Source organism: Ipomoea nil, unplaced genomic scaffold, assembly GCF_001879475.1.
Source record: "Ipomoea nil cultivar Tokyo-kokei standard unplaced genomic scaffold, Asagao_1.1 scaffold1043, whole genome shotgun sequence".
NCBI classification, from domain to species: Eukaryota; Viridiplantae; Streptophyta; class Magnoliopsida; order Solanales; family Convolvulaceae; genus Ipomoea; species Ipomoea nil.
In genome coordinates this window covers 2,348,451-2,418,635 of record NW_017617471.1, presented here as the reverse complement: position 1 = coordinate 2,418,635, position 70,185 = coordinate 2,348,451, and the positions used below count along the sequence as shown (strand labels likewise).

The following is a 70,185-nucleotide window of genomic DNA, read 5'->3' as shown; positions in this document are numbered from 1 at the left end:
GAATAAATACATAAACAAAAGAAAAATAAAATATTTGTGTGGTTCAATAGTGGTAAAAATATTCGACGGTATAAATTGAGCAAATTGAGCTACGAGGGTAAACCCCGATTATTTTTATGGGTTTCAAGCGACTTATTGTAGAAAATTGGCTCTGGTATTAAATTAAAACATATGTTGGATCTCAGCGTTGTACTATACATACTTCTCAGTGGGTCACTCATCCAGTCATTCTTTAGTTATCTAGATGTCATATCCTATTAACCATTTAACCACGTTCCTCCATGATAAGCCACATCGTCACGTCTTAAATCGAACAGGGCATAACTCAGCCAACCCGGCCGACACCTAACAAACAAAGATGTTAGCACTAGTTGATTTATTTTGATTGAATAAAAGAAATTATATAACTAATATTTTAAAGAAAATATTAAATTAAATGAAGCTAAATTAAATTATTGAAATTTTGACAAAAAGAAAACAAAATTACCAAAGCTGATGTAATGTAGAAGTGAATTGATACTCTATATTATTTGCTGAAAATATTTCTGTTGTTAGTCAACTACTGCACTATTTTGTTGTTTGGGAGAAAATAATATGTTTATTATAATTTCTTCTAGAATAAAGTTTGCCATTCACATTTTTTGGATTTTATTTTTATATAAAGAAAAAAAATAATTAGACTACAAATAATTTTATATTTTGTAAATTAGATAATAAGTAAGTTAGATCAAATTTACAATTTTACAATAGAAAAATGAAAATTTAAAATTTTCAAAAATAGAATATGAAAATAAAAAAATATGTTTACTTGTTGATTTGGAAAACATAAACCAGATAATAAAGAAGGTAAAGGATCAAATAGACTCTTGAACTTTATTCTAAAGTACAATTAGACCTTTGAAAGTTTTTTAAAAAAATGTGTAATTAAACACTCAAATTTATCACATTCAAAAAAAAAAAAAAAAACACTCAAATTTATCATTTTAGTGCATCTAAACCCAATAACCGATAATTCACCTATAACTTCGGCGATAAAAAATTACAGCGACTCTTTGAATTAAAAAATAATAACCTGGCGACCAATCGTCTTCTTAACTGGAGAAGATGACCAGACAGCCGCCTTCTCCAGTGGAGAAGGCAGCCAGACCAGTCTTCATAGACAAATTGGGATTTGCGATCCCTCAGGATCATGAGATCCTTTTCTATCAGATAGGATTGTAGCACAAAAATGTACTTCTAAGTAATTGTCCCATAGATCCTATATCTATCTATCTGAAGAAGAAATCATGTAACGAAGGGAATTTTTATTTGCACAAATGGTACTTCGAACTTGGAACGAGCATGAAGAAATTCACGATACTTCTTTATCTTTTGAGTTATTCTACCGGATCGATCGCTCAAGATCTTTGGTCTTTACCCAGACCCTCGTCTTCTCCTATCCATTGGAGAAGACAACCATACTGCTGGAAGACGACAAAATAGGCCCTCGAAATATACTTTAGCTGAAAAGTTCACATCTGGGTTGCCTTCTCAACCAGAGAAGGCGACCATCGAGAAGGCGACCATTATGGTATTCCAATTGAAAATGTAAGATTTATACTGAAAAATGTAATACTATTCAGAATAAATTGTTTGTTACTTATAAGTGAAAGTGTAATACTTTTGTAGAAAAAATGTAATATTTTTACATTTTGATTTTAAAGTTTTACATGTGTTTTCAAAAGTATTATAATTTTTTTTATAAGTAACAAACACTTTATTTCTAATTAGTACGGAGTATTACATTTTTCAGTATAAATATTACATTTTCATCTTGACCTAATCCATCACACGGATAATTATGCTGAGAGATTAATTTGAAAAAAATTGAATGATTAATTTAGTAATAATGTAAAATAATTAAAAATGATATTTATATTTATATTATAGGGTGAGATAAAAATGCACATGAAGACATGAAGTTAGAGGTTGATGTGACAGTGCTGTTTTTGTCCATAGGGTAAATTACTACTGTTGCTGTCCTCCTAGATGAAGCAACTGCATTTTACCGTTTTGTCCTTGCATTGATGCAAATAGACAAACTTTACCCCCAATCCCGGGATCCACCACCCCTTATCCCTTCATTATCAAACAACTAATCTACCAATCAAACATTGGATTTGAGAAAGAGAGATGGAAATATGAAAAGGAAAAGAAAATGAAAAGAAAAAAGAAAATGGATTTGAGAAAATGAGAAACGATTGAAAAGAAATAGAGTGAAAAGAATTAGAGTGTAAAAGAATTGGAGGGAAAGAAAATGAGAGTTGGAAAGGAAAAGAAAGAGTGGATGGGAGCTCAAAATAGTGAGTGTGTGAGGTTCTTGGGAGGCCGTGAGGCCCTGCTTGCAGCGCTGAGTCTCAACGTAAGGTGCTGGCGGTACAACAGGGCACCCTAGTCCGGGCTGAACGGTGTGCCGGGCAGGATTTTCAAATCCGTTGACCTGGTCAGGCTTGCTGCTGGCCAATAGTAGCTGAGTTCCTTCTGGACTCCGGGGGGGACGGGCTATGGTTTATTTTTTGTTCCTTAAACACTCACCCGAGGTAGAATTAAGTTGGGTCATGGGAACAGGATGCTTGGTTGTTCTATCTTGTTTCTGTTTTTGCAGGTGCTGTTTCTTTGGCCTCGGAGGCATGAACTGGTCCTGGGCTGTTTTGGTTTCGCCTTTGCAGGCATCTTTGGGAAAGACCAGGTCTCAACGCCGATGCAAGCGGTAAAAATTGCATCGTAGCCCGGGCTGAACGGTGGCCGGGTAGGTGTTTTTCAAATCCGTTGGCGGTAGTCCAGGCTTGCTGCTGGCCCATAGTAGCTAATCCCGTTAGGGTTGGTTCTGGTTACTGCTGGTGCTGATCGGGGTGCTATTGGCTGCCTTGCGCTGCGTTGATCGATTTTGGCCTGGGATCTACCTTGTACCTTTGTCTTAGGCCTGCGTGCCACTAAGCTTTGTATCTTGACTTAGGCCTGCGTGCCATTGTTAGCTGTATATCTTGACTTAGACCAGCGTGCTATTCTGTTGTATGGCATGTCTGGTTCTACAGGGCAGCCAATGGCGCTCCGGGAGGTGTTACAATTGTGGTGCAGCCCGGCTAGGCGGCATTATGGTGTGTAGTCGCTGTAGTGCAACTGGCTGGGAGGGGCCATGTTTGTCATACGCGAGGCATCTATCCTCGCTATTTGAGCTTTGGTACTACATGATGGGCTGTGAGGCAGTTGGGCTGCGCGTATTTGGAGCAGCTTCTCAGTCTATTTATTTGTTTAATCATATTCCTGCCTACGTTTAGTTAGTGATAGCTAGCATAGGACTTGGGGCATGCATACTAGAGCCCCGGGGGCCTCTTTATGTAATCTTGTTTTATTCTACTTTACATTTCTTAGTTTAGTTTTAGGGTTTATGCCATGTGGGGCCTAAGCCCTCTGTATTGGCTTCGGCCATTTTATTAATAAAGTTAAAAAAAAAAAAAAAAAAAAAAAAAAAAAAAAAAAAAAAAAAAACATTGGATTTGATCCTTTTAATTTCTGGATCGAAACGTACGAATCAAACCAAGCATTACAAAGAAGTTGTATGTATGTATAGGTCATAAAACGTGCACGAAAGTTTGATAGTTAAAGGGATTGTGGTGGATTACCAATCACCCACATGTCCTTCTCGTACTGGATAATGTGGATGTTTGGTAAATAGTTGTTAGCTTATTGAGTTAGTGTGTTTGACTAGTTGATAATATTAGAAAAGTGTTTGATAAATTAGCTGTTAGTTGATAGCTGATTACATGTAAAATGACTTTCTCAAAAAGCTGATCGAAAACAACTTTTTGAACATTTTGAAATAATAAGTTGTTACAAAAAGCTAATTAATCAAACACTTATATTGATTGTTTAACAAAGTCAAACGATTAATAGTGGTCAAATAAGTCAAAATTGACTGATAAACTAACTATGTTACCAAATATGGCCAATATTTTGTCCGGGAAATCATGGTTAACATTGTCTAAGTTAAGATTTCTATTGCACAAAAGAATTTTATCAAATTAATAAGGTTCAAATTCTTTATGATATTAAGTTACTTTGCATTAGGAGGTTGATTATATTCTCACTCCTTTTCACATGTTATTCTTCCAAAAGGCTGAACCCCAACCCGACAGAGCATTTGGGAGGATGTAAACTTTCGCTGGTGAGACTCGATCCCTGATCATTTTTTCAACTTTTCACCTCAATGATCAGTTAAGTTGTCCATGCAGGTCTCTTTTTCACATGTTATAATTCTATTGGAGGAAGCTAGAAAGGGAAAGAAAGAAAAAATTGTGACTTATTTACTTTGATTAATTAATTAGGGCATGCAGTGTCACATCTATATGAAATAAAAAATAAATAAAAGAAATATCCTTAAAGAGGCGGTCAAGTGGACGTGAGTTTCCCTTGTTAAAGTAAAGATAATATTAATATATTACTTCTCTCTCTCTAGGAATGTGAAAATGTTACTACACCATAACTAATTGTCAAAAGTGAGTGAATCTCGTTGGAAGGAAGATTAAACATGTGAAGATTAAACTGAGCACCTTTAAACATCGTAGTTATTTAATTTATACATCAATCTATTTGTCTTGTGATTTAAATGTTGGAATTAATAATGCTTTTGAAATCAATAATAACTAATTAATATAAGAAAATAATGGACTACCCTTTGAATGTGTTTGACTAATTCATCATTTAACATCAATAATTCATGGAACACGACACGTATGTATCACATTAATAACATTACTCCATAGTCCATACAAATGACAAGAAGGGAGACGTATATATAATTATTGAGAATTCAACATCATATATATCGAGTGGTTACGACGTCAAAAACAAACATGGATCGGAGTTGAGCTGCAGATGAATAATTCGAGTGAAATGAGGTGTCAAATGATATGATGGGAATAGCATCAATTTCCCATGTTTTTGTCATCAAGGGTTGTTAAATCCGGCCATGAAACCATTTTTAAGTGGTACTTTAGAATACCTATACAATATGACTTTGTATCAAATAATGGTACGAAGCTTCGAACATTCAATGAGCGAATCTCAAAGAGTTGGTTCAATAATCACAAGATTTCAAATTCAATTTCTTGTGGGAGTTATCCACTGATCTTCTCGATTTTAACTGATCAACTATAAGTAATATAAGCTAACTTACCTCTCTGTGTTCCTTTGTAAGCTAGAATCACAAGATGATCAGAGCTTTACCTAGAGTGCACATTTGGGTAGTAGCTACAGAATTTCTAGTAAATCAAAGCAAGGGAATTCTTCCCTTGACCAGCAAATCCAAAAAAAAAAGTTGGTAAGGCATTGGAAATAAGCAGAAGAAAATGACATTTTTAGTCCCTTAATTATTGAAAATATAGTTAACTCAGTCTTCTAATTATTATCTTGGCAGCTGATCTATTTGTCAATTACAATTGAGAGATGATATTCGCCACTAAAATATTTAGCATGTTTTCTAAATGAGACATTATATCAGGCATCAAGATAATAATTGAGAGACTAAATATGAAAGTCTCAATAATTAGAGATTAAAAGCGTCATATTTCCTAAGTGGAATGAAAAAATGGGTTGGTTGGTAACTTACCCTAAACCTAATTTCAATCATCAAAGCTAAATCAAGCCACTTGGGTTGAATATTTGGATAAGGAATAATAAAGAAAAGGCTTCGTTGAAAAATGAACAGAAATTGACCTAAGAATTGAAGTGGTTGTTTGCATTACATTGCATGGTGTATTTTTTATATGTTAAGATAATATAATATATTATTGACAGGTATGGGTAATAGGTTGATGTTGATGTATGTGAAGAATTGAGGGTATATGAAGCTACATAGTTAAAAGAATCATAATATGGTATACTTAGTAGTAATGTCAACCTTAATTTCAAACTAATGAGTACGGTTCGCTCAAAATTAAACAATTAAAAAATTAATATGTTAGGCTGGAAAAAATTAAACTTACTAGAAAATCAATTCAATAACTAAAAAATCAATAAACTCGATGACTTGATAAAATCATTGTAAAATAGAGTCAACAAACCCAATTGACATCTATCCATAATAGTTATAAATTTGTAATCTTTATAAAGAAATAAAACTATTCACAAGAATGTTTCTATGAATTAAATGTGATGTGTTGTTGTAATGTACTCTCTCTGTCCCATTTTATCTGTTTTACTTATTATTCATTAGTCAAACTAACTATTTCATTGTGCTATTTCTATTAGTATTTTCTTATACTTTGTAAATTTAAATTTTTTTTTTTGTGTGTTTAATAGTACTTTTAATGTAATTTCTAAATATATAAATTTTACATATTAATTCTAAACTTAATATTATGAAAAAATTAAATTGTAAATAACTTTAGTCAAATCTTATTACTGGAAACATAAAATGGGACAGAGAGAGTATTACTTTTAATCATATAATAAATAAATTATACATATTTAAAAAATATGTATAAATATACTCTTTATATATATATATATATATATATATATATATATATATATATATATATATATATATATATATATATATATTTACACATTTCTACCATGTATCATGATTTACATTTTTAAAATTTGTTATTTCCTCATATTTCGTCTCCCATTTTATATTTGTGTGATACATTTGATATACTCAACCTTTTTACAAAGTTAAAATTTTGTGACTTTAGACAAATGAAAATGGCCCGTCAAGTCAAAAGGTGGAAAGCCCCGAAAGTGATGATCAAGTGAGTAAAGTATCATTCTCATATGAAAAGATTATGAGTTTGATTCTTGTTAACATGCAGGGACGGAGGTAAGTGTATGTTCAGGGGGGCCTTGGCCCCCCTCCCCCACCCAAAAAATTTTTAATATTATATATGTATTAAATTTTTTTTTTAAAAATATTATATAGAATTTTAAAATTTTGTTGTTTTTTCAAAATATTTGGCCCCCCCTCCACTTAATTAATCTTACAGGTAAAGTTATAAATTTTTTCATCTTCTCAACTTTTTCAGTTCTCTCCTATTTCAAATTATGTATTCCATATATTGTTGACTCACATTCAAATTAAATTTCATTTAACCTACTTACTAGTTTCTCTGCCTAGAACCATGCATATATGCGGCATATACGCTATAATAAGATAATTTGTCATTAACAAAATCTATGCATATTTTTCAAGTTAATTTTTATTTTTTATTTTTATTTATAACTACTTGTTTGGTTAATTTTTGTTTCATATTCTATTGTTTATCTTAAATAATTGTTTTGTTTGATTCTAAATCATGGATATCAAGTGCATTTGTTTGATTAATTATGTAAATTTGTGGTTGTGTGATAAATTTTGTATTTAATTTAAAATGCATAATAATGTAACAATTGTGTAGTATATGTATTTGAGAAAACAATTGCTATTATGTTATGTTGTGAAGAGGGTTTTTCAAATAAATAATCAATAGTCTTTTAAAACATGCGTGAATGTTTTCATTCTTTCAACCGTACAATGCAAAGTAATGTGCATTGAAAAGCATATTGCAAAATAATTTAATATAGATTCAATTATAAATAATTTATTCTAAACTTTATTGAATTTGTAATGTAATGATTATTTTGAGATATGTTAACGAGATATTAATGTATTTAATTTAGTACTTCAATCGTAGTTTGGCCCCCCGTATTGTTCCGTCCTGGCTCCGTCCCTGTTAACATGTACACTTTCAACTGAGTTTGTCGCATACATCTTCATAGGATGGTTTACATCTTTTTCGTAATTAGCATATTATTATACAGAGTAAAATTTATTCAATGTACATTTTTAGATAATGTCGATATGTTTTTTTTTTTTAAATAAAAGAAAAAAAAAAAGGAAAAGAAAGGGTCGAATGGGCTTTGGGGGCATACAGTCCAAGAAAGTTTGGCCTTTATAATCTGCTTTATATATCTTTTATGCTCCTACCACCATCTTTAACCCATCTTCCCAATCAAGCAGGGACCATTCCAAAACCTAGTATGAACTTGATTATGTTTTTAGTGGTTCGTTATTAATGTTACTCCATATATTATAGTATCTAATAAATAATCATTATTGAAACTGTAAGTTCAGAAAAGTAATTTTTATAAATGTGTGGCATTATGTTAAATGTATGAGTCAAATATCTCTTGAGTGAGTTAAACTTTGCGAGTGTAACATTAAACCGAATACATAGTAATTTTATAGCCGTGGAGATAGCCGATATTATATACCAAAAAAATAAATTATAGTCACTAATATTATATTAAGATTTTAAAATCTTTATTATTATTATTATTATTATTATTATTATTATTATTATTATTATTTATCTCATCCAGTCAACTAGGATTACATGGCAAGACTTATAAGGGTGAAAAACTACTTTCTCATAGGTTTAAAGTAAGGCTCGAAACAAGACCTCCGGTTAAGTTGGGTTTTGAAGTTTTAAAATCGTTATTGTATTATTTTTCAATTCTTATAGTAATGTAAATGTATATATGGTGAGTTCAGGCATAATATAACGAGTTCTACCTTAATTATCGACATTAGAAGCGATTTGCCTATTAAAAAAAGAAAAAGAATATACTTTTGCAAGTAGCATTTTTCATATATAATTTGTAAATTATTAAATTATTTATTATTATACAAAGAGATGTAAATTTGAGTTGCTTGATTATGACATCGGGAGCCTATGATGGATATATAGTGCAATATGTAAAAGAAAAAAAAAGTACTAATCATTAAAAAAAAAAAAAGAAAAAAAATCTCTCTTGGGCTGTTCTCCAAAAGTGAATTTTTTGAATCAGTATTTTGGCCCAAAATACAGATTTGGGCCGCGATGGTTTAAGCCTTTTAAGCTATTACGTTGTAGGCTCCCTAAAGATCATCTTAATATTGGTAAAATTGTAAAAGCCCACAATTTCATATACTCCAAAGTTTGGTCATTTTTACTCATTTGTGGGTTGAGTTTGGGAAAAGGGGCAAATTATTCCGTGCATTTGGGTTCACCATGTAAGGTGAATCCGGGTTTAAGAATACATAGTTTATATACTGAATATTCATAAATTGTATACTGAATGTTCACAATTTACATATTGAACGTTCACAATTTTATATACTAAATGTTCACAATTTACATACTGAATGTGTCAAAGTATGAATTGTGAACATTCAGAATATAAATTGTGAACATTCACTATATAAATTGTGTATTTTGACCCGATCCATCTTGCAAGGTGGACCTGGATCCATTGCATAACTATTGGGAAAAAAATGGTCAAATAAGCCTCTAAATTTTATTCAAAAAATCAATTGGACTTTTAAACTTTCAAAAATTGCAATTAAACACATAAACATGTTATTTTGAAACATTGAAGCTCATAAATCGGTTGGTAACATGTAATTACATGTTACCTATGATTTCAGTTACCTTTTCTACACATTTCGACAATAATCACTAGTGACCAAACTGTTTCCGATCGCGTTTGGAGGAAGCGACCAACTGGTCTGCCTACTCCTTTGCCGAAGAAGGCGACCAATCTTTAGCAAAGGAGATAAGAGGATGGGAAGTGGAAAATAATGATGTAAAAGTGATTTCAATATAATAAAGAGAATAATATGTGAATTTCCCACATTACCCGTCCAATAATATGGAGTTTTCCATCAAGTTGAAACGAAAACCTAACATCGTGAACTAAATTTGCCATTTCACTCATAATTGAGGGGTAAAAATGGATACAGTAATAATTGAGGGACTGAGTCAGAACTTAGGGATCAAAAATGCAATTTTACCTAATTATAATTAACAAAATATGAAATATAATTAAGGAAATGAAATTATAAAAATAACTAAAATGTGTATTCATAAATATTTTAAAATTTTTATAAATACATACATATATTTATGCACTATATTAATCATACAAAATTAAAATATTAATTTTCTTAATTTCTAAATGTAATTATTTTAATTATAAATCTAGCAATATTAATTATAATTACAAAAATTATATTATATAATATGCACATAATTTATATACAATCATATAAGGAAATGTGTTTTACGATATGAAATATAATTAGGAATAAATCAATTTAATTATGTAGATTTTCTCTATAAATTTATATAAATATGTAATCCGTATATGATTAGAGAATTTTAATTTTATATGTCGTAAAAATAGATATTTGACCAAATATATAAAAATTTAACTATATTATTATATTGTATATTTTAACATCTTTTATTTATTTATTTATTTTTATTTAAATTAATGATAACATAATTTTTCTGTGCATCACACATATAAAACATAATATACATAAAATCAAAAGTGAAATATACTTTCGAGAAATGGTGACTATGCTTGTGTTTCAAAATTATCGTAATAAAATATCATCAATTTAATTATTATCAACACCCTATTAGGAGAGTCCTCAATTGTATATAGATTATTATTGTTATTACATTTTTAAGGTGTCTTTTACTCTAATGTGATTTTGTCAAAATAAAAACATAAGCATTTTGTAGTATGCCATTTTTTCTTCTTTTCTCAATTTACGAAAATACCAATTTTAAAAAGACATATAAGTACAAGTTTTTTTTTTTAAAAATCTACTATACTAATAAGAGCCCAAGAGAGTTAGGCCTATAATGGGTAGAAAAAATGGCGGTCACAGATTTTAATCAAATGAATGGCTCGGATTAATTAAAATATTGATCAGATTTAAATTTTACACTAAAATTTCCTAAAATACCCACACACCGTTAGTAATTCCGTTAAAATTTTAAGAATTGCCGTTAGTTCACCGTTAACTTACTCAATGATTTCAATAAAAAAAGGTCTTAGGTTCGAACCTCATCCCAATCAAAGTTGGCATAATTAGTACTCTATTTTACTCTTATTAAATTATATATAAATAATAATTTAGTAGTTACAACAAAAAATAATACATATGCATTTCTTTAATTTAGAATTATGTGTCCACAATGCCGTTATTCAAAAAAAAAAAAAATTATTCATTATCAATCAATTAAATAAGAGAAATAATTTTATTAGTTATATTGTCTTTATTTTTCTTCAATATAAAAATTCTTTATATTCAAATTTATTAATTGATTATACTCGCTACATTATCCTTACAATGTCTTTATTCAGTGAATTTTTTTTATTAATTATCAATAAATTAATTAAAAGAAATATTTTCATTAGTTATATTATCTTTATTTTTCTCAAATGTAAAAATTTTTACATTCAAATTCATCAATTGATTATATTCACTACATTATCTATTATCTTTTTTGTGCACTATTTTTCTAATTAAATATCAAAGTTATAATACAAAATAATGCTATATATTTATTTACCAAGTATTTTATTAATACCATGAAAAAATTAAAAAAATATAATTAATAAAGTCAACCATATTAACTACTTGAGAGATTTTGTGACAACGAGAATATTCAAATCACACAACAAATTGAAGTGAGAACTACCTCGCAATGTCCTTGTTTGACAATCAGCAGTTAGCGGTTAGCGTTAGCGGATTATACTAGCGGATTTGACCAGCGAATTTATTTAATTATTAACATTGGGTAGAAAAAATGACTGCCAAATTATTAAATAAAATGAATGGTTCATATTGTTCAGGTTTTAATTTTTTCTTTTAAGATTTTCTAATTTATCCTTAATTATATGATTATCCATTTAACTTTTCCGTTAATTCACCGTTAGTCTAATTCTAATATTAAAGTCTAATATAGAATTATAACTACACCATTAATCTAATTCTAATATTAAAGTCTTAATAAAACTTAACCACAAATCTTAATGTCGGAATCTCCTCAAACAATATTAGTATATATTTAATATTTTATGTCCTAATTTTTATTTGTTCTCCCTTATGTCCCGTATTTGGTTTCAACCATACCTATACAATTATTTTATTGACAATTATAATCAATCTTGACTATATTATTTTGCATTTGTAAACTTAGAATTACCTATTTAACCTGCACGGGCTTAGCTCAATGGTTTAGTGGGTAGTATTTGGAAGAAGAGACGAAGGTTTGAACCTCGGCGGCTGCAGTGTGGGAATTATGTCCAAAGTTGGCAGATTCCTTGTGCGTATCAGCATTTGGCCCTGTCTGCTGAACCATTGAGTCACCGTGATTTACAACTTCCCACAATGCTCTGTCGGGTCGGAGTGTGGGGGGCCTTGGGGTTGGGGACTCAACCTTTGGGAGAAGAATTACCTATTTAAATACGCAAATTCAAACTTCAATTATCTATGCATGAACAATTTCAATATAATCCTGCCTTAATATACTTTAAAGTACTTATTTTTTTTAAAAAAAAAACATTGGGCATTATCCCAATCGCGCAATGCGCGTAAAAAACTAGTAATAGTAATAATAATAATGTTATTATTGTTGTTATTGTTATTATAGAGTATAGACTATAATGGTATATGATGAAAACCACTATAATACTATAGCATTGAAAACTTTCTTGTAAACGAATGACATTTCTTTTGGGTGGGAAATCTTAGGAAATGGGGAGGAAAAAAGAGCAAGAAGCTCCTCTTTAATCTTGGGTTTTCGCAACTTTCTCCATCTCTTCCTCTTCTGTCTCTCTCTAGATCTGCATATTTGCAAAAACTCCCTCCTCTCCCTCTATTCATGAGCTCTCTCTAGTTATATATACAGAGATATATATTATAAAGAAAAAAAAGCCATTAAAGGAGGAGCTGCTTCTGCTGCCCTCTGGGCACTCTAGGCTCTTGTTCTTTGTTCTACCTGAAGAAAGTGGTGAGAAATTTACCACTTCAAATTCCATTATGTTTTCCTTGGGCATATGTGTATGTATATTATATGTGTGTGTAATATGATGTTGTCTTCTGTTTGTTTGTTTTTATGCCTATGTATTCATAAGTAGAGCATATCAGCATAGTGGGCATTGATTGATATGGAATGAAATATAAAGATGGTTTTTTTAACAAAATAAATTCATGGGTTCTTTTCTTCTTGATTCTTCCTACTGAGTCTGAAAGGAAAAATTGTTTCTTGGAGGGTAGTTTTGTTTATATTTTGAAGTTTCTTGGAAGTACTAGAACCTTTGAAAAGTCAGCTTTGGGTCCCAAAACAATGAAGGATTAAAGAAAGATTTTTGTATTTGATTATGAATTTGTTTAAAAAAAAAAAAAACCTTGTTTTGTTATGAGTTGGGGCTAATGATGAAATTTGAGTTTCAGTTGGATTGTGGGATGAAATTATGTGCTGTCAATTGGAGCTGTTGAAGGGCACATTCCATTTGAGAACAAGATCAATTCTGGCAATATTTGGGCAACCATCATGAACCTAAATCATTTGATGGTTGAAACTGAGGATACTTTTGCAAGTTTGCTTGAATTTGCTGCCAACAATGATGTACAGGGCATCGAAAGATGGATTGAGCGCGATCCGTCTGGTGTTGATGAAGTTGGGCTGTGGTATGGTCGGCGAAATGGCTCAAAACTAATGGTTTTGGAGCATAGAACTCCTTTGATGGTTGCTGCAAATTATGGCAGCATTGATGTTCTGAGGCTGATTCTTTCGCTGCCAGAAGTCGATGTTAATAGGTGGTGTGGCCGCGATAAGAGCACAGCTCTTCACTGTGCAGCTTCGGGTGGATCTCTGAATTGTGTAGATACTGTCAAGCTGCTTTTGGCAGCGGGGGCTGACCCGAAGTTGGTAGATGCTAATGGGAATCGTCCGATTGATGTTATTGTTTCTCAAAATCTGCAGGATATGAGATTGAGCCTCGAGAATTTGCTCAGAATTGATGCTGTTGGAGAGGTGTTAACAGCTCGTTCTGGTTCTGGTTCGAATTCTCCACCGTTATCACCTTCACCTGGGAATCAATCTGCTTCGTGTTCTTCAGGCTCAGTTTCATCCCCAAAGAGCGAGGAGAAATTCAATGATCCCCCTGGTTTCTCTATGCCAGAGAGGAAAGAATATCCAGTTGACCCTTCTTTGCCTGACATCAAGAATAGCATCTATTCATCAGACGAGTTCAGGATGTTCTCGTTTAAGATCCGGCCTTGCTCTCGTGCCTACTCGCACGATTGGACAGAATGCCCGTTTCTCCATCCCGGGGAAAACGCCAGAAGAAGGGATCCAAGAAAGTACCATTATAGCTGTGTGCCTTGCCCCGAGTTTCGCAATAAGGGGGCTTGCAGAAGAGGCGACATGTGTGAATACGCTCATGGGGTTTTCGAGTCCTGGCTCCACCCTGCACAGTATAGGACTCGGCTTTGTAAAGACGGGACGAAATGCAATAGAAGAGTTTGCTTCTTTGCTCACACACAAGACGAGCTAAGACCCTTGTATGTTCCATCGCCTACCTCAAATGCTATCGAGTTTGCTGCAGCCATGGGACTCATCCCGGGTTCCCCATCGCCATTCACTCCGCCCATATCTCCATCCAAGAATGGCATTCCGAATATGGGTTGGCCCCAACAAAATGTCCCGGCTTTACATCTCCCGGGAGGTAGTCGCCTTCGCTCTTCCTTTCATGTAAGAGACATCCCTCTTGAAGAGCTGAACATGTTGCCAGATTTTGATGTTCAACGCCAGCAGATATCGAGATCAAGTATTAGTACTAGTTCGTTTAATCGATCAGAGAGTTCGTCTCCTGGATATTCTGATCAAGCTTTGCCAAAATCTTGCTTTTCCCCAACCCATAAATCAGCAGTTCTCCACCAGTTTCAGCTGTTATCTCCAATCAACAATAACACAAACTCTCCCCCGAAAAGTGCAGACAACCCATTGCTCCAAACCTCGTTTGGAGTTTCATCGCCAGGGAGGACGATGTCGCCTCGGGTTATGGACCCCGTCTCGCCACTGCCTTCCCACGTGTCACTACTTTCTCACCATGAAAAGCAGCAGCAGTTTAGGAGTCTTAGCTTCAACTCTTCTGCTGCTGTAGATTCTTGGCCAAAATGGGATTTTTCTGGCAGCAAACCAACCCGTGTTGTCGATTCTGAGCCATTTGGTAAGCTCAGAAGGTCATCATCATCATTTGAGCAGGCTAACAATGGGGAGGAGCCTGATTTGTCGTGGGTTCAGCGCCTCGTCAAGGAATCTCCCCGAGAGACGACGAAGGATAAATCTGCAAATGCCATCGCCATTGCAGGCGCTTCTGTCGAGGGCTCGCCTTCAAATTCCCCGATAGAACACATTGATCAATCTGAACTGAGTGCATGGCTGGAGCAAGTGCAGCTTGGTCAGCTATTGGCTCAGTAAACTCACACTTCCATTTGACAGAGCCTTGGCAATGCATCCCACATCGGCTACTGATGAGAATTTGGACTAGTATATAAGACTAGGGCGAAACCATTTTTGGGACAATGTCTCTGTTGGTAAATAGTGCATGTTTTCTTCAAGCTGGATTAAGAAGCCAGTCAAGAAATGAGGTTCAGAATTCTGGAAGAAATTCTTTTTTTTCTTTTCACTATTTGAATTTCCTATATTTGGAGAAGATGTATTACCATGATCAACTGATCATGGTGAATTATCATTCAATTTATGTAAAAAATTAACTTCTTAATGAATACATTTTGAAAGTTAAGTATTAAATGTGAGTTTAAATGGTATTATTATTATATGTCACCAATATCAATCACCTTAATAATGATAATAAAAAGATTTATCAGCCTGATAAAAGGGGTGCTTGAGTAGGTATGTAGAGCATGATTATCGTACTTTAAAGTCACGGGATTGATTTTTATCGACACTTTCTCAGTCGAACTCGTTGCATAGGGTTTACTTTATCATTCAGCAAAAAAATATTTACTAATATTTCTTAGGGTAATGTTAAAAACCATATTATTAGAATATTTTCTTGGCAACATTTAGTGTGAAAGTGGGAGTTATCAAGAAAGTGTGAAAACCTAAATTGTAGTAGTGGAATTCCAAATCTCAAAAGTTGGATTTGTGGTTTGTGAATGATGGGAAGAAATGGAGAAAATGACATTTGGCATTTGGATTCCAATCTCATTGAGATTAGATATGGTAACTAAGGGTGGGATTCTTTTGATGGCTTAGGAATAATGAAATCTTGTTTTCTAAGAGACAATCATGATGTTAAAGCTTCTTCTTCATTTTTGTTCCTCATCTGCATGTGAGTTTATGACTAAGTATGATAATATATATATATATATATATATATATATATATATATATATATATATATATATATATATATATTGGGAAGGGTTCAGGTGTGGGTATTCTCGTGCGATTGACACATCTTAAGCATTAAAATGGCGCACCTTAAATACATAAACCATGTACCTTAAGCACATAACAAAGCATTTTAAGAACAGAAACCACGCATTTTAAAATAGGGAAAAGAAGAAGAAAATAATTTCCCTTTGAAAGTTTTATGTAGAGTGCCAAAAGGGTGAAAGAAAGAAGGGTGGGAGAAGGTCTCATCACAAAGCTCATCCTCAGCTTTTGCCTTTCGGTGCCTATCTAAGATAGATTTTATATATATTTCCTCTCTTTGGAACAGCCAAACACATGACAACATCAACACAGTAAACTGAGAAAAACAACAACTGACTTGATCGAAAATGCAGAGAATCACCTTGACTTAAAATGATAATGATGTAACATAAAGTCACCATATTCTATTTTATATTGCTTTGCTTTACGGAAAAATCTGGAACTATTATTCGAGAAAGAATGTCAATAAATAACTTTCATAATAAGTTAAATTTGAAACTTTATGGTTACCAACTCAATTGATTGACTAACTCGACTGAAGTTGTCCATTATATCATATTCCTTAGTCTTTACTTATGTAAAGTATGTTTTTTAAAGGAAAAATGGTTAAATAAGCCATTTAATTTTATACAAAAAATAATTAGACACTTGAACATTAAAAGTTTACAATTAAACACATAACTTATTATTTTGGTACATCAAAGTCCAATAACTTGTTATCTACAGGTAATACCTGGTAATTAGGATTTTGACAACTAAATCGGCAATTAGCGACCGCTCAACAATCGCCAGGATCCTAACTGAAAACTTAATTATCGGATATTATCCATGGATAATTGGTAATTGGTTGCGGATGCACCAAAATAATAAATTAATGTGTTAACTTGTAAATTTTAAAGTTCAAGATGCCTAATGATTTTTTCGTATAAAGTTTAAGGGCCTTAGGCCTCCGTCTCAAAAAAAAAAAATAAAAAAAAATAAAATAAAAAATTGTTCTTGTACTCTCGTAATATAAAGACATTTAGTCATCATGTAATTAAAACGGGTTATCTTAAATTTTAAACCAAACCTTTAACCTACTAATAGTTTTAATATGTCCTTAATGTTTTATTTAGTGGGTAGGTTTAAACGATAGTTATGAATTTGAGATGGTTGGTCGTCATGGCCAAAGGGCAAAAACCCTTAGCTTACACTTTTGGTGGCCAAAAAGACACCTAAATCTTGAAATAGATAATTTTTGTTGTTTTTGTTTTTGTTTTTTTTTTTTGAGCGAGTGAATTATAAGAGCTGCTTATTAGTATTTTTTATTTGAATCAATTAATTTTTTTTTTTTTGATCGAAAGGACGGGGTAGACCCGGGGGCGACTCAAGCTACTGGTTGAGTCTCTCTAACTCTGCGAGCACTTGTAACACGGGCTATATCTTGGAGGTAAGCCTCTTTGCTAATGATGGGGCACGAGCTGAAAGTTGTCCAAGCATCACTTTGGAAGGCGCCGTAACCGGCTAAGGCATCTGCAACCCTGTTTTGCTCTCTATAGACAGCGCGAATGGAGATTTTCCAATCCTTCGTTAGCCATAATCTAGCTTCCTCAATAATGCCTTGAATAAGACCCCTAAGGTTATCACTGGCCTGAATCCATTCCACCACCTTTCTAGCATCGCTCTGGATCTCAACTTCGCGAACTCCTCTCTCCCAAAGCCACTGCATTCCCAAGACAATGGCTTTAGCTTCTATGGCTTCCGGGGTCTCCAGTGGTATTTATCTCCTTGTGGTCCTTTACAGACTAAAGTTACCAGACTTCACTCAAAGCATCCCTTCATATAGTTGCTACATGTTTTCCAGTATAGTAAATCAATGATAATTTATATATTGGAATTAATAAGAATAAAATGTGGGTTTATAGTTTTTATATATGGAATGATTCCAGATTAGGTTTAATAAAAAAAAAAAAAGTTTCAGTTCTACACTATTCTAATTTAGGTAGTTTATGGATCATCAAATGGTGCTAAATTAAATATAGTGCAGGATGAAGAGTCCAGAAATGATATTATAGAATTATTATATATGGCATGATAGATGCATATGTCTTATCTAAAATAGTATAGTTTGGTTTGATTATATAGACATAAACAATTAAGCAGACCTAATCCTGATTAGATAAATTATGGCATATATCCCGTTATCAGCATCAGCTTCAGTAGATTAATGTGGGTGTGACATAAGAGTGTACTTTTGTGCAGTTTATTTGGTGGAGGCTTTACTTGGAGATTAAGAATTTGTAATCATATCATTTCCGATCCCCAGTTTATCACATACATTAATTGTTTGACAAATTCTTAATGCTATAGTTTGCTCAATTGATGTTGATTTAAAGTCGTTGATAGTGTAACAGGCACAGCGAGAATTGAGTACAAGTGTGATCGAGAGATTAGATGACTGCTTTGATAAGATGGGTATATATAGTAATATACACTAGAACAAATGCTAAAGTAAAATATGGCATGGGATGGATCCCAAAGAAGGAGATATAAAAATATTTGTTTGCATATTTCATGACGATACTTTGCAAGTGAGCTAACATAGTGCTCCTTAATTGACTATCGTGGTCAGTTAGACAGTGTATCGGTCAATTAGACAACTGCGACGTCCTATGAAGGAAGTCTTGTAATAGTAGGGTTAGGTTAGCTAGTTAATTAATTGTTTGTAGACTTGAATAAGCTAGCTCTAAATTTTTCCAACTTGAAAGGTTCATATTAATCTTCAAAAAAAAAAAAAAAAAAAAAAACTAATTTTGGGCTTATGAAATTGAGCCCATTGTTTCATCATTAAACTAGTAACTCCATCAAGTCATATTATAGATCCAAACCAATTTTGTTACATCCATACCAACCCAACACGAAATTGAGCAATTATAAGTTCATTTCCTATATATTTTTAAAGGCATTCCTTCTAGATCGCCTCCTCATCTTCCATCTTCTAAACCTCTAGTTTCTATCAAGAGCATACAAGTTACTTATCTTGAAAAACATGAAAAATGATAACTTACATAAAATATAATTTAATTTGATCGTTGATGGCCGCTGAAAATTAAGTTGGACGGACTAAACGTGACAAAGTTTCAAACTAAATATAAAAAATGAGAAAATTTCAATTTTGGTCACACGACTATAGAGTCTTTGTTAATTTCAGCACCTAACTTTCAAAAGTGTCAATTTAGTACATTGAGTATGTAATTTTTGTCAATTTTGGTCACTTCGGCCAAATTACCGGCCAAATTTGACCGAAAATATTTAATCCAACATTTAGTCTAAAATCTGAGGGGCAAAATGATCTTTTTTATCCTTTCTCTTAATTGGTGTTCACCAAACCTTGTTCATCTTCCTCCATCCGCTATAGCCAGAAGGAGGAGGAGGTTCAATGGGGTTAATCATCCCACCGTAAAAAAGCTCCTCCACCAGAGAAGCCATTTCACACTCTTCCTCGACATCAAACGCGAAATCAAAAACATCCTCCCCCTTCTTAGGTTTTTCGGGCTTTCCCTCCCAGGAGAACGAAACACCGTAGGCGGCGGCGAATTTCCCCTCACGATCACCATCATCATCAATCAAGAAATCATCAAAATTGTGGTAGAGTTGCGAGAGATGAGAGGGGCTGGGCGGAGTGCTGAGATAGTAATCCCCGAACCCTCTCAGCGTGGAAGGCGCCGATACGCACGACGAAGCTCTTGCGCTGTTGAAGTCGAAATCCATGTCGAGGCGGTGAACAGGCACCATCACCTCCATTTCTTGAAGCTGTCTCTGTAATGGAGGATTGACAGAAACAGGTGAATGAATGTTTCATAAGCGTAGCAATTATGCTGGCGACGGCTCAAAGTCGTCGCCGTCGTCATCATCTTCCTCGAAAGGTTTGGTCAACACCAATTAGGAGAAAGGATAAAAAAAAGACCATTTTGCCCCTCAAATTTTAGACTAAATGTTGGATTGAATTTTTCCAGCCAAATTTGGTCGGCAATTTGGCCGGAGTGATCAAAATTGACAAAAATTACATACTCAAGGTACTAAATTGACACTTTTAAAAGTTATGTGCTGAAATTAACAAAGCTCATATTGTCATGTGATCAAAATTGAAAATTTCTCTATAAAAAAGTTAATAGACAGTGACCAAATATGGAAATGATTAAATAATCGTGTGACCAACAGTGGAAAATCCTCATCCATTGCAAGGAAAAAGGGTACAAAATAATGGTGTTGTGACTTTGATGTTTATTTTATGCTAATAATGACGTTATGAGTTATTCATAAAAAAGAAATAGAAAAGAAAGAAGAGTAAGACCACTTTCAAAAATAGATGGTTATTCACCTTTGCACCCTTATTAAGACGCAAGAATTAATATGATCATGTTGTATAGATTTGAACTTCTAACCTTACGAGTGTAAAATGTCAAGATAATACAAATATAGGGCCGTTCTTGGGACATATGATGCAGTGGCAAGAGGCGAATTTGAAGGTCGTTGCAGTGACGACCCATACATATATTGGTCACACGTCAACGAAAGAACAATTGCAGTTGATTATTCATGAACTTGACATACATGTCAATAGGTATACCACTGCAAAGCAAAAATACAACCTTAAATTACATGAATTTTTTGTATTCATCACTTTAAAAATGAGGCAGTAGAATACTAGAATACTGCAGATCGAACCCAAGTCCTACTTAGACAAGATTCTATTAGTTTATTATTACCTTTTGATGGTTTTTTTCTATAGCCCAATACAAATGGGAAATAGAAGAAGAATTATTGGAATACATGAATAAACGAGATAATGGAATTTTTAGTAAATAGATGTAATTAGCTGATTGGGTTAGTGAATTTGACTAGTTGATAATATTAGTTGATTATAGACAGATGTTTGGTAAATTAGTTGTTAGCTGATAGCTGATTACATACAAAATGACTTTTTCAAAAAGCTGATCGAAAAAAACTGCTTTGATCAACTTTTTGAATTTTAATGTTTTGAAACAATAAACTATAACAAAAAACTAATTAATCAAACACTCATATTGATTGTTTAATCAAGTCAAACAATTAATAGTGCTCAAACAAGTTAAAATTGATTAATATGCTAACTATTTTATCACTCCTTTAATGTAAATCCAATTGCTCACTAGCTCAATAACTAGATCATTGTCCCCCATATCCTTTTTTCTTTCTTTCTTCTTTAATTTTTACTTAGAACTTAAAACATACCATCATTAACTAGCTGATCTTTCCTCAATTATGTATTTGTATTTTCCTTGACTCTTTGGCACAGTCAAAAAGACTTATGTTATAATATTTCTTCATTACATTGTGATGCTATTTCTAGTGGAAATACAATAGCTGTTATTCATATCTATGAAAAAAGGCAAGTACCGATTTAGAGGATTTTCAGATCTTTATTAGTTGCTTCATTACATTTGATAAGAATTTAAGTCTCTTTAAGTTTTTAGTAATATGAAAATTTTCAATACATTAAATTTGGGTATGAACCAAGCATCTCCTAATAGTGGGAAAAATGAGTTTGAACTTTATAAGTTGCGATAACTTTGTTGATCCAAACTGGGCTTACACGTGAATGCCTTATTAGTAGTTCACCAAAATGGGCTGATTTCATGCCAATTGAGATTGTTTACATCACATAATGCTTTTCACATGGCTTCAAAGAATTCTTTTACCAAACGGTAAGTTGTTATACCAAGGACCAAGTCCACCTTATAAATAACGTATAAATTATATATTTTTAATATTTTAAGTCAAAACACATAACAAGTGCCAGGATTATCAAATCATAATCTGTTAAGATTATTTGACTGCAGTATTTGAAAGAAACTTGTGAATACAAAACAAAGTAATCAATTACATATATGTTAACATTGTGTGTTCGTAATATACAAATTGTGAATTTTTAAAAGATAAATTGTGAATATTTAGTATGTAAATTGTAAACATTTGGACCCGAGTCTATATTCTTAGGTTGTGTTTTTTTTTTTTTTTTTTTTTTTTAAATCTTTGAGAGATTCCGGATGTTTTTTGGCAATAGATACTAAGCATTGTCTAGCCCATATTTGTGTAACGTTTTAGTATGAAAAAAAATTAGTCAAATTAGGCAAATTTGAGACGCATAAATTTGGTTTACCAATTATTATTATTATTATTATTATTATTTTAAAATGGTTCTAATATATTTAATGAATGCACATATATACAAGATCAATGAATCAATCAACGGTACCAGTCCTTTAGCTGTTTTGCTCAGTGTTCATTTAGTTCAACCATTATTGTTTGCCAATTTAATTATACGTTTTAATATGTTTAAAATGACATATTATAAGTGGTTTTATTTATTTATTTATTTTAATACTAGAGAATAAAATAACACGACAACTACATGAAATATAGAAATGTCGCTCCAATATAATCTACTATTAGAAGATGATGAAAACCATTGGGATGATATTGAAAACTTGCCATCTATTATTATTGTCACTATCCTGCACGTTGAAAACTCCACATTGTAGTATATACCTATCCTTTTAGCAACAATAATATTTCTTTGAATTGAACCACAATATTTCTCGGACTACACTTGTTTATTTCGATAGCAATTTGACAACCACATACGGCAAATACTCAACCAAACTAGAAAACGACACTTAACGATTGAATTGAATTGTAATTAAAGACATTATATGACTTCGTGCGCAAACCTCAATACAAATGACAATTAATGTAGGCAGCCATGTCCTCCCTGATGATGATCTTTCCTTGGTGGTTGTTGTTTTCGGGTCACGAAGGAAATCTGCAGCCATTACCTGAGGGTATCACACCTGTGCAACGAGTCTGATTTAGTGACGAAACAAATTCACAGTCATTATCCGAATGTGTGTACGAGGTAACCTTAATCAGCAAATGACCACAATAAGGTAACCTGGCCTAGATTACGATAGCTGATTAATTCAAACCAAGAAAGTCAATAGATCATTTTTACTTGAGGTCAAAGTTGTAACAATGTAATTAGGCAATTATCATTTTGACGAAGCTAATTATGTTTATATAAATTCGTGATAAAATTGACTAAATCGATCATTTCATTCCACACTCAAGGCATCGTTTTGATTTGTCAAAAGCAATTACTCCTTATAAAATGATTGATGGTCACGTAACTCACATTAGTCGTACCGTATTTTGTGGTGAGAAGCTAGCCATGCGACGTGTTCTAAAGTTCAAGTCTCAATTTCACAATCATTATATCTTGGACCAGGATCTATTATGCATTATAAATATGAATTTCGTACATTATAAAATCAAATTATGTGTATTAAATCATAGTTTACAATACAGTGCTGACCTTGATCCACAATATAAATTGCCTTGTTTAGTGTATACGGTCCACAACCAGGACCTTCATGTCACTAAGGTACGAGGAGCTGTACGTTGGCTGTTCGATCTAGGTTAAAGATCGATGCCACTGTCTGCGACGTGTCGAAAAGTTCAAGGACTAGTGTACTTGCTAAAGTACAATAAAAAACCCCAATCCAACATCACTACCAAACATAAGTGTTAAACAATAACAGGACAATCTTAATCAAGTTGGTTAGATCGTTATTGGTTTGATAATCATAAAAATTTAGTTTTGATTTTCAATGGAAGCGGCATATTGGTCTTTTTAGTTTGAACCCATCAGCTATAAATAAACTAGGTTGGTTTATCTCCTCGTTACCCTTTACCGATTAGTTAAGGTCACATGACGATATTTAATTTACTCAGTGTATATATGGTGACTACGAATTTCTCTCATCACTCCAAAAAAATTCAATAATAACATGTGTAGTAGACTAGTACTATCCTTATTAATGAATCTTATTTAAAGTCTACCAACATTGTCAAATTTGCATAGAGCAATCAATCTAGCCACTACTTTGCTCTTTAATTGGATCGATCCGATGTGAATGTGGATTATTTTGAGTACGGTACAAATTTAAAGGAGCCTCCTACAGTTAGGGTCTACTCAGGATACTTTATGATTTGACCAAAAAATTTTTGCATAGAGCAATTTAATTATATTAAATTATAATATGTACACTTTTATAGGACACACACTTATTAAAGCACACTAAAGATACCCCCAATCCAACACCATTGCTAAGTATAAACAATTCAAGTCCATATGGACTTAATTAACTAGGCAGTAGTTAGGAGAAGAGACCAAGGTTCGAACCTTGACGTCGGTAGTGTGAAAATTATTATGTCCAAAATAAGTAACTCCCTTGTGCGTACATGCATTTAGCCCTGACTGCTGAGCTATTGAATCATTGTAATTTACATCCCCTCAAATATTCTGTCAGGTCAAAGTGTATAAAGTCCTTGAGGTGGGAGATTCAACCAAAAGTATAAACAATTCAACAGTAACTCGTATAGTATTACACTTAACCACTCATTAATGAATATAATAAAAAAAGTCAGACAACATTGTCAAATTTGCATAAAGCAATTTAAACTATATAATAAACACGTACATATAGTATATACCTAAGTTCATATGAACTACGTAATAATGGGACCACTAAAATATAATAATAAGCAACTTGGAACAAGGACTCGTACAACCTAGCTAGACTCTTTGACTCAATACCTAGGGTGTGTTTGGTTCGCACATAGGAATCAGAATCGAAATGCGTATCAAATACTTGGTAATAGTAATGGGTTTTGGTGAAAGTATTTAACATGTTTGGTAGTAGGGTAGAATGAGAATGGTTACTAATAAGAGTGCTTGAAAATGAATAAGGGAATAAAACCCTTATTATATTTGGGTATGGGTTTTTCAATTGATGGAGTATTCGAAACACATAGTAGTGTTCTAAAAACCTATCAACCAAACAACAACAATTACGTTCATACTCATTCCTATGGGCAAAATCCACCAACCAAACACACCCCTAGTTGTACGGTAAGTATAACAACTAACAAGTATGGAGATCATCACCAATTTGGTTTGATACTCACAAAATTCTAAGTTCGATTATATTTTTGGTGGAGCTGTTTAATATTGATCTTTATGATTTAAGTCGGTCAATTAATTATGAGCAATCAAAATTAATTTTAATTTAATGTGATTTTTTGTCGACTAAGATCATAAAGTCAGTTTCACTTAAGACACATTTAAATAGTGACAACATAAATTATGTTATCGGCAAAATATGAATAAGTAAAATGTTAGAGAACATAAGAGTTCGAGAGTGTTAGTCTGTGACCCATAAATTAAACCATATATAAATGCACAACAAAAATGAGTGGAGCTGAGGGTCTACAATCATGTGAGTGCATTATGATAACATCTTTGTACATTGGAGATGTGTCACGACGACATTCATCGTCCCATGTTCAAACAGTAATTTACCTACGAATTTTTCATTCATAAATTTATTTTTTTCTTGTACCTTAGTGCACTTCGTAAGGAGGTGAAATATGTTTATAGGATAATATTATTATAATATATAATATATAATTTTATCTCAAAGGATTCTTCTTATTAATTTGATTTATTATCTCATATAAATATGAAAGATTTTAATAATTGATTTAGTTACTATGTGGTCTAATGGTACCCAGGTTGGACTTTCATTTGGAAGATTGTAAGTTCGAGCCTCAGTAGAAGTGTTATTATCTCCCTCTTTGTGTAACAGATACTACAATGTAATAGAGCTAGTGGCATTCAATATATATATATATATATATATATATATATAACATCTACTTTCCAATAAATAAGCAACACTTTCCATATTTATTTTTATTTTTGCATCATATCATTCAGTATATATCAGGATTCAATATAATTTTTTATTTTTTATTTTGGTGAAAAGGAGGGACCGAAGGCCCCAGAAAAGATTAGAAGATTCTTCAAGTGAAAACACCGCGAGCATCCATCTCCAGAATGTTTTTAATGTCATATGGCGGGTGTCCAAACATTGTGGCTCCCTAGCATCCACTTTGACCCAGGTTAGTCATGAAATTCGCACAGCGATTTCCTTCCCGGAGCGTGTGTATGAGAACACACGAGCTGAACCGATCCATGAGGAATTTGCAGTCTAAAAGGATAGTGTTGTAAAGAATTTTATTGTCAAATTTGAATGTGAATATTATGAGGTATAAATAATTCAAGTGAAGAAAATAATATTTTTTTTTCGGATGACGAGGGAAACACTCAACCACTTACTAAGGGTGTGAATTTCGCTCTTACGTAATACGCGCAAACTCACAAAAAGAAGAAAACAGTACTAGAAAGACCCTATATGCGATGACTGAAAGAATATGAGAATCATGTTTCACTCATTGGACCACCCGTTCTCGGACAAACTAATACTTTATGATGAAAATAATTACCGTACCCATTGTGAATAAGTTTTTTTTTTTTTTTTTTTTCACACACACTCTCTCTCTCCTTATCTGGTTAGCTATCTCTTAGCATATTAATTAATTATTTATGCATATTGTACTTTTTTTTTTTTAAAGTTATAGCTCGAAAAAAAAAAAAGAAAAGAAAAGGAGAGAATAGAAAATTGTATAAGGAAAATGGTTAATTGGATAGTTATAAATATTAATTATGCTGATTTTGATATCTATACAAAATTAAATTGCATGCATATTCCAAAAAGGTTAACATTTTGATGGCTCAGAACTTTTTTAGTATCAATTAGTATATTCCCAATTCTATCTTCTCTTTTTGTAGATATATAATTTTAATTTTTTTTTTTTTGAATACTACTGATTCTATTACAATGTAGTATATGTTCATACATATTTTCTCAACCTATTGAAGCACACAGAGTTAATGTCCCACACCAGGATTCGAACCTGATACCTCTCATTTGAGAAGTCACAGCTATGTGGCTCGACCACAAGGCCTTTGTAGATATATAATTTTATTAAATACAATAAAAAAGATTTTTTTTTTTTGTTGGATTGATAAAAAAATTTTCCCATCAAACTTCATAATTCATTAACACTATTTTGTAACATGCACGGCACATATATTAGTATAATTGACTAACAATTAAAATATATATATATATATATATATATATATATATATATATATATATATATAACTAGTAATTCACCCGCGCGATGCACGGGAAAAAATTATGTTATTATAAATATAAATGAAAAATAGAAAAACTAAAATATTTTAAATTATTTAATATAATAATATTTTTGAGCTTTCATTGGTCAAGTATTTATTATTTTTATAGAATACAAAATTACAATTAAAATTATAATTATAATTTTGTATGATTAATATAATCTCTAATTGTGTGCATATGCAAATAAACTTATAGAGATAATTTACATAATTACATTGATTTATTCTTAATTGTATTTCATACATATTATAATTTTCACAATACGAATAATAACTAAGATTTTTTTTTTTTTTGAATGCTACTGGCTCTATTACATTGTAGTATCTGTTCGTATACTTTCTCAACCTACTGAGACTCAAACTCACAACCTTTCAAATGGAAGTCCAACTTGGGTACCATTAGACCACATAATCCTGGTACGAATAATAACTAAGATAATTACATTTGGAAAGCAAATTTCAAATTTTGTATGTGTAAATTTAAACTATAATTGAACACATTTTTATATGATTATATAATATATAGCTATTTTATTTTTTAAATGTTATGTGTTTTTTTTTGAAAAAAGATGTTGTGGTATTAATTGTAACATTAATTATTTACCAAACCATATAACTTTATTATATAAATGATATGTTGGTGTGCTTGTAATAGTACTATATATACACACAAAAACACATACACGCAAATATATACGGAGTACTTTTTTTTTTCTTGGTGGAACGCATATATATACTATTCTTCTCCATAATATAGTACTACTACAAGCACACCAACCTCTTCAAAATCATCATCCGATCCCCTTCACTTTTCCAAACGTTTCTTGCATTCATGGCCCTTTAAGCCAATATATATAAAAACATATATTGCATCGAATCTGCCAATTTCATCTGAATCTCATTTCATCATCTTCTTCTTTGACCTGTTTACGCGCTGGATTCCGACCATGGCTGACCGGAAATCCGCCGGACTTCACTCCGGCCATCCTCTGGCCAGTCCACCACTCCTTGCGGCGGTCCACGAAGACCCTCCCAAGAAACCAAAACGGAACAAATATGCCTTAGCCTGCTCCATGTTGGCCTCCATGACTTCCGTTTTACTTGGCTATGGTAATTGGTAACTCCAAATTTTTTGGTATAATTTGTTGTTATTAAATTGGTGATTATATATATATATATATATATATATATATATATATATATATATATATATTCTCATGAATGTAATTCCGAAATGTAGACATAGGAGTGATGAGTGGAGCATCAATTTATATAAAGAAGGATCTGCAGGTCTCCGACGTGCAGGTGGAGCTGCTGATTGGAACTATCAACATATACTCGCTCGTCGGATCCGCCGTGGCGGGGCGGACTTCCGACTGGATCGGCCGCCGCTACACCATAGTCTTGGCGGGTGGCATTTTCTTTGTCGGCGCACTCTTGATGGGCTTCGCCACCGGCTTCTCTTTCCTTATGGTGGGTCGCTTTGTCGCCGGAATCGGCGTCGGATACGCCCTGATGATCGCTCCGGTGTACACCGCCGAGGTGGCGCCCGCCTCCATCCGCGGCTTCCTCACTTCCTTCCCTGAAGTATTCATCAATTTTGGTACGTTTTACTGGTCCTTTTGATTTTCTAAATAATTTTATCCAAAAATATAAATAATATTCCTTATTCTTAAAGAATTTCCCCAATGATTCCATTTCAAAATGAATCTAAATAAGTAAACACACACGCGCGCGCACACACACACACACACACATATATATATATATATATATATATATATATATATATATATATATAGAGTTGCGGTTCAGGTGCGAATGCCGCGCCCAGGAGCGAAATGCGAATAACTCAACAGTGTTCAGATCTAGGTGCACTTATAGTTATAATTGGGTGAAAGTAAGTGCACCCTAATCAATGAATGTTAACAAGGCAAAATTACATACCCGTGAAAATATGTGCACTTTTAGGTGAAAGTAGGTGCACCCGATCAAGACAAAATTACATTCAAGTAAAATGTATTACAAATACATGTAAAATGTATTATATGTGCAAGTAAAATTTACATTAAACATCAATACTAAGTGCATTGACGTTATAACTAGGTGCATCTATAGCAATAAATAGTTGTACCTAGGTGCACGAATGTTAACAAGGTAAAAATTACTTGCATTTATATGTGAAAGTAGGTGCACTTCTAAGTGAATTTGCCTGTACTTTTTACTTGCAAATGTGCACCAACTACTTGCACTTATAACACATTTACATTCTTCTTATACATGCACCAAGTTTGAGTTATTTAAGGAAATGTCAACGCGTCTTTTAAAATTATATCTAATTCGTTGATCTGGACACGTGGATGGCTAGCATGCATTCACATTTCTCTTGGGTGCGTATTCACATAGGAGTGCGAACCAGTGCGAATCTCTCTCTCTCTCTCTATATATATATATATATATATATATATATATATATATATATATATATATATATATATATATATAGAGAGAGAGAGAGAGAGAGTAAATACCCAAAATGGTCCCTCGACTATAGCCAAATTCACAAATTGGTCCTCGACTTTTAATTTCAACCAATTAAGTCCTTAACTTTGCAATTTTAACACAATTTGATCCTTTGTCTATTTGACCGTTTGTTGACTGCACTTTTTTAGGATATATATGTAATTTCATGGTCCATCGTCAGTTTTTTAAGGTTCCGGTTGCATTTATAGACCGCACTGTTACATTTGAATCCACTGTGGGCGCTGCATCCCATGCCGGAGAGATTATAGCTTTTGATTGATAGATCGCCGAAGTCCCTAGAGTGGCTCTTCGAGAAAGCCGTGACTCCAAGCGATGTAGGCAAGCTGAACTAGCTCGGGATCCCTAAGCATCAAGCGGAGAAGCACTTCCCCCCTTCAAAACAGCGCTGTCACCTCCAAGAACGTTCTCTAAGCTGAACCGGCTCGTGATCCCCAAGCAGTAAGCGGAGAAGCACTTCCCCCTTCGAAACAACGATGTCACCTCCAAGAGCGTTCTCTTGAGCTTTGCACGTGAAACTACATATATATCCTCAAAGATCGCGGTCAACAAACGTCAAATAGATGGAGGACCAAATCATGTCAAAATTGCAAAGTTAAGGACTTAATTGGTTGAAATTTAAAGTCGATGACCAATTTGTGAATTTAGCTATAGTCGAGGGACCATTTTAGATATTTACTCATATATATATATATATATATATATATATATATATATATATATATATATATATATATATATATATTCCTCCTAAATAGACGGCTTAAATTAGTTTACTTCTCCGGCGTTTATTGATCATCCTATATAATTCTATATTTATGTTTGTAAATTGATTGATTTGATACTAAATTAATTTTAAAAATCACAAAATTTATTTTCATTATCAATTTATTATAATTTTTGTATTTTGAAAATTGGTGAATATTTAATTTACAGGTGTTTTACTTGGATTTGTTGCAAATTACTCATTTGCAAGGCTTCCATTACACTTGGGATGGCGATTGATGTTGGGAGTAGGTTTGGTTCCGGCGGCCATACTAGCGGTCGGCGTTCTCTCCATGCCGGAGTCGCCGCGGTGGCTGGTGATGCAGGGCCGCCTCCGAGACGCCAAGAAAGTTTTGGACAAAACTTCTGATTCCATGGAAGAATCCCAGCAGAGATTAGCGGATATTAAAGAAGCGGCGGGCATTCCGGCGGACTGCAAAGACGACGTCGTGGAAATCAAGAAGGAGATGAGCGGCGGCAAGGGGGTTTGGAAGGAGCTTTTCGTCCATCCGACCCCGAAAATCCTGCACATTCTGTTGGCCGGCGTCGGGATTCATTTTTTCCAGCAGACGAGCGCGGTGGACGCGGTGGTTATGTACAGTCCGAAGATATTCGAGAACGCCGGAATCGAGACGGAAAAGCAGCAGCTTCTGGCCAGCATCGGCGTCGGATTCTCGAAGATGATTTTCTGTCTGGTCGCCACTTTTCTGCTGGACAGAGTCGGCCGGCGAGTTTTGCTCCTGACGAGCGTCGGCGGCGTGGTGGTTTCGCTCCTGTGTTTGGCCGCCGGCTTAACCGTCGTCGACCGGACGACGGAACAGCTGCCGTGGGCCGTCGCGTGGTGCGTTGTCATGGCGCTCGCCTGCGTCGCCTTCTTCTCCATCGGCCTCGGCCCCATCCCGTGGGTGTACAGCTCCGAGGTTTTCCCCCTCCGCCTCCGCGCCCAGGGCTGCGCCATCGCGGTGGCGCTCAACCGCCTTCTAAGCGGCAGTGTACTAATGTCCTTCATCTCCCTCTACAAAGCCATCACCATCGGCGGCGCTTTCTTCCTCTACGCCGGCTTGTCCGCCATAGCTTGGCTATACTTCTTCGCCTTGCTCCCGGAAACTCAGGGCAGAACGCTGGAAGACACGGAGGCTCTGTTCGGAACTTTTTTCCGGTGGCGGTCCACCCTGAGAGAGCTGGAGGGGAAGAAAGCTGCAGAAAACGGCGAACTTAACGGCGAGGCATAGTTTGGAGAATGCATTGCATGCGTGGACTTTTCTACGTACCATATATACTTACATATATATATATATATATATATATATATATATATATATATATATATATATATATATATATATATATGTTGCTTAAATAATATATTGTATGTTAATTAGTGGACCGCTATGCCACGTGTGGAACTCCGAATTATTTATCATTTCGGAGGTAATATAATGGTCTCCCAACATAGATTTTATCTAATTATCAACAAAATCTATGTGAGACATTAGATGTATTATGTCTAGGGAGCCTATGTACTTATCTTAAGGTTTGATTGCTCTTATAGTTTAAATAATAAGTTATGTTAATCATTGATCTGTTTGACTTTTTTGATTTCATTAGTTGCAAGTTTATGATTTCGGCTAATTCATTACGGGAAAAAAAATAGGTCATATAATATGTATTCTCTACTTTTTCCTCTAACAATAAAATCATATTGATGTGCGGATTTTGGTTGAGATCGACTCTGAAGCGATGGTTCATGCTATCAAGGGTGATATAGATGCAAGGTCAGAAGTGGATACATTGATTATGGACTGCATATCTCTCATGAGACAAATAAGAAATATTGACATCTTTCATGCATGTCGTCCGTTAAGGCAATCAATGGCAGGTTACTTGGCGAACTTGGTTCAAACCAACGACTGGGGCACTGTGATTTTGGACCGTCCACTTGAAAGAATTATTACTCTATTTGATAAAGATACTAGAAGTGTAGCTACGAGAAGGATCTATTGGGGCTTTGGCCCCTCAGGATCTATATATCATTTTCATTAATTTTTGGACATACATATATATGACTATTTTCTTTTTTGTTTGTTTTTTTAACCACCGAGTAGTTGAAAATGGTTACCAATTGCTTGTTTTCTTGGTTGGCTTAATTGTCTAAATTTTTTATAACCATTGTTAGTAGTCATATTACCGACCACTTTTAACTAAATGTCAAAAACAACAATAATTAATATTTTAAATCCCAAAATAATATATAATTTTATCTTAAATGATTCTCCTTATTAATTTGATTTGTCTCAAATAAATATGAAAGATTTTAATAATTGATTTTTTTTGAAAATATTTTAATAATTGATTTAGTCACGTTAAATATATATATATAAAATCTACTTCCCAAAAAAAAAAAAAAGAAACACTTTCCATATTTATTTTTGCATCATATCATTCAATATATATCAGGATTCAATATAATTAAACAAATATTTAGAAAATGGACACAATATTCTGAAAAATGGGTCATTTCCATCAAATAGGAAATAACATTTTTCGTATTATAAATGCAATTATCTAGCTTTATACATTTTTTCAAAAAAAAATCTAGCTTTATACATTATACCTAAAATTGGTAGTTGATTTGAGTTCGAGCCTCCTTGATTTTATCAAAACACTGAACCACTTACTAAGGGTTTGAATCTCGTTCTTACATATTACACACAAACTCACAAAAAATAGAAAAATTGTATTAGAAAGACCTATATGCGATATGATGACGGAAAGTATATGATAAACATGTTCCACCCATTAGACCACCCTTCTCAAACTAATACTTTATGAAAATAATTATCCATTGTATATAAGTTTTTTTTTTTCCTCTATATGCTTATCTGGCTAGCTATCTCTTAGCATATTAATTATTTATGCAGATTGTACTTTTTAAAAAAAGTTATAGCTCGACAAAAAGGAAAAGGAGAGAATAGATAGAAAATTGTATAAGGAAGATTGGTTAATTGGATAGTTATAAATATTAATTATGCTTATTTTGATATCTATACAAAATTAAATTGCATGCATATTCCAAAAAAGCTTACCATTTTGATGGCTCAGATCTTTTTGAGTAGTATCAATTAGTTTCTAAAATGTTATATTGATTGTAATTGATTAGGAAAATTATATTCTCAATTGTATCTTCTCTTTTTTTGTAGAGATATTATTTTATTAAATACAAAAAAAAAAAAAAAGATTTTTTTGGATTGATAAAATTGTTTGCCTATAAATACTATTTTGTAATATGGGGCTGCATTTACTTTTTTTTTTTTTTTTTTTTTTCATGTCTCCAATTTTCCCTTCTTTCATTTTCCATTATTCCTTTTAAAAAAAATTCTCCATTCTCTACTTTTTGTATTTCAAAACGCGCTCTCTATTTTTTTTTTTCTGAAAAAAATAAAAATATCTTGTGCTGAACAGAATGTTTGAGAATTTTTTACACATCAAAATCTCTAGTTTTAACCGGGTGGTTGAAAATTGATGCCAATTGCTTGTTTTCTTTTTTTGAATGCTACTAGCTCTATTACATTGTAGTATCTGTTCATATACTTTCTCAACCTACTGAAACACAAAGAGCTAATAACGCCTCCATTGAGGCTCGAACTTACAACCTTCCAAATGGAAGTCCAACCTTCCATTGTGGCTCCATTGAATTGCTTGTTTTCTTGGTTGGCTTAATTGTCTAAATTTTTTGACAATCATTGTTAGTGGTCGTATTATCAACCACTTTTAACTAAATGTCAAAAACAACAATAAATAATACGGAGTATTTTAAATCCTCTACGACCCTCCGTTGGCAAAAGCAATGGCATTGTGCGAAGCTCTTTCATGGCTCAAGGATAACGGCTTCACAAGCGTCAGAATCTACTCAGATTGCTTAGTTTTGGTCTCAAGTCTTAGCAATTCATCCTATTTTCGGTCTTATGTTGGTCTAGTTTTACACTCTTGTTTATAGTTATTAGTTTCTATGTCTGGTACTACGGTTAGTTATACTAGTAGAGACACCAACGGGGCGGCTCATGCCCTCGCTAAGGATGTAAGTGCCGTTTTCACACGCTCTGTTTGGAGAGATAATCCTCCTTTTGTAGTCCCTGCGTTTGATTAATGCATTCTGATGCTTTTGACTTTCAAAAAAAAATTCTTAAGTTGTCTTGATCAAAAGGGTTATTTCCAACTAATAAAAACTCTAGGGGCCTATTTACTTCACTTTTTTGTCCTTTATTTTCTATTTAATTTTTTGTTTTTGTTTTCATTATCTTTTTTTTTATTTAATCAATTTATTTGATAATACTCACTTTCTAAATAAAAATATCTGAATCAATAACATATTAAGTTCCCTCAAATTTAATTTAGGTAATACTCCGTATAATTTTTGTATATAACATTCAAAATATTTTTGAGTATCTTTTAAGATTCTTTTTGGACAACTTTATGGAATATTTATTTGTGAAAGATGGTAGGTATGGGCATGGATGTCCTTCTCTTTAGCACAATTGCACAAACACACCACGTGAAATCAAAAGACCTCTAGTCAACACTTGCGTCTCTCACTCTCTCACACAAAAAATTCTTCATTTCTCCCCCCAAAAAAATAATTACAACATAATTCATAATTCTCGTATTTAAAAATTATAAATATAAATTTTAACAATATTTCTTTTGTTAAACTTATTATACATAATTATCTTTATTACAATTTATCTATTTTATATCATATTCATGGTTCTTTACAAGGTAACATACCTTCTATACTTTCTCAAACTTTTTCAGCATTAAGAATTTAAGCCTTACCATTCGAGTTTGAACTTATGAAAATTCATTTGGAATCTAATGCCTTGTTGATTGCTCACATCTTTAAATAGTGATTACGAGTTAAAAATATTCTTCATTTTATTTTTTCCAAACTTTACTTATAGTCCTATAAGCTTCCAATAATTGTTGTCAATCTTCTCATGGCTTCTCACTCCGCCAAACCTCCGCCGGCCACATCATTGTTGCCGGCGGATCTCGGCCCTCCAAAGAAACCAAAACGGAACAAATACGCCCTGGCCTGCTCTCTCTTAGCTTCCATGACTTCTATTTTACTTGGCTATGGTGAGAATTATTATTTTAAATTCTTTTTTTGTTTCGGATTTGTTAATATAAAAAGTTAAAAACTACATGATATGATATATGTATGTATATGCATGGATATTTATTTACGTGCAGATACGGGAGTGATGAGTGGCGCGTCGATTTACATCAAGCAAGATCTCGGAATCTCCGACGTCCAAGTCGAGTTCCTGATCGGAACAATCAACATATACTCGCTCGTCGGCTCCGCCGTGGCGGGGAGGACGTCGGACTTGATAGGCCGCCGGTACACCATCGTGGTGGCGGGGTGCGTGTTCTTCGTCGGAGCGGTGTTGATGGGCTTCGCCACCAACTACGCTTTCCTCATGGTGGGCCGCTTCGTGGCCGGAATCGGCGTCGGCTACGCCCTGATGATTGCTCCGGTGTACTCCGCCGAGGTGGCGCCGGAATCTATCCGTGGCTTCCTCACTTCTTTCCCGGAAGTGTTTATCAACTTTGGTACGTTTTCTTTTTGTGTGGTGGTGGTTCTTCAAGGTTTTACACTTCTACCCTTTGCTCTATTTCCTAATATTCTTCTTGAAAATGATAAGTAAACTTTCGTATCGTATAAGTATGAATTTATTAGAGAAAGTAGAAAATTTATAAGAATTATGATCCGATCCACTTCTTTAATTTACGCATCGAAAAGCTAAGTATCGGTACGTGGTATTCCTTTTATTTTATTTTATCTTTAACTTGTAATCTTGTGTAAGTGACATCCAACATTGACTTTTATTTTGAACTTTAGCCTGCACGTTCTAATATATACTCCGTATAAAACAATTTACTCATATACAATATTAAATGCAATATTTGTGATGTGATAAAATACCGCCTTATAGAAGATTGGATCGGGCTTAGGTCCTTGAGAAGTCTACTTGTTGGTTCAAGAGATTAAGTTCATAATTAAGGGTGAGGCCGGAGGTTTCCGAGCTAAATAGGGTTATAGAGAAGTAGCCACCTAGTTTTCCTTATCATTGCGTCGTGGGGTATTTATAAGAATTCATAGGACACATGCCGAGAGGTCGGCATGTATACACCGTGGGTCCTCCATGCATTCGATAATCCGGTTGATTAAAGAGGACCAATCACGTGTAAGAATGTTTCTGTCTAGTTAATTGCTTGCATGATTCGTTGAGTAATCATGCTCGGGGGTTTGGGATGAGCATCTATCCATGTCGAACCCGAGCGCAACAAGAATAAGGCAACAACTTATTAGGGCAACGAGTTAATTAACTAGCGGCTAGGGTCGGTCAAATGCCACACTCTGGTCGATTCAGGTCAAAAAATAATTCAGATCTTGAGACAACTTATACCTGATTAAACCTTGGGTATATATGAAGAGCATCGTAGCCTGGGGTATATTCCTTATTAATTTGTGTGATTGTATCTTATTCTCGAATATAGGTAAGATAGGGTTTGGACGATAGATGCTTATTTTTTTAAAATATTCCCCAAAATGTGATTTAATTTTGTTCTTGATACTGTTTCCCAAAAAAAAAAAAAAAAAGTTGTTGTTGATACTCTACATACATATGATGGCTGCTAAAGTGCTAAACGACAATATCTTTTCCTTCTTCAGTTGTGTCATCTTTATCGTGCTCACTCCTATAACTTTTTTGTTACTTTGTTTAGTAGTGCAATCGTGACTTATTTATTACAACACTATACAATTATCATTTTTTTAAAGGAAAATTATCATGACCAGCTTAGGTTTTATTCATAGTTAATATATTAATATTATGCCATAGATTTTAATAAGTATTTGTGTGTTATATTAATTCAAATTTTTGGACAATAATATGGACAGGTGTTTTACTTGGATTCGTTGCAAATTATTCATTTGCGAAGCTTCCATTGAATCTGGGATGGCGATTAATGATGGGAATCGGGGTGATTCCGTCGGCCATATTGGCCCTCGGCGTCCTCGCCATGCCGGAGTCACCTCGTTGGCTGGTGATGCAGGGAAAACTCGGCGAGGCGAAGAAGGTTCTGGACAAAACTTCGGATTCCATGGAAGAATCGCGGCGGAGGCTAGCAGACATCAAAGAAGCGGCGGGGATACCGGAGGACTACGAGGATGACGTCATAGAAGTCAAGAAGGAATCCGGCGGCGGCAAGGGCGTGTGGAGGGAGCTGTTCCTCCGGCCGACGCCCAAGGTCCGCCACATTCTGTTGACCGGCGTCGGCATCCATTTGTTTCAGCAGCTGAGCGCCATCGACGCGGTGGTTATGTACAGTCCCAGAATATTCCAGAAGGCCGGCATAGAAACCGACAGGGATAAGCTGCTCGCCAGCATGGGCGTCGGATTCTCCAAGACCATCTTCTGTTTAGTCGCCACTTTTCTTCTCGACAGAGTCGGGCGGCGCGTGTTGCTTCTCACCAGCGTTGGCGGTTAGTTATTCTAAAAAGACCGAATTCAATCCATTAATTAAATTAAAGCATGCTTCATCTCAACTAAAAGTCTAAGCTGATACTTGAATTGCAAATGCTTAACACATTTGCATCGGGTTCCAAGCAACACATGACTATAGTCGCTTATCATTTAGATTGCACATTAATGATTATATCTTCAACAGTCTAACATATACTCTTATAAATTTATTACATGTTTGTGCCCGCAGGACTCATAGCATCGATGTTGGGGCTGGCGACGGGGCTGACAATAATCGACCACACAGCGGAGAAGCTGCCGTGGGCGATCGCGTGGTGCATTATCATGTCGTTACTGTGCGTAGCCTTCTTCTCCATCGGATTGGGGCCAATCCCGTGGGTGTACTGCTCGGAGGTTTTCCCGCTGCGGCTGCGGGCGCAGGGCTGCGCGATCGGGGTGGCGGTGAATCGTGCGGTGAGCGGGAGCTTGTTAATGTCGTTTATATCGCTGTATAAAGCCATTACGATCGGCGGGGCTTTCTTCATGTACTCTGGGGTTTCAGTCATCGCTTGGGTTTTCTTCTTCACCTTGATGCCGGAAACGCAGGGGAGAACGCTGGAAGAGACGGAGTCTCTGTTCGGAACTTTTTTCCGGTGGAGGTCAACGATGAAGGAGTTAGACGGGAAGAAGAAGGCTGCGGAAAATAATGGGCAACCTTGAATGTTCTAAACTTGCAAATGATTATCCAAAACATTTTCTATTTTATATAAGTTATATTTCTGGTTAGTTGGTGTGAGAGTTACACGTAATGTTGATAAATTGATGATAAATATTAATCTTTTCATCAAATAGATATTTCAATAACCACTATAAATTTTGAGAATTAGAAATTTATCTTTGATTAAAAATTTAATTTTAGTCAACATTCTCTCAGTCAAAGTACCTATGAACTTATTGTACAATCGTATTTTCTTCAATTTAGTCCTTATACATTTATTCTATTCAATTTAGTCCCTCTACTTTAAAAAGGTGGTGAAACTATTGACAATTGTCTAAATCTTATTAGGAACATAGTAGTAATTATTTATTTTGGACATACTAATTTAATATATTAATGGTAAAAATAATTAATTTTTAATATTTATAAAGTAATATATAATTAGGAATATAAATATCGTCAGCACCACGTAACATAAGTTAACGATAATATTAACACCTGTTGGTTTTAGGACTTTTGGACCCAAGGAGGGGTCCAACACGACCGTTGGTTGGTGGATTCACCGGTAAATAAAATACAGGAACTAGATAACTGGGAACTTCACTATTCTTGTTTGCGACTTTGAAGGAATTTTCCGATGACGATTATGGTTCCAAAAAAACTTGCTTCTACATTCTCCAAGGGGCCTATTTATAGGTGGCCACCTCTTGCTAATTTAAATACAACTTAAATGTGAAATAATGAGGGCTTATCAAAGCTAAGGGCCGTTGGTCGTCGTTATCGAACTTCCCAACTGCTGAATTGACTTCGTATTAAAGGCGTTCTTTAAAGGGCAACGGTCATTTGCTGGCCGACTCTTGTCAATGCCGACCGCAAATTATGCCATGGAATCGTGTTCACCGAGAATGGTGAACACAAGGCAAAACGACGTCGTTTTTAGGCAAAAAAAAAAAAAATTCGCGGATGTGGAGTTAACGGCGCGCATTTGATCAAATTATGAATTTTCTGTTATGAGATTATGAATTTTATGAAAGTTCATAATCTCATAACAGAAAATTCATAATCGCATAACAGAAAATTCATAATCTCACAACTGAAAATTCATAATCTTATAACAGAAAATTCATAATCTCATGGTTCCAAAGTGAATGTGTAGGCATGGTTCCAAAGTGAATGTGCAGGCATGGATTCATAATTTATGAATGTCCGTGATTTCGGACGTGAATATGTAGGCATGGTTCCAAAATGAATGTGCAGACATGAATTCATAATTTATGAATGTCCGAAATTATGAATGTAATGAAAATTCATAATCTCATAACAGAAAATTCATAATCGCATAACAGAAAATTCATAATCTCATAACTGAAAATTCATAATCTCATAACAGAAAATTCATAATCTTATAACAGAAAATTCATAATCTCATGGTTCCAAAGTGAATGTGTAGACATGGTTCCAAAGTGAATGTGCAGCCATGGATTCATAATTTATGAATGTCCGTGATTTCGGACAGGAATGTGTAGGCATGGTTCCAAAGTGAATGTGCAGCCATGGATTCATAATTTATGAATGTCCGTGATCTCGGACGGGAATGTGTAGGCATAGTTCCAAAGTGAATGTGCAGGCATGAATTCATAATTTATGAATGTCCGAAATCTTTGTTCACCTCAAATTAAAGTGAAACCGCAAAATGTGAAAATAAAGAAGAAAAGTCACGCAATTAATTATATAAAAAAAAAAAAAGATAACGGTGTACTAACACTGTTAGAACCGTGTTCACCATGAATGGTGAACACGGTTCCATGGCATAACGTCCCAATGCCGACTCCCTGGACTCGACTGCACTCTCCTCTGGGCCTGCCCACGACCCACAACGTAGATTTCCTCTAATCTCTTTTGGGCCCATTACGGCAAGCCTGATCCTTGGCCCATTCTTTCTCCTCTCTTGGGCCTCAAGCCCGTTGGGTTTATATCACATCAACACCGTTAACTATTGTCTTTAATTGCACAACTTTTGAAAATATAGAGACTAAATTGAACAAAATAAAAGTATAAAGATTAAGTTGAACAAAACGCTATAATACAAAAACCTCATAGATACTTTTATCCATTCTCTCAGGTGGAGTTCACAAAAGAAAAGAAAGAACTCACATAAATTAAGGTTGTCCGCGTATAAATAGTAAAATGTGGTGACGTTTATATGGGTTAGTGATGACTCCAAGGCGTGTTCTCACTGCACTGCACCTTCTTCGAATTATCCCCAGCATTCATAGGTACTAACGATGTTCTTTCTTAGCAAAGAATTAGACGACTGAATCAAAACCAGTTTACTTCTTTAAGCATTGACTTGTAGCATATATATATTGGGGTAATAACGGAATTGAAAGTAATCCGGTTTAATTTCGGTGGTTTGAGATGATGAAAGAGATGAACATGGATAGAAGGGTTTATGAAGCCGCCATTAAAGGCGACGTGAGAGCTCTGCGTGAGTTGATCCAAGAAGACGAGCTGGTTCTCGACAGAGTTACTCTGAATTGCTTCCACGAAACTCCGCTGCATATAGCGGTGATGCGAGGTCACGTCGAGTTCGCCCGGGAACTTCTTGGCCGGAATCCTAAGCTTGCGGCGGAGTTGGATTCAAGAAAATCGTCGCCGCTTCACATGGCGTCCGTCGGAGGGGATTTGGAGATGGTAAAACTCCTCCTTTCTGCTGACCCAGAAATGTGCTTAGCCTCTGATCGAGACGGCAGGAATCCCCTCCACCTTGCCGCCATGAAAGGCCGGGTTGAAGCTGTGAAAGAGCTGCTGGGAGTTCAACCGGCGGCGGTTCAGCAGAGAACGGTCTCCGGCAGGGAAACAGTTCTCCACCTGTGTGTGAAGCATAATCAGATTGAAGCTCTCAAGACGTTAATGGTGACTGTTGAGAGACAGATTATTGATGAGATTATGAATGCAACAGATTCTGATGGGAACACCATTTTGCACTTGGCTGTTTCCGACAAACAAATTGAGGTATGCCCGATCCGCTGATTCCCTTCCCATCAAGGCCCTTTTGGTAAAAAATTGGCATATAGGTCAATTTTGACTTATTTGACCACTATTAATTGTTTGATTTAGTTAAACTATCAATATAAATGTTTGGTTAAATAACTTTTTGCAACTTCAAAAGGCTAAAATTCAAAAAGTTTACTCCAAGCACCTTTTTCAATTAGCTTTTTGAAAAAGAAATTATACCAAACAGTTATCCGCTAACAGCTAATTTACCAAACATTTTTCTACAATCAGCTAATGTTATTAACTATTTATACCCTCTAATTAACAAGCTAACAACCATTTTACCAAACAGGGCCCAAATCTCCAAAACATCAAAATTTTCAAACAATAATTTAGTCATATTTGCAAATGCAGATTATCAAACATTTGCTAAGCATCAGTCAAATAGCTGTAAACTCCACCAATGAAAATGGCTACACAGCATTAGATGTTCTAGCACAAGGCCTGAAGAAAGACACAAACGATTTCGAGATCGGAGAGATGCTCCGAGACGCCGGAGCCTTAAGAGCCAAGGAAATCTCCACCACTCATCATCATCACCAACCCAGAACCACCACCACCAACAACAACCACCAAACCCCCGCCGGAGACTGGTTATCAAGAAAACGCGATTCCATAATGGTGGTGGCGTCCCTCATCGCCACCATGGCTTTCCAGGCCGGAGTAAACCCTCCGGGAGGAGTCTGGCAGGAGAATTCAGAATCCCCGCAGCCGCACAAGGCGGGGGAAGCGGTGATGGCATATAATCACGCCAAGGCATACCGCTATTTCATCAAGACAAACACCACAGCTTTCGTCGCCTCCCTCAGCACCATTCTGCTTCTGATAAGCGGACTGCCCTTCCGGCGCCGGCCTTTCCTGTGGGGTTTGATGGTGATCATGTGGCTCGCCGTCACCACGATTGCGCTGTCCTACGGCATCGCCATTGTCATCATCACCCCCAAGCAGTACCGGGCGCAGTTGAGTAATGTGATTCAGATTTCTGTCACGGTTTGGTGCTGTGTCATGAGTTTGCTGATGTTCGGGAACACGGTTCGATTGATCTTCATGTGGATGAAGAAGAAGAAGAAAGGGAAGATTAATGTTTCTTGGCCGCAGAACAAACCTAGTACTGCTACCTCTGTTTTCACAAATGTTTGATCAAGTAAACATAGTTGTTAGAAGGTTGCTTTCTTGAGTTCTTCAGTCTATAATTCTTGATTTCTTTTTTCATATGCTATGTAATCTTTTACCATTTGAAACCTTTCATGATGCTTGATTCCATGACTAAAATGGTGTAGAAAGTCCCGAACGGTAAAGTGGTCAAACATGATTCTTAATACTAGAGGTTACTAGTTAGATCTGGTTAAATATTTCTTTTTGTTGAACTTGTTGCACAAATATTACTTTTCTTATAATATATTACTTATTTTTTATGTCGTCCAAAAAAATTGTGCAGAAAATGATGAAATTATCTTACTCTATTAATTTCATCGAGAAAAGTAAATTTACATATATGTAACCATCATTCATTTAATAATATAATTGACTTTATTTAAGAAAATTTAAAACTTAATTATATATGTCTAACTATTATAAGGACCTTGACTTTTTATCCACTTTCTAGTCAACTACTTCTAGTCTAAAATGGTTGCTATATATGACAAAGTAATTACACCATAATTTTTTTGAATGTTACGGACTATAATTTATTTATTAAAAAAATGAACTGAAAACTAAACTAATACTACTCCAGATTTGATGTCGGGATCTATTAATCAATGTAGGCGTTTCGAATTTTGATTCGTTTTTTTTTTTTTTTTTTTTTGGATTTGGTTTTGATTTCGTTTTTTCGGTTTTAAAAAATTTAAACTATTTGGTTTAACATTAGAATTCAGTTCGGTTTTAATCATTCGGTTTGAAACGGTTTGATTTCGGCTCGGATTTAATTTGATTCAATTTAAGATCCTCAAATTTCAACATTTTTTTAATTTTTCAAACATACTACCAAACAATACATATTTACATATTCACATAATCATATAATCCAAATCCAGAGGCCTTGACATGTAAGGAGGCTCTATACGTCAATTGCTTCGAAATGCTATACGTCAGGAATCAATGAGTATAATGTCCTATGTTTGGGTCATAGTGGACCAATGTAGGACTTTAATTTCTTCGTTCAATTATGTCTCGTTAAATTAATTTTTTTGAGTGATGAGGAAAACTCATAATCACTATCCAAATGTGCAGAAGGTAAAATCTTGCCTTCTGAGTTTTTGTATTTTTTTTTTTTATTTTTTTTTGTTGAAAAGAGAAACTGGGAGAAGGTTAGTTTGTGGATATATATATATAATATAGTGTGCAGTCTATGCATGGGATAATGGTGATGAGAGAGAGAAGGGTCTCAGGAATCAGGGTGTGAATGTTAGAAAAACATGTGAAAAAAAAATTGAATATTACAATAGCTTGTGACTGTTTAAAATGTACAATGTAGAAGTGGTTTTCTTAATTACTCCGACCACCTTAGCTTGCTTCTCCCTCCTCCGCCGCGCCGCCGTCATGGGATAGAATCCAAGGAGCTCAACTGTACCACTGAATTGAATGTGACTCCATTATCTACTCCCTTCACCATATTTCCATTAACGCTCTGTTTTCACCATTTCCATTCCCTCATTCTAACCAACCTGCAATGCCAACATTTTTTGCACTTCAAACCTCCATATATTTCTTGCTTCACTTCACACACCTAATCACCTATATAAGGAGAGTTAAGGTGAGAATAGGATCTATAGATTAACAGTTGAAGATTGTTGAAAAATAAAAGAGAATAGGCCGGGTTAGTTTTCAATAAAACCATCAATTTTTAACAAAATAAGCAGGTATCATTGATAAATCTTGATAGACAGATAAACTTTTATCGGGTTGTTCTGGACTTGACTGAGAAAATGTTGACAAAAATTAAATTCGTGATGATTTCTTGGTACAAAAATCATGCTTCATTCACCTGACTATCCCATTTAGGGCCTTTGGAATAACATATCACAACTGAATTGACGTTTTATCGCTATTCCTGAATCTAGAATAAAGCATGCCCTATGACATTAGTTTAGTGAATGAGAAGCATCACTTGCTTCCAGCAACATGATATGAGTTTGATTCCTTCCACGAACATTGAAGGTTTTGAGTTAAGCTTTCTGTGCGCAAAAATATACAATTTGATGAGCGAGTTCATGAAATCCAAGATATAATATGGCAAAGCACAAAACCTAGGTAATCAAAATATATAGAGTGAGGTGTCACTTAGTGGTAAGTAGTGGAATCGCAATAGAATGTTCATACACCAATGAAACAATCACAATGCATACAAATTTTCAGCAGCAACGGTGGGTCACATGGGCGCTAAAACTATATACAAACGTGACTACATTTATACACTCATCTCATCACATTATACATATCCCGCGCCTTCACCTCCATTCTCTACACTCATCACTTCCACATAACACACTTCCTTCTTTTCTTCACTCCAACCCAACAATGGACAACTATAGAAGAAACCCATTGAAGCCATGGAAGAAAGGCCCCGCAAGAGGAAAAGGCGGGCCGCAGAACGCTATGTGCGAGTACCGGGGAGTTAGACAACGGACCTGGGGGAAATGGGTGGCGGAGATAAGAGAGCCGAAGAAGAGGACGAGGATATGGCTCGGGTCTTTCGCCACGGCTGAAGAGGCTGCCATGGCTTATGATGAGGCCGCGAGGAGGCTTTATGGCCCGGAAGCTTACCTCAATCTTCCCCACTTGAGATCCAACATCAACCCGCTCATCAACAAATCTACGCACCACAATAAGTTCAAGTGGTTCCCTTCCACCAACTTCATTTCCCTGTTCCCCAGCAGCGGGTTGCTGAACCTGAGCGCCCAGCCGAGTGTACACGTCATTCACCAACGCCTCCAAGAACTGAAGAAAACGGAAGCAAGCTGCCATGCTTCCTCGTCGAGCTCATCTTCCAGTGAGATGCTCAACATGATGGAACAACCCGGGTTGGTTAATCAAGAAACAACGGAGAAGGAACCGGACTTCTCATCTGGGGAGAAACTAGTAAATCGCGAAGAGAAGCCTCAGATCGATCTAAATGAATTCCTCCAGCAGTTGGGAATACTTCAAAAAGAAGATAAGTCAGACGTGCATGACTTGTCCAATTGTTTCCCCGAGCCAGAGCCAGAGCCAGAACCAGAACCAGAACCTTCACTCGGTGACAGTGAAGCTGATGTCTTTGCTGACAAAACCTACAATTGGGACACACTGGAAGCAATACCAGGAACAGAAGATAATCAAACAGTAGACGCCACTAGCTTATACTTACATGATATCAATGATGACCTCAGCTTTCCCCCGTCTGTATGGAACTTCTGAAATGAGGTGATTTTGTTAGTTAACAATACTCGGTCTAAAATTTATACTTCTTGGTAGGGGCAATATCAGGGGAGAAGGATCAAACTTATTATAGTCTGAGTCCTCTTGGCCTTTGAGTATGGAAAAGGGTACAAGGATTTTGTTGTCACTAGATTTAAATACGTATAATAAATTAATAAAATATCATAGCTGTGATGTGTAATTGAAAACCTATATTATTCCCGGTAACAGTTTACTGATAACTCATTTAACACGTTTTTGGTGCAAAAATCATATACTCCATAACAAACAACTAACAGATTCATTTCTATCAGGCATTTCAACTTCAGGTTAATACAAGATGATACAAATACCGGTTATCAGATAAATACTCTTATGTTCTACGATGACAAAATAATTTGGCAGGCAAAAGAAACACTCACAATAACATCACAACCCGTGAAACTATCACTGTGAGCCTTTGTCAGCAATCTACGCCGTGCAAGATTAGATCTGCACAAACAAAATATGCAGTATTGGAGTGTGAATGAATGATCAAATCGTAACTGAACTGAACCTGAATACAAGGTACCTGGCAGGTTGAAAATCCTTGTAGAAAGGTTTTACGGGGTCAAGTCAGCTGCTTCACCACAAGCACGCAAACACACACACAAGCTATTTCCCACCATGTAAAGAACCAAATTCTTAAGCCAAATGAAAATTCAGACATAATTTTGCATGATTGCATTGCAAGTCATCAATTCAAAATTCGCGGCAAAATGTTTCATATGCCATTGGATAATAAGAGTATCATAGCCAGCATCGTAAATGAATGAATTACTTATACATGAAACTATTCTGTTTCAAAATATGGTAAAATGCATCTGAAGGTGCAGCACCAAGGGGTAAGCTGGTTTTCTCCAAATCTCAGTATACCACCAATACAAATTCTTCAAATAATCAAGAACTCAATCATGTGCATATTCTGAAGCACTTAAATATTCACCATGCTCTTCAAAGTACTCAATCAAACGCTTCAAAAACTTATCACTACTGACAGTCTCTGTGTCGCAGACAAGACAACATTGTCTTCTTGCTCGTGTCACGGCAACATTCATTCTCCTGCGGTCACTCAGAAATCCAACCTAAAAATGAAATTCATAATCAGGCTTTGACTCAAGGCAAGATATTAGCTGCTTAAGTAGCAACTAAAATTCCTCCAGAAGTGCATAAAACCATAAATACCTCTTGCTTTGAGTTTGATCGCACCATTGAAATGATGATGGCTTCTTTCTCTCGACCTTGGAAACCATCAACTGTAGAGATCTCCATATCTTTGAGCTTGTCTTCCTTGCTTCTCAACACTTTCAACAAGACAACCTAAATCGCAACAGCAACTTAGTACCATGTGAGTACTGTAGATAGCCGAATGCACCTATGTTTTTTGGGCATATCTTAGAATGATTATACCTGTGCTGCATAAGGGGTGATTATTCCAATATCAGAAGCTCGCACCCCACTTTGGACAAGCCTTTTTGCATGGGTAATAGCAACCTCAGCTTCACCCTCATTCAATGTGCTATCTTCCTCATCCTTTTTTTCTTCCATGTCACAACTGAAACAGATGCCATTAAGGAGTGAGCAGTAACAAACAGCAAAATTATCCTGTACCTATCATCCTGTCTAGGCATTGCCATGGAATACTTTACACTAGCAAAATTGTGTGTATACACAATATAGCAACTAGCAAACATCAAAATTATATCTGACTTATTCTTCCCTAAGCGCGCGCACACACAAACAAAACAAAAAACAAAACGCATGTGTATACAAAGAGCCACTCATTTCGTCTCAAGTAAGAAACGATTTGAGTTTTAATTTACCATAATCTACTTCCCCAAAAACTTTTCATTTGACCATGAGCTGGAAGAACGTCAGTTGAAATCATAAATAGCATACCCAGCTATGTCTATGAGGACAAGGGTTGACTCTGTTGAAGATGACGTTTTCACATCCTCAAGTTCATACAGCATATGCTGAGCAACACTCGCATGTGCTTCAATCTGGAACAACAATTCAGCAGAATGACACATGGAATTAGATCTGAATATTTTTAGAAACATAATGTATTAGCAGTTCACATCAATCACAATCAATTTTTCATGCTCTAATATTTAAGTATGATGGCTCCATACCTTACTGTCGTAAAGCTCTTTGGATGACCAGTTCATTATAAGCTCGTGCATGCGGTACTGGACAGTGAGCATAGACATGACTTCATCCCCATACAAGTCTGCAATACGTTCAAACAAGGTTCTCCCTAATCCTTTCTTCTCAGCCTCAACACTTTGAATGGTTGGAGGAAGCTGGAGGTGATCTCCAGCTAATATACACCTTGAACCCTTGAAATTAATCCTTTAGATTAGCTTAGAGAGTAGAAAAATAACTAGACATAATCATCAGACTTCCAGATTACCTTCAGTAGAGCAATCCAGCATGCTATTTCAAGTGCCTGGGCAGCTTCGTCAATTATAACTAGATCAAATGAAGTGTTGTCCAACTTGTGGGACAATGCGCCAGTCAAGGTTGTTAATACCACATCTGAATTCTTGATTACATCAGTCACTGCTAGTTGCTGCCTTTTACGCTCTTCCTTGGAAAGAGTCTTGAGCTCTCTTCTAATGTCTCTCTTAGTGTTTTTATCTTTAGCTTTTAACAACTTCCCATTCAAAGCCTGCAGAGGGAAATTATGAACTACACATACATGAAGATTGAGGTTCCAAGTTTACATAATAGCATTTTGGCATAAAAGGTTGGGAAACTGCAAAAACGAATAGAATTTTGTCCATAATTTGTGTCATCAATTCCTTAGGAAATTACTAGAGTATGACTGCCAAGGATTTTACAATGTTCAAAGTCATAAATTTCTAATGCAAAGCAAACCTTTCTTGCCAAGTCAATAAATTAACTGGTTATGCTTTAGGCATCATTTACCTTCATCTCCTTGCGTATGTCATTTGCAAGTGCACTATTATCACCGCGAAGCACCTACATGACATAGATTTGAAGGTATAGTTATTACCCAAGATAAAAAGGCCTGAGAAAAAAAAAATCAAACCACAATAAATACATTAATCTTCCCCAAGGAAAATTCTATTAAAAAGAATAGCATTCATCCAATATCAACCCACATAACACAGTGATAGTGTGATACAACAAGAGAAACAACAGCAAAAGCAATATAACAGTATTTCAGTGAATATCTGAAAATTAATACACACACATATACATATATAAGCATTTAAGCAAATATATTACCTGAGCATCTAGAGCACTGTCTAATACTTGAGGGAGTAAGCGAGCAGGATGCCCCAATCTCACCAACTTCACTCTGGTCATATAATAGACACAACAATAAACAATTTGAGCATCCACAAGATATTACATTACCAAAATGTATTAAGCAATTATACATAAGGAATTGTGATTAATTGGAAGTATTAGGTGATGAGAATCACATTGAAAAGGAAACTGAGATAACATCTCTCTGGAATAAGTTGTATTAGTCTTACCCAAAGTAAACATCATTATAAATAGACAATTCAGAATACATGTGGTAAGAGCAAAAGGCAAATGCCAAAATATTGGTCAGAGGAGATATTGCTGACTAATTAATAGTATAACGCAATAATACTTTCATGTTTCTGACCATTTCAAATTTCATCTTAAATCTCACTGTAAATAGGCATTGTTGCTTATGAAGATAACAAAGCAATTGCCAAAATGTAGTCTTACTTGTGAGGAACAAGCCGCTCAACAATGTTATCAACAGCAATGTTTGAAGCAGCACAAGCAAGAATTTTCGATCCCCGTTTCACTTCTTGTAAGATGATCTCAACAACAGTGGTTGTCTTCCCCGTTCCAGGAGGTCCATGCAGCAAAAATACATCCTTGGATGAAAGAGCCTTTGCAATGGCATCTTTCTTTGAAAATGAAGAGAATATCTTTTAGGCTATACTTACAGATTAAAACAAATATAAACTGTCTATATAAACCATTATATGATGACACAAGGAAGAACAAAATATGGAGTCTAAAAGAGCAATAAGAATCATTTAATCAGAGCCTATTGCTGGTTGAATTGTCAAATGAGACAAGATGTACAGTTCCATCAAAATGCAATCAACACCAAACCAAAGCTCTTTTCCACTATGGGGTCGCATTGGATATACTGATTCTACAATGGCGTCCACTGGTATCAGATGCAAAACTTTTGGTACAAACAAAATAGAAGAATCAACACTGCGATAGAAAATTAGCTTGCAGGGTCATTAATTATTTAGCAAAAAAGGCATGTTATCTTTTATTTTATCCCTTCAACTTTATAAAGCTAGAATGCAGCATAAATGTTGCTTGGCAGAGATATTAAACAAGGAAGCATAAATAGACAAAATGACTTAAAGGCAGCGGATTTTGAACAGTAATTCTCTTATGGCTTCAAGACCTTCAGATCCTTTACAGATATAGAAAATGATGAGAACTTGAAGACCTGGGAATGATCAAGATTGGAATTGAAGAGGGTGAACTTGGCATCCTTCTTAGACACTGTCGGTGATCTCTCTCCAAACAAAACAGGAACCAAGTCAGAAGCAGGGCCTTTCTGAACACCTTTGCTCAATTGTATTAATGTGTCCTTCATCCGGCGATATGTCACCTGCAAAAAGAACTCCAAATGAAACAATAATCTGAAAATGGCCTCTTCCTCTATCTGGAGAATTTCAAGACCTTCATGACACTTCACAAGACAAATGCATATTGAATCTGCCCATTTTCAAATTTAATAAGATGACATATATGAGAACTAATAAAAAAGTATTTCAACTCGTGGATAGACACAAAGAAATCTTCATAATGTTAAAAAAAAATCTGGAAAGATTCAAAACTTTGACTTTAGAAAGCCTCTTAGCAGTGTTATTATCAAACTTCCTTTCTGTACATACACATTTCACAGTGAACCGAACTCTGTAAAATAATACTCCGTAATTGAGAAGAGAAATCATTTCATAAAATAAGGAAATAAAAATCAACTAAACCTAAAATCAAAGTGAACTACAAGCTTCCTAATTCATACTTTACCTCATTTGCCACTTTCTGAAGACGTAATGGACTATTTAATCCCTCTTCTGGAATATCATCAAAAGCAACAGTGATAGATGAGTCCTGTTCCATACAAAATGCAATAATGAATATCAAAGTAATGTTCCAGCAAACCACCTATATGCTAGATTCAAATTACTCCATATATTTTAAAATATGCTTGATATCTTTTTCCTTTTACTTCTGTTTGTTGATAAATGTCAAGCAGCAACATTACCTTGAGTCGGTAAACTACTCCTTGTCCAAGTGAAGGAGAGCCTAAATCAGCCTTGTTTGGTTTCAAAATAATGACATCATGGGTGCCAAACTGCCAATCCAAAGTTTATTCAGGAAAAGATGCCAGAGACTATTAGGACCAAAAATGAAAATAACTAGAAGGAAATATGTCAGAAACCTAGAATATCCTATAAACAAAATTCAGAGGAAATGTGTGAGAAACATAGAATAACTCAATGTCAAGCGAAATATACTCAAGGGTCTCAGTCAATAGAATATAGTCAATTAGTCATCACTCAAAAGCATAAAGTTCAGAGGTTGGATTTGACATATTGTCCAAGTGCTCACCCATCGGCCTTTAGGTCATAGGTTCAAGTCCTATAAACAATCTTGCTGAAAAACAGAGGTAAAGTCACAACATATTTTACATTTTCCTTCCTCCATTGATATTGTCTTTTGAACTCTCTGTGCATACTCAACATAAGAGTAGCAATCAACACTAATAAACTATTGATAATACCTTGTGAGGGGGAAGAACATCCTCTTTATTGGACTGGAACTCGATAATAGTCTTGCCCATCAGCCCTGTCTACACACAAAGACAACACTAAGCTTACCAACCCAAACCAACTACATATATCTATTTGTACACAAAGCAACAAGGAAAATAGATATACATACACACACACTACCTGAATATCTACACACTTCAAATTGAGAATAGTGGATCCCTTCCTTTGAGCAGCATCCAAACTTCTCGTCTCGGCGGAGCTCACCGAAGCTGAAATCTCAGCTTCCTAATTAACACCATGTGCCCACAACAGAGAATCATATCAGCATTTTGCGAACAGTAAACAACACCGCGACATTGAAGATAATTTAAATGACACATAACATACTGCAAAAATTCGAGCTTTAATTGTATGATGATGGATAAAAATATAACCTTTTCCAAGTCAATCAGAGGAGTCATGATTGAGACAAACTGTTCGAGTGTTATAGCTGGTTTCGAAGATTTGTTGCTATTGTTCTTGTCGTTATTGGTGCTCTTCTTCTTTGCTTTCTCCATTGTTGCCGCTTCTTACTGTGCTCTCTGCCTTCCTCTATCCGTCCCGGGTTACACTGAGTATGAATCATCCCCTTCTGGGGTTTTTGCTACTTATCTTTTTCCCTTCTCCTTTTGGTTGAATAATTTAATTTAATTTTTCTATTTATGTTTTTTAGATTCATCAAAATTTCTATAATTTTATTGAGAATTTTTTAAACTAAAATTACTAGGTAATGTGAATTTGATAATGTTATATCATCATTTTAAATAGCGTCTACTGTTCGATTAGTGCCTCACATTTTGTAAACCAAACACCTCCTAATATATTTATGGTATTTATAATAATTATAATAAATTCATAAATCTCTTACCTACTCTAAAAGTATGAGGGGACAATATCTTAAAACTTTTGATTTATACTCATTGTAAATTTTTATAAATTTTAAAAGTATAATTATCTCGAAAAAATAGTTAAGCAGGTGAATTATTGTTATTGTACTAAAAGATCAACCCAATTAATATTCATATTACACAAACACAAAATTGAAAGTCCAAATAAATTAATGTGTGTGTCAAATATCAATTATGATCAAACAGCTAACAAAACGAGTTAATTACCAAAATGGTCCCTTGACTATAGCATGTCACATTCTAGCAAAAATGTACTAGACTTGATATTTACTGATATTTGGGGGTCTTCCCCTGTATTGTCACTTAGTAGTTTTCGCTACTTTTGTTTATTTGTAGATGATTACTCCAAATTATGCTGGTTGCCTTCTCTAGGAGAAGAAGGAGACCAAAACGGTCGCCTTCTAGTCTTCTGGATATGGCTACCATATGGTCGCCTTCTTCCGAAATAGAATGTGACCATATATGGTTGCCTTTTGGTCTATCGGAGAAGGTTCCAAAGTACAAAGCGACCAAATCCGGTCGCTTTCTCGCGAGTTTGTTGGTGTTTGGTAGGAAAGTCGCACGGAATTGATCGGAAGGTCACCGGAACTCTAATGACATGCTATTATAGATCATGAATCAATTTTTGGACTTTTTTTTAAAGCAATCAACTGCAATATATTAATGAACGAACATAGCAATAGAGTCAGGTGGGACAGAGTCCCAGTACATAGAGTGTTCCTAAGTAAATGTTATCGAAGCTAATGTATGAGCATGTAAATTCAGTGATCTAGAAATAAAGCTCAGAGAGCAACGAGTAAATAAAGACATAGATGCCCTGCATTGGTCCACAATGACCCCAACGTAGGACATAATGGTCGTTGAGTGTGATAGGACGGAATTCTTCAGTTCTGAGCAGTCGGTTAGAAAATCCACATCTGACATGTTTCGTTCCCTGAGCCAAGATAGCGCCTCCTTGCAAGCTAGTGCCTCTGCCATAAGCGGGGAAAAACAGTCTGGTAGCTTTCCGTTTGTCGTCGCCATGAAAGAACCATTCGGAGAGAGCAATACGGCGTCGTACGTAGCCTCCCCAAACGTCGGTTTGAATCCTGCATCAATGTAGCAACGAGTCCGGGTAGCATGCGTCTCCTCTACGGCATTGGGCGTCTCGGTTCGGTGTGAGTGGCTACTGTGAGCCTGCTGATATGCAAGCAATGCCGCAGTTGCTCGTCTCCAAGTTTGGCTCGCCCGCAGCAGTGCTTCGTTCCATACGGCGGAGTTTCAGGCAATCCACAAGTGATAGAGCACAACCGTCACACGTCTGCAATTTTCCTCCGTAAAAATAAGCCACACTGGAAAAGAAGTTGTTACAATATTTGTGATAGGAAGCTCTAAAACATTCCACACAAACCTAGAATAATCACAAAATATTAAATGCATGCATAACATTTTCATGTGTCAAACTACACATTGGGCATGTAGGATCCACTTCTACCCTCTTTAAAAGCAAGTTGTTTGTGGTGTGGAGAATATCACATAAGGCTCTCCATAAGAAAGTTCACCATTTTGGAGGTACCTTTAGTTTTTTATCAAAAACACCCGAGTTATGTTCATACTGACATGTTTGGACTTAAATGCACTAAAATGACATGTTTATAGGTTTAATTACAACTTTCAAAAATTTAGAATCTTAATTAACTTTTCGAATAAAGTTTATGGACCTATTTGATATTTTCTCAATATATTGAGACACTTTACGTAATAAAAGTCTAAAACTAGTATATTAGGTTAACTAAATCCATGACTTATAATTCTTGTTAAGTTAAAAATCAAAACAAATTCATAAAACATAAAGCAGCTTTGGAATCATATGATTTTCCCATCATTAGTTGCAACTAATATAATTACGTGAGCATTGAGTTATTGACTAGAAGAGCACAACAATAATTTAAAATAATCGATCAATATACAAATTGCTGGAGATTCTTGAAACGGGAAAAGGGCATTCAAAAGCAGATTGCAGTGCCACCCTCGATTCTTCCGCTGTTCATCAACCTTCCAAGTTCCCATCGGATTCACTGAAACACATATATACAGTATATATAAATACATAAATCTTCATCATCAAAAGAATGCCTTGCTAGATTATCGGCTTGTTATTGATTTTATTTGTTTATAGGGATTACGGAACATTGCACAGATTACTCTGCTCTTCAGTGTCATTTCAGCTCTCTTCATTCACCTCGATCCCTGATCTCACCCTGTATATCTATCTCCCTGTATCTATCTATACTTTTGTATTGGTCGGGACCGGAAAGGGATTCGATCATGGCGTTTGCGGCTGCAATTATTCTCCCTCTGGGCCTCATGTTCTTCATCTCTGGTCTCATTACCAATCTCATTCAGGTTTTTCCCTGATGCCCTTTACATAAAAATTTGATCTTGGCCGTTTAAATCGACTGGGATGAGAGTTAAAGTTGGTGGGGATATCTGGTTGATGTTGTCTGGGTATTTGGAGATATTCTTTTTTGTTGTTGAATAGAACTCTGTAGCATTGCATGTTTGGATTGTACTTTCTTTTGTGTAGTTGGTAGGGTGGGTAACTTTTAATTATTGGTGATTGGTACAAAGCATTTATGTGTTTTTTTGCCCACAAAGGCGAAAACACTCGCCCCCCAGTGTAAATCATGGTGGCTCAATGGTAGCCTCCCAAAGGAGCCACCGCACAAGAGGGCGAAACTCCCAAACTGGGGCTGCTAGGCTCAAGCATATATGTGTTTTTTATCCATAAATTTATGTTTTGAGTGTGTGATAAAACTCTTTGGAGATAATGGGGTTTACCTTTCTTGTAAAAAATGGCAGGCCACATGCTTTATCCTTATAAGGCCATTGTCAAAGAGCTTATATAGGAGAATAAATAGGGTGTTTGCTGAATTGTTGTGGCTGGAGGTGGTTTGGCTTGTTGATTGGTGGGCAGGTGTTAAGGTAATCATCGAATTCCATCCTTTATTTGATTGCATTATTCAGTTTGAATCGTATTAGTTTATTGATAGAACTGTTCTGTGTCTTTATTGCCAACTGAGCTCTGTGGCAAACTGGCAACTTACTGACAGTGGAATAACTGTTAATAACAGACGATTTAACTTATATTTTATACTGTTTTCATAGTTGAATTGTTATTTTTGCAGATTAAAGTGTACACAGACCCAGAGACCCGTAAATTAATGGGTATGGCTTTTATTTGTTGAATGCATAAGCTTATAAATTCTGCTGTGATGTCTTCTCGAGTGATTCTTATTGTTGGTGTATTTGTTAATTTTCCCAGGTAAAGAGCATGCTCTTCTCATATGCAATCACCGAAGCGATATAGATTGGCTGGTTGGATGGGTTTTAGCTCAGGTTCATGTCTTATTGGTTTCGTTATATGATTTCATTTCATTTAATGAATATGAAATTGGACTTATGCTGATCTGGTTTTGGGTTAAACAACTGCAGCGATCAGGTTGCCTTGGTAGCGCATTAGCTGTAACGAAGAAATCATCGAAGCTCCTTCCCGTATGTTATTCTTGACTCTTTTTATTCTTCGTCTTTCTAGTAGATCAATAGTTTTTGAAGATTTGAACCATAATACTCTAACTATTGGTGGGTGGGTGGTTCGGTTTGAACTTTATTTGTTTGAATTCGTGTGAGGATGCTCAATATATTCGGGATGGAGGAAAAAATCTGAAAGTACTCCATAGGTTGTCGTTAAAGTCTACTTAGAATCTTGTCTTTTTGCATGTTTTCTGCAAAGTGTTTACTCATTGTGAATTTTTATCCCCGTCGGTTCTTTGCTCCTAAGACTAAAAAACTTCCGTACTTATTATCAAATCTGTGTAGGTAATCGGTTGGTCCATGTGGTTTTCTGAGTATCTATTCCTTGAAAGAAGTTGGGCGAAGGACGAAAGCACATTAAAGGTATTTTTTTTTGTCCGTGGTTGTATTCTGTTTCTTGCGTCTGATTTTGAAACGCCCAATTGAGATATAATTTAGACTTTGGGGATCCTACTTTCAGTTAGGTCTACGAAGGCTTCGGGATTACCCACAGCCATTTTGGCTGGCACTTTTTGTTGAAGGTACGCGCTTTACACAGGCGAAACTTTTAGCCGCTCAAGAATATGCTGTCACATCTGGTTTACCCGTTCCAAGGAATGTCTTGATTCCTCGCACCAAGGTGCACACATCGAATCTACTAGTTACCGATTTATCATCTGTCTGCTTTTCGTATATTCTGTTACGTGCACAACAATCATTCCCGTGTAGTACTTTTGTATGCTATCTGTTTTGAGCACTGTTGCAAAAATCGCGCCTAGGCGCTAGGCGGTCGGCCACCTAGGCGCTCTAGGCACCCTATGCGGTCCCAGGCGCCTATCGATCTTTTCAACCTTGGTTTTGAGTTTAGATGTGGTTCGACTTGAACTAAAGACATATAACCGCCTTTGATTTCAGGGTTTTGTTATGACAGTAAGTCAAATGCGCACATTTGTTCCAGCTATTTATGACTCGACAGTTGCCATTCCCAAAAGTTCTCCAGGGGCGACAATGTTAAGGATGTTTAAGGGACAGCCCTCTGTGGTAAGCCGATCACATTCTATGAAGTTCAATTCTGGTATATTGTTTTTCAGTTTCAATGTTTTGACGGTTGTTTTGTTTGCTCGTTTATTTTCCCTGTTGTTCATTCTAGAAACAGTTTTTCCCCCATTAATGTACTCTTCTCTTTTCGATATGGTGCATTGAAACGGGGGATCGGGTTATTTTATCACATTAGAGTGATCTTATGGTAAACCTATGATGGTGCAGGTCCATCTTCATATCAAGCGCCATCTGATGAGTGAACTGCCAGAAAACGAAGAGGCAATTGCTCAATGGTGTAAAGACGTCTTTGTTGCCAAGGTTTTAGTGATCCTCCCCGAAAGCATAAATATTGTTCTGATCTTTTTTTACGAACCAACAACTTATCCACACTTCATTGTTCCAAATAAGCAGGATAAATTATTAGACAAACACATTGCTGAAGACACCTTTGGAGAAGGAGTACAAGACCTTGGCCGGCCAGTAAAATCCCTCGTGGTAGTGTATAGATACAAACTACGTGTGGTAATTTTATATCTATTATAAGTTGTTAATGAGTGAGCTAATGGTTTCTTCCTCCTGTTCTTGTACAATCCATAGGTGGTTTTATCGTGGTCGTGTTTATTGATTCTAGGGGCCGTAAAATTTTTCCAGTCCTCTGGGGTTTTGTCCTCGTGGAAAGGAATCACTATTTCAGCGACCGTCTTGGCAGTTGTGACGGTTCTCATGCAAATCTTGATCATGTTTACTCAGTCAGAACGCTCGACGCCTGCTAAGGTTGTATCCGCGAAGCCCAAAAAAGAAGTCGTCGAGAATGGAGAAGGTAAGGAGAAGTGATTCTTTCTGTCATCTGCTCGCCGGCCTTCGTTTTCAAGGATCAGATGTAATTATCCTGTACTTATTTTGATTGCCTGATCCAAGCATGTAATTTTGGCTGCTGTGGAACATGTTTTTTGTTTCAATTCTTGAATGAAAGATGTCAGATTCTTACAACAATTCTTGAGAATACTATTTCTGAAAATGAGGTATAATGCATTGTTTTCTGTTGCCCAGCAATTCTTCTATACTTATTTCAAGAAAACACACTTTTCAAAATGGCTTTAATTGAGAGAACTGAGAATGTGAAACATTGTTCTGCAAATAATCATACCAGCAATTTATTCAGAACCTATACAAATATTATCCATATTCATACAAGATAACTAATTGATCACAAAGAGACCAGAAAGAAGAACAGGCAAAAGACTCCACCCAGAAATCCAGAATATATAAAGATGATGGAAGCCAATCCTCATTCAGCAAGAAGAGGGTACAGGACCATCATGGAGGGCACAGCAGACTGTTGCTTTATGATGCCCTTGGTACACTTTGATCTCTTTACCATTTGACATGGACCATAATCTCGCCGTTGTGTCAGAAGAAGCTGTAGCGTTTAAAAGATTGAGATCATTATAATGTTTAATCGAGTTGGAGTACTCGTAAACTTCAATGACGTGCACATTACAAAACAGCACAATCAGAAACGATAATGGACTGAAAGTCAAGAGTGTGTTATGGAAAAGGAAGATTGCCTTAAGGAACAAAGTTAAATAGGTACCTGTGATTAGAAAAGCACCATCCACGGAGAAAACACAGTCCCAAACCCACCGCTCATGTCCTAACCGCAAGAAAGTTCACATTTAGCTTGATGAAGAATCCAAAGGGCGTTGAGATAAGGGGGGTAAAAAGTGGAAGATGTAAAGAACACAAAAAAAACATATGCTGGTTTTGAGTGTGGTAACTGGTAACTGGTAAGTACCTTTGAGAGTTTTCTCCAAGGTAAATCCATCCACGTTCCATATTTTGACAGTACGATCAGAAGATGCTGTTGCCAGATACCTGCAGATCATCGTTTCAGAAAATCGCAAACAAATCGTTCTGGGATCCCAGTAGTCTGGTATAGCTATGAATGTCTTACCGATGAGGCTCACACAACTCGGGGGAAAGGAGACATTTGAGAATGTATCCATCATGTGCTGGTAACTTATGCAGTGGCTCAAAGTTGGTCATAGTCTGCAATGAAATGGAAACTAAATATCAGTATATATAGCAATAAGCTTTAAAAAGAGCTGAAGCAAAAATCTTAATTTACAAGATGCTAATATACGAAAATATTTTACTTTTAAAGACAATATTGATTTACAAAGAATTAGGTGGGGGCTGTGGGGTTGATCACCTGGGTTCCACGCAATAAGCGCCAAACATAACATATTCCATTATTATTTGCAGCCACAACCAAGCTTCCATCCCACATTACAGTCAGAGACCTAACAGCAGTATCCACCTCAGGAACCTAATTTCCAAAAAAACTAAAATGTGCTTATAAAAGAATAATGCCATGTTTCAATAAAGAGTATGTTAGCAGTTTGCATTAACAATATATTTACAATACTAACTAACAGATAAGTAGATTATAATATGCTCCCATATTCAGATGTCTTATCATGGAGAACTCCACGTTTCAATTCATATTATGACCTCAAGGTTTCATGAGATACGAAAAGAAACAAGATAGCACTGTATACCAACTCGCAGCTGCATGCATTTGCTTTCAAGTCCCATACTCGAATATTTCCATTCTGATCACCAGATATAAGCTCAGTCTGCAAATCATAACAGAGAATGAAGATGATCCCTAGTTGCAACCAAGATAGTAAACACTCCATTCAAATCTTAAAGAATGAAAATATTAAGGGAGAAATTTATGGAACATATTCTACAAAGTCAATAATATATATTCCAACTTCCACAGTAGAAATGAAAAAAAAAAAAAAAAAAAAAAAAAAAATCCTTTCAACACACTAAACAAAACCTGGTTTGGATGCAAAACAACTGTGTTGACAGCTGCACGGCTCTCATATTCTCTCTGAAACCCCGGTGCCCTGTTTTTCAAAAGAACAAACTTAAATTAGAAATGACAATGAATAGAATATATAGCATGCGCTTGAGTTAGATATCTAATGCACCTCAAATCCCAAATCTTTACTGTGCCATCTTCAGAACCAGAATACATCCAATTTCCATCACATTGAAATCCTACTGCCATAACATTGTTAGTGTGTGAATCAAAGCTTTGTATCTGCCATAGAAGCAAGAAACACTTTATTAGGCAAAAGAAAGAGGACACAAGCTTAGATATATTTGAAACCACTGGAGAAATGATAAGAAGGGACAAAAAAAAAAGAAGAAAGAAGATCCAGAAATTTACAGGCTGAGGGCTGTTAGAATTGATGTCGAACAATCGGATGTGAGGGTTGCCTGCTGCAGCCAGGTAAAGTTTATCTGGCGTAATCTCAAGCCGATTGACTTGCTATTGCAAAAGCAAATACAAACAAGACGCATCAGATTCCACTTAGAAAATGAAAGATAATTAGTTCAAATCCCAATGTTTTATATTCCATGTATATTTTAATTTAAAACCTATTCTTCCATCAGATCAAGTGTTCATTAATGGGATATGTGCAACTGTCACATAAGCTTCTTCAGCTATTTCACTTTCCTCTCTTTTTCCACCAGCCAATAGACACCATTCAAATAAAAATGTCCAAACCAGAGCCATTCCAATGTTCAAAACTTTTTCTTCTTTTTTCAATGAAGAAAAAGAAGCATCTGGAGCATGGTGCAGAATACTACACTTGACATTCTACTACCATGTACAATCCATTAAAGTTTCTAGGTTTCAATTTAGAGACTAACATCTATATGCTTTTCTTTATGAAATTTCATCCCAAATACTAATACATCCGGTTTCTGGAAATGAATAAATGATTGATCAATACAGTCCACAGCACCAAATTAACCTTTTCTATATAGCATAACTGATAAACAGGCTTTGAATGACTTACTGATTCTGGGTATTGGATAGTCCGGTAACAGCGGGCACTTTTTGCCTCCCAGAACCGAATAGTGTGATCATAGCTAGCTGTAGCTAGCACAACTGATGGCTGTGCCATTGCTATGTCTTTTCTCCTATTCAAACCAAAAATAAAATAAAATAAATTCCAATTAGCTTTGGGTGTGCTCTGAATAAGAAACCCATATGAAATTTTTGATAAATTTAGTGGAAATTGTTCTTTTTAGACAGGTTTTGTTTACGGACACTACCTAAAGCAGCCAAGTGTTTGGATGAAGAATTGGGGATTTTTTTAGAGGAACTAGGGTTTCAGGGGGGTTTTGCAAAGCGGCAGCTGGAGAACAATGGCTGATCCCATAGTAGTAATACCCAAAAAGGTTGAATTGTTTTCCCGGGAATCTTCAGTGCCGGGAGGAGCGTGTAAGTGGCGTAGTGGTCAGCCGCCGCTTCATCAGAGCAGGGTGGACCTTCAACTTGAATTGGCGCCGGCGGCACGTTTTTGCAATTTTTTTTTTTAAAAGGGTTTTTGCAAATTAAAAATACAACAATTACTTGAATTGGAGTTAGGGTCTTGGCTTGAGTACCTTATCATTCGGTGCTTTTGTTGAGAGGCCGGAGTGCGGTGGGAAAGGACTACCCGATGCTTGATAATGTTCAAAGGGAATCGAAAAGAGTTCGGGGTGAAAACTCTCCAGAGGGAAGCCGTCCACTCATCCGATGCTAACCTAGCGGAGGGGGCGACCTAGAAAAAAGACTACCTGATGCTTGATAAGGTTCAGAGTGAAACCATCTAAAGGAGAAAAAGGTTACCTGGTGCTGAGAAGAGTCCGGAGTGTGAGTCGTCTAGAGCAAGCCGTCGCAGACGTCAGTTTCTCAAGGGGTGGGCAATACTATCGATATATGGTCAAGCCGCATAAAATGATTGCGTCAATAGTATTCAAAAGAAAAACTATAAACATTTTTTTTTCTTTATAATATCTAAAAAATCAACTTGTAATCTTTTATCTAAAATTACAATTTCACCATAACATCTTTGTGCAATTCCTAGAAAAATATGTTTTTAACTACAAAAAAAAAAAAAAACAAAAAAAAAAACAAAAAACAAAAAAAAAAAACAAAAACAAAAACAAAAAAAACAAAAACAAAAACAAAAACAAACAAAGTTTTCTCCCCAAAACCTAATAAGATTGTGGAGGCAATTTATATCATCAACCATGGATTGAAACAATGAGGTACAAAATTCATACTCGTATGGTACATAATTTCATAACACAAAATACAAAAAATCACAACATAAAACACATAGCATAGGATTATAGACCCAACTAGATTGAAAAGACGATGTACAAAATGCATACTCGTACAACACCTTTGGTTCACAGAATGAATTTTGAGGTAATATGAATGCTATTCCATAAGGAATGGGATAGGCAAGGAATAGAATATGAATTCTATTCTATTATTTGGTTCGCGGAAGGAATAGACTTTAGGAATTATATTACAGTGTTTGGTTGGTTTAAGGAATATAATGAAATATGTTTCAAAAGACATAAATACCCTTATAAAAATATATGGTGGTGTTGGTGTTGGTGTTGGTGGTAGTGGTGGTGGTGGCGGCGGTGGTAATGGTGGTTGAGGTGGCGGTGGCGGTGGTAGTAGTGGCGGCGGTGGTTGCAGTGGAGGTGGTGTTGGTGGCGGTAACAGTGCCGGCGGTGGTTGTGGTGGCGGTGGCGATGATGGTGGTGGTGGAGGTTGTGGGGTGGTGATGGAGACGGCGGCAGTAGTGGCGGTGGTAGGGTATTTTCGATATTATAGTACTAAAGCTATTCCCAAATACTTGGGAATAGCTAATACCAGGGGATCCCCAGGAATGGCTATCCCCCCTACAAAGGGAATAGTTCATTCCCAGGAACGCTATTACCTTTATGGCCCGTTTGGTTCACGGAATAGGCCGGGAATGGTATAACATTCCCAGTAATAGGCCTATTCCTTTGTTTGGTAACCATTTCTATTACCAGGAATAATATTCCTGGTAATAGCCTATTACCTCAAATAAGGTAATAGCTATTACTAGGGTCCCCTGGTATTAGCCTATTACTGAACGGTGAGGAATAGATTTTAAAATCTATTTTCTTTTTTACCCCTTTCTTTAACCTAATTTTTTTATACTATATATATTTTATTTATCCTATTTCACCACCGTCGTCGCCACCACCACCATCACCGCCGGCGCCGCCAGAACCACCACCATCGCTGCCGCCGCCACCACCACCACCGCCGCCAGAACCACCACCCAGCAGCACCACCGCCATAACCGTCGCCGCCCCCACCACCACTGCCACAACCGTCACCGTCACCACCACCACCGTACCGTCGCCCCCACCACTGCCACCACTACCACCCCAGCACCACCACCATCGCTGCCGCCGCCACCACCACCACTGCCGCCAGAACCACCACCGCCGCCACCACCTCCACCACCGCCACAACCGTCGCCGCCCCCACCACCACTGCCACAACCGTCACCGTCACCACCACCACCGTACCGTCGCCCCCACCACTACCACCCCAGCACCACCACCGCCACCACCACCAGCACCACCACCGCCACCACCGCCACCACCACCACCGCCACCACCATCGCCACCATCACATATTTTTATAAGGGTATTTATGTCTTTTAAAACATATTTCATTTCTATTCCTTAAATCAACCAAACACTGTAATATAATTCCTAAAGTCTATTCCTTCCGTGAACCAAACAAAAATATAATACAATTCATATTCTATTCCTTGCATATTCCATTCCTTATGGAATAGCATTCCTATTACCTCAAACTTCATTCCGTGAACCAAACGTGTTGTTAATAAAATGACAAAACAAACAATGGAATAGGTCTATTCCCGGGAACGGTATTCCATTCCCGACCTATTCCATGAACCAAACACGCTAGTAATATAATGTACATAGTCTCATAACACAAGACGCAACAAATCATAACACAACACACACACATGTTATATATTTACTCATTTTTTAAATATGATTTAGATACATAATTTGTGTTCATAGACACAAAATTTCACAACACAAGACGCAGAAATTCATAACATTAAAACATAATTACTAATTTGTTATATGTACATAATTCATACTCATAGAGTACAGAATTTTATAACAAAAGGCACAAAAAGTCATAACACAAAACACAAACATATGTACCATGATCCAATTGTATAACGATTGGATTGAGGATATGAAAGAAGCTAAGTATTACTCAGTTAAAAGCTCACAGAGATATTCCAAACTACAATACAAATTGTCCATTATTGTTGTTGTTCTTACATAGTTGTGCTAGCACATTAGAAGCCACCCCCATCTCTTCCACACTTGACACTCTCACCTTTTCACCTATCTTCCTCACATTCCTCCTCATATCTTCCCCAACTTCTCCCCCCATCACATCCTTAACAACTCTTGACACTTCTTCCCTACCAAACTTCCCATCTCCATCCCTCCCAACCTCCACACCCACCCCAATCTCCACCACCAACCTCCCATTCACGGGCTGATCGATGCGGTGCATGGGCATGACTATAATCGGAACGCCATAACGGACGCCTTCCAGTACTGAATTCCATCCGCAATGACTCAGAAACCCTCCAACGCTTGGGTGGGCTAGGATTCTTGCTTGTGGGGCCCACCCCTCGACCACCCTCCCCCTCTCCCCCACCCTCTCTATAAACCCCTCCGGCAGCGCCCCCTTTGGAAACCTTATGACCCATAGAAAGTTAACTTGACTTAGCTCTAACCCAAAAGCTATCTCTTCCATGGCTTCCTTTGACGGGACACACTCGCTGCCGAAGCAGATGAACAGAGTTGAATTCTCCGGTCTCGTCCCAAGCCATTCAATCACCTCGGAAGAATCTCCTTCGTCTCCAAGATCCAGATCTTGAACCATTGCTCCAAGAATCAAGACTTGAAGATTATTTTCTTGAAGAATTTCACCCAGATAATCCACATATTTCCCTTCAATCTCCCTGGAAGTACTGATCGCCATCACGTTGTCGTCGAAAACACCGCGCCCGGAATCTCTCTTGTCTCCGATCAACCTACGAATCCTCTCGTGCTCATGTCTGGTCAGATTAAGGTCCACCAATGGGTACTCCGTGCTGGGCCTGTGAAACATGTGCGCTAAGTAGGCGCACATGGCGGAACTCGAAGTGAAGAACTGGACCGCCGGGACATTATGCGACGCTGCAACGCCGGCGGCCCAGGGCGGCATGAGAACGTCGTAAACAAACAAGTCCGGGGCGAGAGCTTTCATGACGTCGGAGAAGGCGGATTCGGCCGCCGAGAGGGTGGCGTCGAAGGCGGGGGTGAGATGGGGCGGGAGGGCGTTGGTGGTGTGATAGTGAGGGGGAAGATGCGGCGACTCCGGCAGGTGGAGTTGCAGGAGGCGGATTGTGGGTGAGTATTTGGTTGGGATTTTGGTTTTGATGAAAGTGAGGTTGATGGGAGTTGAACATAGGTGGATGGAGAAGCCATTGTCGGAGAGCTTCTTGGCTAGCTCCAAGAATGGTGAGATGTGTCCGATGGCCAAAAATGGAAGCATCAAAACCTCCAAACGCCGACTAGCTTTGATTTGTGTGTCCATAATAATGGAGTATTGTTGTGTGGATCGGAGTTGGTGAACTTTTGTGAGAGAGGTGGTGGGGAGGATAATGAAGTATAAAGATTTGAAGGGTCCATGAGCCCATCTATAGATCGAGATCTTTATTAATGTGAAAATATTTATAAAAAAAGACATTGAAAGTAACAAGTTAATTTATTTGTACTTAAAAAGTCACAATCTCACTCTTACCACTATTCTCTTAGCTTAAGCTAGTTACACTCTTAAAATAAAGTTAGTAATTTAGTTCTCATGTGTGGTTTATTGACTATTATATATTTATATATACACGAATAAGATTTATTTAATGTACATTTTAGAGCATCCTGAATAGTTATTTTTTTACACAAATTTTAAGATATCAAGTAAAAGAGAATGAAGGAGGAAAAAAATAAGAAAAATGAGTTTTCAGAAAAGAAAAAAAAATGATAAGGCGCTATTGTTGCGTCTCAAGCGAGAAATGATATGCCTTTTTCATATTTGGTGAGATTCATTTCAAGATCAAAAATAAAATCAATTCTCGTAGATTCGTAGAAAGCTTTCACGTCTTCTCTTTCCTCATTCTCTATCTTTCACTTAGTCAGAATCTTCTAAAAAAATCACTATTGTGGTTGTTCTTAGAATAAAGTGATAGAGTATGCCAATGACCTTGTGGTCTAATAGCACCAAGTTCTCTTCCATGTGAGAGATTGTAGGTTCGAACCTCAGTGAAAGTAATATTAATTTTTTGTACTTAAATAAGTTGAGAAAGTAATTATGAACAGATATTGCATCGTAACTAAATTAGTGTACTTAAAAAAAAAAAAGTGATGGAGTATTGGAAAGAAAAGTATTTTAGGGAATTTTTTTTTCTTGAAAACGGGCATTTTTTTTATTGATTACTAAAATTGTGGGTTATCTTGGTTCACGTGTTCCACGCCTCCATGTGATCTACGTCATATCTCTTAGATTAAGAAAGTTGGTTTTTTAATATAATATGCCTGACAAATTTTATTGAATTGCTAATTACTATACGGAGTAATAATTAAGCAAATCATAGCAATGCACATCGCTCGTTATAGGCATAGAATGTATATGTGGGTGTCCCTTTCTTTGTAATAAAAAATAGCAATGTACATGTCAAGTATTTATGACATTCTTAATAGTAGGAAATTTTTCTCATTTTTTTGTAGTCCCAATATCTACTTTATCATTTACTATCTCACTTAATCACAAAAATTCTTATTCTCATTAATTTTAATTTTTTTCACAATTTTTTATAAATCCACCATTTTATCTCTATATTTTATTTATTTATTTGAAATAAGTATTTCTTTATCTCCAGCTTCTCGCCATTCTCTGACCTCCGTGCTCAACGCAATGAAGCTCTCTGTCCGCACATCCTCCACTCCCTCCAGCGACCACTGCGAGTCTCCGACTAGCATAACAGAGCCAGGGTTCTTCAATTTTAACGACAGTCAGAGGTCCATTGAAGGTAATTAGTAAATCTTGTCTTTTATTTTTAATGGGAAGAAGAGTTTATGGCAATGGCAACGGCCAATTAAAATTTAATTTCAGAGTGGCGGCCACTCTGAAACTCTCATCCTTTATTAATTATTTAAAAAAGAAACAATTGACAAAAGTTTGGTTCCTTATAGGAGAAAGAAATCTCCAAAATCTCCAACTCTCATCTGTAAAAAGCTAAGAAAGGAAGACTTTATTGTTCCAACATCATGAATAAACCCCCTATTGGAGGTGCTCTTATACATTGTAATGCCTAGGAATAACTTGTAAATTACGGAGTATTAGTTACATCCATATTAGTGAAGTTTTTTTTTTTTTTTTTTTTTTTTTTTTTTTTTTTTTTTTTTTTTGTGGTTTTTGAAAAGTTTTTGTAAATGTGATTAGAAAGGAAAATATAGAAAAGAAAAAAAAACTAATATGACATTTTAAAAAAATGAAAAAAAAATCACGTGATTAACGCGCCAGGCTTGGCTTTGCTGTGTGCGAAAACGCACAGAGACTCTGCTTTTGAGTACGCCATCACTATTCAAAAAACTTGAATTTGCAGAGGTTTCAATTTCTTCTCTCTCTTGTCTTTTCTCTCCAATTTGTTAGCCATCAATGTTCCAATATCCCCTAAATATGCACCGATAAGGGTCCAAATTTATTGTATAGGACAAAATGTTTTGTAGTAACAATTGTAGAATGGAATTTGTGAATATAATACAGGGTCATCAAATCCTAGTATTTGAAAGGAACTTGTTAATACAAAACAATGTAAGCAATTACATATATGTTAATATTGTATGTTTATAATATACCAATTGTGAATTTTTAAAAGAGAAATTGTGAACATTTGGACATGAGTCAACCTTGTAAGGTAGACCCGGGTCCATGAAATAATTTGCTATAAAATATTGGTCTTCTCCAATCTGGCTCTAGACCTAAGTCTCGAGCTAGGGATGACAACGGAGTAAGACAGAAAATTGAAGAGAGCTAGGGATGACAACGGAGTAGGACAGAAAATTGAAGATAGTCCTGGCTCTAGACCTAAGTCTCGAGCTAGGGATAACAATGAGTAGGACATTGAAGATAGTCCTCATCCCCATCTTCGCAGAAAATTAGGTGGGGACAAGGATACCGTTCCGGTTAATCTTTAGTCAAAATTTTAATTTAGTGTATATAATTTTTCATTTTAAAAACTAAGTATTAATTTAAAAGTATATATAATTAGTGTATAATTAGTATATATATATGTATGTATATATCTATATGTATGTATAATTAGAATAATTATAGGGAGGAGTGGTGACCGTTTTCAGAAAATTTTCCCTATCTCGAGCCTCTCATGAGCTGAGCTTGAAAGGGTATACAAATTTTAATTATTTTTAATTTAATTTATAAAAATTATTATTTTTTAATATTATAAAATTTAATCTTTTAATAGTTAATATTCTTCCTACCTAAGAAAAATACGAAATAGGCTAAATAAAAGGCCAAAGAGTCAAAGACAAAACATGATGATGTTTGAATATAATAATTTCATCTTTCTTTAATTCCGCTTTTTTTTTTTTCTTCTTTAATGTTACATTCGAAAAAAAAAAAAGTAAGAAAAGGAATAGTTATAAACAAAATCTTTACTATGAAAGTTTCAGCGTTCAATTTCAGCAAAGTGCATCAGGTGCATGACACGACACCCGCAATTTATTTATTTATTTTAGAATTCTTCTTCCACTTTCCGATTTGTTTGATATTTGAAACATGGAAGATTCGTCGCTTGGTTTGGTGAATTCCCGATTGATTTGTTAATTTGATTAAAAACTTTTGAGTTAATTGATAACCAAAATTTCTAAAATTCATACCTAATGGCACATAAATGGTTTGTAGTTGATGAGCATGTGAACTAATAAATTGTTCATTTCAAATAATGGACCCCTGATATAGTGCTTGTACTCGGTAGATCTAATAGGTTTGAACGAAAAAACTGATAACACAAAATAATCAAAAAGTAGACTAAACAACAGTAATATAAATAAAAATTTATTGTATAATAAAATATAACATATTATATACCAGTAAAAGAATGTCTCAAGAACATCACTGTAGAACAAGCACTCGCATAACAATCCTACTGATAAATCGCACTAATAGAATCATAATCTCTGTAACTACGTATCACTCAAAATGAGATAGAATACAGATAACAAAT

General features: G+C 35.6%; 9 protein-coding genes across 13 annotated transcripts; 6 read left to right on the top strand and 3 right to left on the bottom strand.

Annotated features, from left to right (window-relative positions):
• The first annotated feature begins 12,573 nt into the window (after nt 1-12,573).
• LOC109182302 (zinc finger CCCH domain-containing protein 30-like) lies at nt 12,574-15,614 on the top strand. The gene is made up of 2 exons (XM_019332438.1): nt 12,574-12,875; nt 13,319-15,614. Exon 2 carries the CDS (start codon nt 13,419-13,421, stop codon nt 15,348-15,350), a length of 1,932 nt encoding a protein of 643 aa, XP_019187983.1. The 5' UTR covers nt 12,574-12,875; nt 13,319-13,418; the 3' UTR covers nt 15,351-15,614.
• Nucleotides 15,615-28,284: 12,670 nt separating this feature from the next.
• On the top strand, nt 28,285-32,123 carry LOC109180996 (polyol transporter 5-like). The gene is made up of 3 exons (XM_019330736.1): nt 28,285-28,632; nt 28,763-29,125; nt 31,000-32,123. The coding sequence occupies exons 1-3, from the start codon at nt 28,470-28,472 to the stop codon at nt 32,058-32,060; spliced, it is 1,587 nt and encodes a 528-aa protein (XP_019186281.1). The 5' UTR covers nt 28,285-28,469; the 3' UTR covers nt 32,061-32,123.
• A 3,635-nt stretch (nt 32,124-35,758) lies between these two features.
• Nucleotides 35,759-39,231, top strand: LOC109182383 (polyol transporter 5-like). The gene is made up of 4 exons (XM_019332557.1): nt 35,759-35,964; nt 36,079-36,441; nt 37,793-38,377; nt 38,608-39,231. Exons 1-4 carry the CDS (start codon nt 35,823-35,825, stop codon nt 39,075-39,077), a joined length of 1,560 nt encoding a protein of 519 aa, XP_019188102.1. The 5' UTR covers nt 35,759-35,822; the 3' UTR covers nt 39,078-39,231.
• A 2,194-nt stretch (nt 39,232-41,425) lies between these two features.
• On the top strand, nt 41,426-43,375 carry LOC109180978 (ankyrin repeat-containing protein At2g01680-like). The gene is made up of 2 exons (XM_019330710.1): nt 41,426-42,090; nt 42,487-43,375. Exons 1-2 carry the CDS (start codon nt 41,494-41,496, stop codon nt 43,270-43,272), a joined length of 1,383 nt encoding a protein of 460 aa, XP_019186255.1. The 5' UTR covers nt 41,426-41,493; the 3' UTR covers nt 43,273-43,375.
• Nucleotides 43,376-45,651: 2,276 nt separating this feature from the next.
• Nucleotides 45,652-46,771, top strand: LOC109182021 (dehydration-responsive element-binding protein 2F). Its single transcript, XM_019332035.1, has one exon. It carries the CDS (start codon nt 45,652-45,654, stop codon nt 46,525-46,527), a length of 876 nt encoding a protein of 291 aa, XP_019187580.1. The 3' UTR covers nt 46,528-46,771.
• LOC109182018 (DNA-binding protein SMUBP-2) lies at nt 46,693-53,055 on the bottom strand. 3 transcript variants are annotated; one of them, XM_019332029.1, is made up of 16 exons: nt 52,826-53,055; nt 52,572-52,676; nt 52,400-52,468; nt 51,881-51,970; nt 51,643-51,726; nt 51,056-51,220; nt 50,302-50,489; nt 49,825-49,897; nt 49,501-49,554; nt 48,983-49,240; nt 48,702-48,908; nt 48,466-48,569; nt 47,977-48,121; nt 47,752-47,886; nt 47,439-47,651; nt 46,693-46,857 (listed from the first exon to the last, which is right to left on the bottom strand). In XM_019332029.1, the coding sequence occupies exons 1-15, from the start codon at nt 52,946-52,948 to the stop codon at nt 47,475-47,477; spliced, it is 1,977 nt and encodes a 658-aa protein (XP_019187574.1). In that variant the 5' UTR covers nt 52,949-53,055; the 3' UTR covers nt 46,693-46,857; nt 47,439-47,474. The 3 variants fall into 3 exon arrangements, with proteins under 3 accessions (XP_019187574.1, XP_019187573.1, XP_019187575.1); XM_019332028.1 differs by lacking the exon at nt 46,693-46,857 and having other exon boundaries at nt 47,228-47,651; XM_019332030.1 differs by lacking the exons at nt 46,693-46,857; nt 52,826-53,055 and having other exon boundaries at nt 47,228-47,651; nt 52,400-52,464.
• Nucleotides 53,056-55,317: 2,262 nt separating this feature from the next.
• On the top strand, nt 55,318-58,928 carry LOC109182019 (1-acyl-sn-glycerol-3-phosphate acyltransferase 2-like). Its single transcript, XM_019332031.1, has 11 exons — nt 55,318-55,723; nt 56,180-56,302; nt 56,506-56,545; nt 56,643-56,716; nt 56,813-56,872; nt 57,197-57,274; nt 57,372-57,530; nt 57,806-57,931; nt 58,157-58,249; nt 58,343-58,426; nt 58,529-58,928. Exons 1-11 carry the CDS (start codon nt 55,646-55,648, stop codon nt 58,763-58,765), a joined length of 1,152 nt encoding a protein of 383 aa, XP_019187576.1. The 5' UTR covers nt 55,318-55,645; the 3' UTR covers nt 58,766-58,928.
• An 86-nt stretch (nt 58,929-59,014) lies between these two features.
• LOC109182020 (protein LST8 homolog) lies at nt 59,015-62,341 on the bottom strand. Of its 3 annotated transcripts, none has more exons than XM_019332034.1 (11): nt 62,069-62,341; nt 61,813-61,936; nt 61,176-61,277; nt 60,934-61,046; nt 60,780-60,849; nt 60,493-60,570; nt 60,144-60,260; nt 59,886-59,980; nt 59,727-59,806; nt 59,526-59,585; nt 59,015-59,351 (listed from the first exon to the last, which is right to left on the bottom strand). In XM_019332034.1, exons 2-11 carry the CDS (start codon nt 61,918-61,920, stop codon nt 59,224-59,226), a joined length of 951 nt encoding a protein of 316 aa, XP_019187579.1. In that variant the 5' UTR covers nt 61,921-61,936; nt 62,069-62,341; the 3' UTR covers nt 59,015-59,223. The 3 variants fall into 3 exon arrangements, with proteins under 3 accessions (XP_019187579.1, XP_019187577.1, XP_019187578.1); XM_019332032.1 differs by having other exon boundaries at nt 62,072-62,341; XM_019332033.1 differs by having other exon boundaries at nt 61,813-61,941; nt 62,075-62,341.
• Nucleotides 62,342-64,991: 2,650 nt separating this feature from the next.
• On the bottom strand, nt 64,992-66,497 carry LOC109181024 (beta-D-glucosyl crocetin beta-1,6-glucosyltransferase-like). The gene has a single exon (XM_019330774.1). It carries the CDS (start codon nt 66,477-66,479, stop codon nt 65,130-65,132), a length of 1,350 nt encoding a protein of 449 aa, XP_019186319.1. The 5' UTR covers nt 66,480-66,497; the 3' UTR covers nt 64,992-65,129.
• Nucleotides 66,498-70,185: the final 3,688 nt, after the last annotated feature.

Coding starts and splice junctions, on each gene's coding strand:
- LOC109182302 (XM_019332438.1), top strand. CDS start 13,419: ATGAACCTAAATCATTTGATGGTTGAAACTGAGGATACTTTTGCAAGT.
- LOC109180996 (XM_019330736.1), top strand. CDS start 28,470: ATGGCTGACCGGAAATCCGCCGGACTTCACTCCGGCCATCCTCTGGCC. Junction 28,633..28,762: donor TTCCGTTTTACTTGGCTATG/GTAATTGGTAAC, acceptor TCCGAAATGTAG/ACATAGGAGTGATGAGTGGA. Junction 29,126..30,999: donor TGAAGTATTCATCAATTTTG/GTACGTTTTACT, acceptor TTTAATTTACAG/GTGTTTTACTTGGATTTGTT.
- LOC109182383 (XM_019332557.1), top strand. CDS start 35,823: ATGGCTTCTCACTCCGCCAAACCTCCGCCGGCCACATCATTGTTGCCG. Junction 35,965..36,078: donor TTCTATTTTACTTGGCTATG/GTGAGAATTATT, acceptor ATTTACGTGCAG/ATACGGGAGTGATGAGTGGC. Junction 36,442..37,792: donor GGAAGTGTTTATCAACTTTG/GTACGTTTTCTT, acceptor TAATATGGACAG/GTGTTTTACTTGGATTCGTT.
- LOC109180978 (XM_019330710.1), top strand. CDS start 41,494: ATGATGAAAGAGATGAACATGGATAGAAGGGTTTATGAAGCCGCCATT. Junction 42,091..42,486: donor TTTCCGACAAACAAATTGAG/GTATGCCCGATC, acceptor TTGCAAATGCAG/ATTATCAAACATTTGCTAAG.
- LOC109182021 (XM_019332035.1), top strand. CDS start 45,652: ATGGACAACTATAGAAGAAACCCATTGAAGCCATGGAAGAAAGGCCCC.
- LOC109182018 (XM_019332029.1), bottom strand. CDS start 52,948: ATGGAGAAAGCAAAGAAGAAGAGCACCAATAACGACAAGAACAATAGC. Junction 48,570..48,701: donor AAGAGCTTTACGACAGTAAG/GTATGGAGCCAT, acceptor TTGTTGTTCCAG/ATTGAAGCACATGCGAGTGT. Junction 48,122..48,465: donor GTCCTCATAGACATAGCTGG/GTATGCTATTTA, acceptor CATCTGTTTCAG/TTGTGACATGGAAGAAAAAA.
- LOC109182019 (XM_019332031.1), top strand. CDS start 55,646: ATGGCGTTTGCGGCTGCAATTATTCTCCCTCTGGGCCTCATGTTCTTC. Junction 56,303..56,505: donor ATTGGTGGGCAGGTGTTAAG/GTAATCATCGAA, acceptor TTATTTTTGCAG/ATTAAAGTGTACACAGACCC. Junction 56,717..56,812: donor TTGGATGGGTTTTAGCTCAG/GTTCATGTCTTA, acceptor AAACAACTGCAG/CGATCAGGTTGCCTTGGTAG.
- LOC109182020 (XM_019332034.1), bottom strand. CDS start 61,920: ATGGCACAGCCATCAGTTGTGCTAGCTACAGCTAGCTATGATCACACT. Junction 59,807..59,885: donor GAGTTGTGTGAGCCTCATCG/GTAAGACATTCA, acceptor GATGATCTGCAG/GTATCTGGCAACAGCATCTT. Junction 59,352..59,525: donor TGGTGCTTTTCTAATCACAG/GTACCTATTTAA, acceptor TAAACGCTACAG/CTTCTTCTGACACAACGGCG.
- LOC109181024 (XM_019330774.1), bottom strand. CDS start 66,479: ATGGACACACAAATCAAAGCTAGTCGGCGTTTGGAGGTTTTGATGCTT.